This window comes from Natator depressus, chromosome 9 (genome assembly GCF_965152275.1).
Source record: "Natator depressus isolate rNatDep1 chromosome 9, rNatDep2.hap1, whole genome shotgun sequence".
NCBI classification, from domain to species: domain Eukaryota; kingdom Metazoa; phylum Chordata; order Testudines; family Cheloniidae; genus Natator; species Natator depressus.
Genome location: NC_134242.1, coordinates 27,419,686 through 27,491,774, shown reverse-complemented (window position 1 = coordinate 27,491,774; position 72,089 = coordinate 27,419,686). Strand labels below are relative to the sequence as shown.

General features: G+C 40.5%; 1 protein-coding gene across 1 annotated transcript; it reads left to right on the top strand.

Annotated features, from left to right (window-relative positions):
* Positions 1–34,284: 34,284 nt before the first annotated feature.
* On the top strand, positions 34,285–69,539 carry TSC22D2 (TSC22 domain family member 2). The gene is made up of 3 exons (XM_074963779.1): positions 34,285–37,100; positions 67,151–67,202; positions 68,432–69,539. Exons 1-3 carry the CDS (start codon positions 35,134–35,136, stop codon positions 68,690–68,692), a joined length of 2,280 nt encoding a protein of 759 aa, XP_074819880.1. The 5' UTR covers positions 34,285–35,133; the 3' UTR covers positions 68,693–69,539.
* The last annotated feature ends 2,550 nt before the right edge of the window (positions 69,540–72,089 follow it).

The window sequence follows — 72,089 nt, the reverse complement described above, 5'->3', positions numbered from 1 at the left end:
CTGGGCGTGAGGGTGAGGCTGGTGGAGGAGACAGCAGAGCCGCCTCTGCCAAATTTCTGCTGGCAGAGAATTCCCTTCTCAGGAAGAATTCATCACCAGGTATATCAAAACACTTCAAGTCTATATTTGTGAGTAAGAACAAGGCTATGACACTGCAGATTAGTACCAAGATTTCAGTGCTGTTGTGTGCTGCTGTAACTAAATAGTGTGGATAGATTATCCCCTTCATGTACTGGACATACAGATCCCCTGCAGGTGGATATTCCTCAGCCCATACAGAAAGAGGGAATGGTGCTCTAAAGACACTATCCGTATTTCCCTTGGGATGCCACAAATGCCTCTTTGGGACTGGGAGTATACAGAATCAGGGTTTGTGGGGTGGGGCTGTGGTGGGAGAAGACAGAGCAGGCAATTACAACACATGGCACGATTCCCTGCAGACCTGCCAGATTACTATGTGGAAATAACATCAGGGATTAATGCTGTTTAGAGCAGTGTAAACTCATTCTGTGGCTGATACAGAACAGTCAACTCAGCAATACCTGTATAGCTCCCACAGGAATAGTGGTGCAACAGGAGAAAGGGCATCCATTAGAGCCATATAGGGAACAGTCATCCATGCAGGGTAGCTATTGTCTCAGGGACCTAAGAGAATGTTCTCTAAATCCCCTGGGGATCCATGAGTTTGGAAGGCATCACTCCTTCCATGGCCCACAATGCCTTTCCATCCAGGGGATCCTTTGAAGAAAACTCTATGAGGTTCCTAATTTTCTGGCCTCCTCCAGTTGGTTTGTCTATGAAAGGGGGTGATCTGGTCTACTGTTGGGAGACTTCTTTAGTGTCAGGATTACTCTAATCCAAGATCTTCTCTCTTCTTTTACTTTTAATGCTGCAGTAGCATTTTGCAGCAGCACTTGCTGCCAACTCCTGTACAGGAAAATTTTGGTGGCTGCATCTAGCAAAATAATCTAAAGATTTAATTTTCTACAAAATAAAAATTCACTCAGTTTCCCACTTTTAATTATTATCCCTAGTTTACTCACTTTGCTAAACTACACTGAGCTCTCCAAATGAAAAGCATAATATACTGTAAATGCTAAATATAATGTATTATTCCAAAATCATCTGAATAACAGATTATCTGCCAATTTACCCATATGTACAAGGTCAATGAGTTCACATTCCTTCAGTTTAGAAGACAGAATGAGTGTGATGTCATCCTAATGCTAGCTTCTCCACATTACAGAGCCACTACATAACGTGGCAAAATTATTAGTCTCTTCTTAAGTGAGGACTGAATGGCAGAGTTTAGTGGACCAAATTTCAACGTTGTCTGTCTGCATGAGAACACAGGATTGCTATTATGGATCAGAACAGTAGTCCATCTAACCCATATCCTGTGGCCAGTACTAGCTACATCAAAAGAAGGTGCAAGAAATCCTGCAGAAGGCAGTTACGCAATAACCTGCAAACAAGAAATGCTTCTTCCTGACCCCTGTTAGCTTTTGTCCTGAAGCATTTGACCCCCTTCCAAAACTCTGGGTTATTTTTATAAATCCTTACTTTTGTAACTAAATGTTCTTGTTATCTATGTAAATGTCCAACTTCTTCAAATCCTGGCCATCTATATGGATAATAAGAATACGCACTATGGCTGTTTCAAATCAGTGCAATAAATTCACCAGCAACATTGAAAATAAAATAAAGATTTGAATGAAGATTATAAAGTGCAAAATCTGTCCTGGTCCAGGGAATATGTACATCAGGCACTTTACAAAATGGAATATGCCTAAGAAACTAGAACCATTCTGAAGGAACAATTACACTTTCATAAGCAAAACTAGGCAATTTTTGAAAGTGTTTATTTCTACCCAGTACACTGTAACAACTGTAAAAGAATAATCCTGGTCTGTTAAACAAATACTGTATGTATTTTAAGCTTGTGTTTACACAAAGAATAGGAATTGCTCCTAAAAAGTTGTCATGGACAAATTATATCCTGTCCTCCCAGATGCAGACCTTGTAAGAGTCATCCAGTAAGCTAGCTTGCTGCAACACACTCCACTTTGGGCTAAACATTGAGGTCCATGCAGAAACTTTGGCTAAGGCATGACCCACTTTCTGAGTGGGGGCAGACCAGTGAGAGCACACTGGGACAGAATCTGTTCCCCAACTGTAGTTCTTATGCTCCACTCTGGAAGCATATAAGGCTGTCAGTATGCTGCAGTGGGCTGGGGGAGAATTCCTTTGATGCAAACACAGTGTAGAGCCACAATAATGAACCCCAGGCTTCCCTCTTCACAAGTCCCAGTGGAGGGGTTTTCTGGGCAGAGGACTTGCGACAGGTAAGGGCACAGCTGTAGTACTGAGCAGTACAGAGATTTTGGGTTCATTGCAGCCCTTAGGCAGCCTAGGATAGGCTGTTCAAGTCAGAGCAGACAGGAGCTGCTCTAACTTATGCCTGGGGTAATTTTTGACTTTAGAGCAGCTGAGAATCCAAAGGGTGATGTAAAGTCACCTTTGTCCCCACCGCTTGGGCTGTGCCTTTTGTGCTTCGCTTCCCAGAGGTCGTTCACAGAACCTGACTCATTACACCTTTTGATTCATACCCTCTACTGGCTGCTCTTCTATTTTCAAGTGAAATTCAAAGCACTGGTCAATGTTTCCAAAGCTTTGAATAGCCTTGACCTCAGTTTATGTAAAAGACTGGAAATGTATATAATGTACCTCTCTCTCTCTGAGCTACTAAATCAACTGCATTATGTATAAATGATTACACTGTCCTTCCCATGGGTGACATGTGAGAACTGGAGAAATGGATTTTTTTGGGTAGTGGGACATTGCCTCTGGAATAATTTCCCACAGAATATGCATCTAAACCAAATCAGACCACATTTAAATCATGTTCTGTGGCAAGAGATTTCTCTTTGTCTTGACTCCCACTTACTGTAAACCGGAACCCCTGTTACTAGGAATCCCAATTACTAGGTTTTTTCCATCTTCTAAAGCTTCAGAGTTGAAGTATACTTCCTATGGGCCCAGTTCCACAAACCTCACTCATATGAATAATCCTTATTCATGAACATGGTCCAACTGACTTCATGAGAGTAAGCCTTTATAAGATCATGCTCTATAGCTGTGAATAGTAATAGATACCAACCCACAGTGCAACTAGATAATACAGTGATGGGACACTACATCAATCTAAAGATTGATTGTTCTGATATATCTTACACATTTATATAACTAGAGTCAAGGTGGTGAAAAATAACATGATAATACTAATTAACTAATAAATTAATAGGCTAATTCCTTAAATCTTTACTCAGATATAATGCTATTCCCTTGAATTAGAGTTCTGTCTGAATAAAAATTGAGTAAGGAATCTGGGATTTGGCAAAATAAAAATAACGGTGATGATATCCTGACGATAATAACTAATTAAGAAGTTTTCCAAACACAAGGAATGGAAATGACCCCCTTTCAAGTTTGTGTGGATGTTAGATATTCCATAGACTACAATGCTTTCTTGAGTTAGCAGCTACTACAGTCTATTAGATAAGAAGAAAAGGCTGCAGAACTCTTGAAATATCAGCTTCTGCAGTACCCTGAGATTGCATGACACATAAGCCAATAGTAGTTTATCTTGAGTGTGCATATATTACCAGTAATTTGCACTTATTTTTATTTTGCATCTACAGATCTCAACATGCATTACAAGGTTGGATAAGCATTACCCCGATTTCACAGGTGGGGTAAGTGAGGTACAAAGAGGTTAAACAACTTGCCCAATATCAGACATCAAATTATTGTCAGTGCAAAGATTAGAAACTCATCCCCTGATTCCTAGCCCCATGCTTCACCCACTAGACCACTTTGCCAAAGAAATATTCTCATGAATTTTTCAGAGATTACTTGTATAATAATAAAGTTATAATGCTTCATGTTATAGTTATAATTCCACCATCACCAGAGATTCCGTAGCCATTCAGTTGCACAACTTCTGTTTAGAAAAAGTGATGTCTTATGTCTGTCTTTTATTCTGAATGTATGTGAAACAAATAATAAATAAATGAGTCTGGTACTGGCTGCTGTCAAGCTGTACCACCATTTGAACTCCAAGTGGTTGGGGGAAATTTTTTAAAGAGATCATATTTCATTGTTGTGCCCTTAGCTAGAAATGCCAGTTGGGTTGTTTCTCCTTCCAAGACTCATTTTCACATTATGAGTCAGTGATTGCCAGAAAACCTCCTTGTCCAAAGAACAAGCACCAGCAGAAAATGTGCTCCAACCACATTCCCGTAAGGTCTTCAAATGTCAGGTACTTCAGACAGGTGAGTGTGTGTCACATTTATATCCTTGCTGCAACAGCTTCTGCTGCTTTATTTTAGGACTGGTCCACCCAGATTTTGCATTGATCTAACTATATCACTTTAGAAACCAATGTAGTTAAATCAGTGTACTCCCTTATTGTGTATGCAGATACACTGGAAGAACTGTGCTTATACTGGTATAGATTATTTCAATAAATTTACAGAAATAAGCTACACTGATATAAGCACCCACTTTATACTGGTATATCTACCCTAGGGGGTTGTACTACTCTGTATAACTGGGATATAGTTATACTGGTACAAAAACTGTGTGTAGACCAGTCCATAGATTTGTCTGAATAACAAATTTTCTCTTTCACTTCTTGCTAATTGTCTTTCTAAGAGTTCTAAATGCCTAGTAACTTTTCTTCTTTGTCAGAAGTCGGGTGTGAATACAGGAAATGCAATACTGGATCAGACCAACATTCCATCTAGTCCAGTATCTAGTCTCTGACACTAGTCAGCTCTGGATGTTCGTATGAAAGGCAATAGAAAACCCTTTAACTCATCTAACTGTGTAAGAGAAATTCCTTCTGACCCCAGCTGATGATCAGTTGATGCGCTGAAGTAAGTGGATTGATAGCTTTATAATTTTATCCTTCCTGATGTAAATTCTGATGTCTTTATTCAGAGAAAATTCCCAGTGGCTTCAGTGGAAGTTTTGTCTAAGTAAGGCGTTCAGGATGTGGGCCACTGAGTTTAACCAATTTTTAATTTTTTCTAATTTTAATAATCTCAGTCTCTGCTTTGAAAGGCAAGGTGGTGGAGTGGCTAATGTGCTATACTGATTAAGCATTTATTCACAAGTAGTCCCATTGAAGTCAATGGGGATGGCATGAATGAGAACCCAGAATTGGGTACTAAATCCTCCTCATCCTTACATATCTTTTGATTGTAAGCTGATGAAGTTAACATCCTGAAGAAGGGAGAATTCAGCAACTGTAGATAAATGACAATGATGTGCAGCCTCTTCTTAACATCTCAGAAAGTTGCATGGGAGTGAAACACACACCTGACAGTAGAGTCCCTAGGGACTGCAGTTCTCTGAGTATATGTAAGTATGCATTTCATTAAAGCTGTTCTTTTGTTTCCTTACAGGTGCATGCATGGTGGGAGCAAGGAGTGGCTGGGATTATTTATATCCCTTTTTCTGATTCATACCACAAGGGCACAGAAAATTAAAAACATCTGTTTGATTCCAGTGGTACAGAACATGAGTATCATCTGAGATGTACAAACAAGAAGGCTGACATTATTTTCAGCAAATAAGAGGATAATTAGAAACCTACCAGTGCTACAGTCACATTTCCTGTCACATGGAGAGGATGACACACCAATAACGGATTTGGAAAAACTCTGCTGACAGTGAAAGTGGAAAGAATGTAGAATGAACCTTCCTTGATAAAAACATACTATATTCAGCAAAATGGTCCAGAACACTACTGCTTACAATAGCATTATTGCAGGTACAAATCCTGTGTCTTTTTTCAATGGAAGCTTTGCCTAAATAAGGACTGTGAGACCTGGCCTACACTCCCTTACAGTGTTTTCAGACTTTATTAAGCTTTTATTAGGGCTGTGAATTCAGATTCAGAAGCATGAATAAAGCCAAAAATAGCAGTATAGTATTTGGGTAAAGCTGAGTATCTTTGTATATGTTTTGGTTTTTGGCAGGCCTTTTAAAAAGTAGCAGGCAGCCATTGATGGGGACAAAACATAAGTTTTGGTAGTACTCATGGCATTTCCATAATATTTTCTGTGATGTTGAAAAGATCAGTGACTAGATTTTCAACTGATGTAAATCAGTATAGCTTCATTGGCTTCAATGGAGCTATGCTGATCTGCACTTGATGAGGATATGGCTTCAAATCTCATGAAATTTACTGGGATGCAGTAAAAAAGCAAATGGAAAAATGTAAATACAAAAGAAAAACTAAGAGTAGGTATGCAAATCAAATAGCCCTCATACAAACCATTGAGGATTACTAGTCATTTGTATTTCCTAAAGTCTATTTTCGTAACATCAAATTATACTTTGTTACATGGAAGTATATCAGTATAAACTCTCTGAAGACAGTATAGCTGCTCCAGGTTATGCCAGTGTAACTGAGAACAGAATTTGAACTGTATTATATTTAATGAACTTGTTACCAAACTCGTTTCTGGAAAAAACTATAGCAGGTTTTTTTTAAAAGGGCTGTACAATCTACTGGTAAAAAGAAAAGGAGTACTTGTGGCACCTTAGAGACTAACCAATTTAAGAGCCACAAGTACTCCTTTTCTTTTTGCAAATACAGACTAACACGGCTGTTACTCTGAAACCAATCTACTGGTAGTAATCATTTAAAACAAAATGGAGAACAATCACATAGCAGATGGAGGAAAAAATATTATTTGGTTCCTTTTTTCTGGTTTAATATCAGTGAAAATTAGTATCTGAAAAACTGGGTAACCTGTCTTTAAACTCAGTGACCTCAAGGGTGTTACTGAAGCTCTTTCCCTCAAGGATAAAAGGGAGCGGGACAAAGACAAGTTCTTTCAAGATTACTCATTTGTCAGAGCTGTGATACCTGAGCTTGTAAAACAGGCTCTCTCTCACCTGTGGAAAAATGACAAAAGATTTTTTCAAGCTATTATCTCTGTCCCCTCTATACCTGCCCATATGTGGAGTCAAATCCTGCTCTCCTTAATCATGGGAGTATTCCTAATGATGCTCATAGGACTAACTGCAGGAGCAAAGCAAGCATAATTTGGCCTGCAATCAGGATCCCACCATCAAATGCTTTGCCACAGAGGTTTTTTAGTTTATAAATCAATGGACTAGTGCCAGTAACTATTGCAGAGTGGAACTAATCCAAACTGGGGCTACAGTCAATATTAATTATAGGCTGTGCTGGTGTGATTTTCATTTCAATATTTCCTTTAACAAAGACAAATCTGAAAGGTATTAGGTCTGACATTTTAAAAAAGCAAAAACAGTTATAGGGTTTTCATCTATTTGTAACTCCATGTAAATTATGGAAGGAACTAATTCACATAGAGCTGTGCATTCTACGAGATAAAGGATCATATATTCCTGTCCCTTTGAATTTCTCAGAAGACATTATAGGCCAAATTCCTGCAGGTTCCTATGTTGCCTAGCTAATTTTCATTGCACTCAGCTTGGCTTTGTGAATATTAGTAAAAGTAAAACCCCAGATCCAAATAATATTTTCAGTAACACCAATACAACCCCACTGACTTCTTTGGAGTTGCAGCAGTGTAAGTGAGAGCAGAGTTTGGCCCACAGTCTTTGAAGTGCTCTGCACAAGAGGCTAGAGTCCAGATCTTCAGCTGGTATAAAATGGTGTAGCTCCACTGAAGTCAATGGTGAAACACTGATCATAGGGTTGCCAACTTTCTGACTGCAGAAAACCAAACAACCTTGCCCTGCCCCCTGCCCTTCCCTGAGGCCCCATCCCCCCCTCCCTCCATCCCTCCTCCCTCCACCGCTCACTCTCCCCCACCCTTGGCTCACTCACTTATCTTCACAGGGCTGGCCCAGGGGGTTGGGGTGTGGGAGGAGGTGAGGGTTGCAGTTGGGGTGCAGGCTCTAGGGTGGGGCCAGGGATGAGAGGTTTGGGGTGCAGGAGGGGGCTCTGGGCTGGGGCCAAGGGGTTCAGAATGTGGGAGGGGGCTCTGGGCTGGGACAGGAGGTTGTGGTGTGGGAAAGGGTGAGGGCTCTGCTGCTAGTACACACAAAGCAAAGAGCAAGCAAAGGTGAAGTGGAAAGGTATGATACAAGGAGAGGTCCAGGAGGAAATCAGAACAAGGAGTGAAGCAACTCCCTTTTCTTTGTAGGAAGTCATTACCCCTCCCCCACCTTCTGCAGCGCTCCTTCCTCTGCTGTGATCTCTCTGAGACAAACTCTCAAGAACCTTTTAGTAACTCTGTGCCAAAAGTCTCCTTTTACACATATCCTGTACAGCATGGAAGTGCCTGCAAATTTTATATATGCCTTTTGACAGATGCACTAAATTTGGCCAGCATGCATTATATAACCCACACATACTGTACATGCTATATGTACTTATATAATATACATTACAAAATGCATGGTCTAGTGGTTAGAGTACCAGACAGGGGACCAGGAATTTTGATGTTCTAACTTTGGGTATGTTTACACTTAAAACACTGCAGTGGTGTAACACTGCACTGCTGTAATGCTTCAGTGTAGAGACTACGTAAGTCAAACGGAGGGGTTCTCCTGTTGGCGTTGGTAATCCACCTCCCCAAGAGGTGGTAGCAAGGTTGATAGGAGAATTTTTCCATCAACCTAGCGCTAGGGTTGCCAGCTTTGGTTGGACGAATTCCTGGAGATTTCATCACATGACATAAATCTTTAATTAAAGATTAATCTTTAATTCCTAGAGACTCCAAGTTGTCCTGGCAACCCTACCTAACGCTGGCCTACACCGGGGGTTAGGTGGGTATAGGTACATCTCTCAGGGGTGTGCATTTTCACACCCATGGGAGACAAAGCTATACCAAAATAAATTCCTAGTGTGGACCAGGCCTTTGTTTTAGCCAGTGATTTGCTGTGTGACTTTGAGCAAATAATTTGAAATTTGTGTCTCTGTTATCACATTTGTAAAATTTAGATATTCACTTACCAGTGTTGCAGCCCAGCAGATATTCTAGTAGGCTCCATTAAAATCCTTCAGCTAGATCCAGAGGCTAGCTATTCCACAGCTTGATGGTTCCAAATCATCTGAAAAGTTTTATTAAACAAATCAGGTATCCCGGACTGCCACATAACTTAGTCACCATTGGCAGACTGATTTCCTGTAGATGTCACCGGAGAAACGTCTCAAATGTCATTCACATTTTCACTCATGAAGGCCCTTATGATTGTAACAACTTCCCACTTAGGACCAGATTTTGGCACTTAATTAATGTCTCATCTTAGGAACAGTGCAGAGCTGTACCAGCAGGATCTCTGAAAAGTAGGATGATTTGGTAAGGCATGACCTTGATCTATTCCTTCAGAAAAAATCAGCTTTGACCACACTTCATTCTGAATTTGTTTTGTATTGTTTTGCATCATATTGCATCCATATGTGTCTTTAGACTGTAAGGTTTGTGGGCTAGAGGATGCTATCACTTGTAGACACTTGTTGGACAAAGTCTCAAAGTTCAGAACTGGATCCAAACTTTACCAGAGTTTAATGGTGTTCAGATCTGGGGGTTTGTTCAGGCCCACATTCAGTTATTTTGTTTGATCCATTTTACAGGGCTGTACAAATTTACAATGCTGCATTAATAATGGATAACAATATCATTCAACTAATCACCTCTGCCTTTAAATTACTGGCACGATGTAATTAAGAAAAACTTCAGCCCTGAATGAATTAGATGGCTAAACATCCTAAATAATTAAAGTGGTCAGGGCACCTTTGATCTAGACAGTGTCCGGCTCCTACTCAGATGTCTGAGATCCTCATTGTCACACCAAGAGAAAAAAATCAACAGAAATTGTATTGCTTTTCTACAGTCATAATAATTCAAGTAGTAAGTTCCAATGCTGAAAGAACAGGCAGTTCAGGAAATACTTCTTTTTCTTATTTCAGCCAATCTCCTCTTAGTATGATTATGTCATCTAAAATTTATGCAATATGACAATGTTGAAAACAAGCCAAAATTCCTGTCCCAGTGAGATCACAATGAAACTGCTTATGAGCTAAATTAGTCATAATGCACATTACAGATAAGTCACTTTAACAGTGTATATTAGTGTATGAGTAACTGCCAGTGCAAATAAATACCATTGTCTGAGTAGGGAAATCCACAACACTCAGACTTTTAAATAATTAAACCCAGTCTACCCACTACCTGAATAATGTGGAAGATATGTTTTTTTCAATTTGCAAATATTATATAAAAAGTGAAAAAGAAAACAAATAAAAAAATAGAGGCCACATCTGTGCTGACCAATAATAGGTTCATACAAGGCATACATCCGCACAGAAAGTACTTTATATCCATTTTCAGGAGAATTTATTCTGAAACTTTCTTTTCCTTTACAATGTTTTAGGTTATGTGATTTTAATTTTGTACTGAATTTTAAAAAGATGAAAAGAGGGGAGATGAAAAATGGAGGGGAATAAATATAGGTGTGAGATACAATACATCCAGAGAGAAATAATTCACATATACAGACAGCAAGTTTTCCTCATGTTTAACACTACATGTAAAGAAAGTGAAGACAGTTTTAAAATCCCTAACTTTATCAATAATACAGTAACTGACCCACTCAAAATTTGCAGGACCTTCCAAATTAGTGTACCCTATCTTTAAGGGTCTGATACAATTCACTTCAACTGGAATATGGACCTAAATTTTTCCTGGCATTTCCCCAACAGTTAGCCCTCAATCATTTAGCAATCCACACTAGATTTTAATATGAACATTTCCTGTGCTTTTTCTAACAACAGGAAGACTATTCAAATTACAACTATTTTGAGTCCACAACCTAATTCAGTGTTCGGAATGATACTTAAACTCTGTATCATCTCCTTCCAAAAAGAAAACACAATAGGACAATGCCTTAGCATGCAGTATGCAACAAGTATCCATTGTCTTAATTGAAATTCCAACATCTGTTATTACACATTATGTTTACGTATTTTGGCAGGGGTCCAGTTTATTCTAAACAGGATTTTCATTGATGTATTTGTCTCAATTTGAAGTAAATGAAAAACTCTTAATATATTCACAAGTTCTAATGAAGACTTGTCAGAAAATCACATTTAAATCAAATCCCGAACAGATCCTGCACTTGACCAGCATTTTAATGAAAGAAAATAATGAGAACCTATACTTTATGGACACAAGACATGGTAAAACAACTTTAGAGGAATATGAATGTATGGTGTTGAGGGATGGGGGGTTACAGGAAGGGCCAAAAACTACTTGCCAATCTCTCATTTTCAGAACAGATTTTGGGAATTTTGCCTGAGTAAGGACTTCAGAATTGGGTCTCTAATTGCACTGACACCTTTTAGTATCTATTTAAATTGTTCCCAACTATTCTGTACAGTTTTAGTGAGGCTAATACAGGGTTGAGGCTTAAATTTATAAGATTTTTAAGATTATTCAATATCTTTATCAACATATGTTTTTTCTGATTCCCTGACTGACCATGTAAAGATTGCACTTTCTTATTCAGCAGATATGCACCCTGTGTGTGTATTCAGAATTATACCTGCTTTTTCTGACAAAGCTGGGCTTTATTTAAAAATTGCCTTTTATGTCTTTTGCCACTGTAATTCAATACAGAACTGTTAAAGTGAGCAGGATTATTTTCTGACTCATTCATCACAAACAGGTATAAACTTTTATTATTGGTTATTAGAGCTGCACAAACAGTAAAAAAATATATTTATGAAGATTTGGCAAATTAAAAGATACATTTTGAATTGCCGTGTTCCCAACACATTTCTATGTGTTTTTTGCAAACATTCATGTAAAATATGTTCATATAAATGTTAATGGAAAATGAATTTCACACTGTACCTGAAATTAGTTCATGAGGAAACAAAACTCCTTTCAAGCAGAAGGGGAAGCAGTAAATTTGTTAGTCTCTAAGGTGCCACAAGTACTCCTTTTCTTTTTGCGAATACAGACTAACACGGCTGCTACTCTGAAACCAGTAGATTTCTTGCTTTTCCTAGGCTCAATTTAGGAAGAAAGATTGATGTTTTTTTGCAATACAGTAATGTGGTCTGCCGCTGCATAGGGGCAGGTTCTGCAGATGAAGCCATGCTATGCTGATTGTACCTATGTTACGACTATTCTCATGTACGGGATCCAAATGTGTATTTTTTACAGATCATTTCTCCCTCCACTGCTACCACTCTTGTTCAATGTGTGTGTGTGTTGATGACCACTAAAGACAGTTTAAAACTGAATAATTCTTCATAGTGAAATTGAGGGACAGACTTGCTGAAATGCTCCTCAGAGCCCTGTTGACAGAGGTTATTACAGGGATCCAATCACAGCTTTCTGAACTAGCAGTTCACAGAAATAACTATGCCACAACCACTGTATGTAAACGATCATTGTAAATGATAATGGAGGAGAGAAAGCTGGAGACCAGTAAACTAAGACAATGCCCTCAGATTATATGTGAAATATTGTGGTATGTTTCAGAGTAGCAGCTGTGTTAGTCTGTATCCGCAAAAAGAAAAGGAGTACTTTTTGGCACCTTAGAGACTAACCAATTTATTTGAGCATAAGCTTTCGTGAGCTACAGCTCACTTTCACTTCATCGAATGAAGTGAGCTGTAGCTCACGAAAGCTCATGCTCAAATAAATTGGTTAGTCTCTAAGGTGCCACAAGTACTCCTTTTCTTATTGTGGTATGTGAAATACTGCTTGACAATGCAGCACCAAAGAGACTATTGCTCCCTGCCCTGACCCATTTCTCTGATATGAAGGCTATTAAAGGACCTACCTGTGGGTTTCCCAACTAGGACTGTGCACATATGCCCACACCACAATTACCATTTTGTCTGAGACAATGACTGTAGTAAATGGTGGTAGGTAACAGAAAATTGGAGTCCAGTAAATTCAATATGAGCACTTTATATATACATTATATGAAATATTGCAGTCCAGTAAACAACAACATAGCACAATGGGGACTGGATGGTGTTCTCAAAACAATAGGCCAGAGCCCTATCACAGAGACAAATAAGCCAGACAAGGGTCTAATTTCACTCCAGCCTATTATTAGAACAGTATGATTTTTCTAGCAATGATGTTTCAGACAAAGCTTGGCCTAACTGGTTCAGAAAGGAAAGGGTTTAAAAAGTCCTAAACTCCTACCTTCCTAGCATCTCCTAACTCCATAAACTGTTCCTCATTTCTCCAGGAGAGATTCAAAGGCCCAGAAACTTAAATGGACCCTTGCTTTTTTATTACTGTTGTAGCCAACTAACGTAGGGACAAAAACAATAGCATGCGGCTAAAGTTGCCAATCGCATAGCAGCAATATCAAATAATGAATAACAAATAAATGCAGAGATCATTTGCAAGCAATGCATAGGCTGCAATTTGTTTACATGAAACATTAATCAAATAACTTTAAAGAATGAAGAAATTGTTAAAAATCAAAGTCTATTTGCACATAATTCACACAGAAAAAGGGTGAAATTAATTATGCATCCGATGAAGTGAGCTGTAGCTGTAGCTCACGAAAGCTCATGCTCAAATAAACTGGTTAGTCTCTAAGGTGCCACAAGTACTCCTTTTCTTTTTTCTTTTTACGAATACAGACTAACACGGCTGTTACTCTGAAACCTATTAATTAATGTGACTGAAAGACTTTGGTATGAATTAATTGGCAATGTCTGCTGTTGATGATGCACAAGTGCCCTTTTTACTTGTGAACTGATCAGCTTGGGTCTGAAATAATTGAGAAACAATAAACCTGGACCCCCACAATGCCATTCTTGATCGAAAGCCCACTGAAGTGAATAGAAAGGCTCCCATTGACTTCAGAGGGCTTTGGATCAAACTTGTCAAGAGTCACTTGTAATGTGCAGAACTTCACCTTAAGAATTCTGTTGTGGTATCAAAGGCATTTCTGACAAGATGAAGAGGGATAGGATCACTAGCAGTGGCACCAGCAGGGTTGGTACTACCATGAAAGAAGAGAAAGACATTTCTCCTCAAAAGTGCAAATTATCTGGCCCTATAAGTGCAAGAAGCCTTGCCCACTGGCCATAGCATCATAACCTCAGAGTTGGCACCAGCCCAAACTTGTGCTTCTGATGCAGCTGTTGCTCTTTGCTTTCTGTTGTCTTCACTGACAGGGTCACAGTCACCACTGACATAGCTCAGTGGTTTGCGCATTGGCCTGCTAAACCCAGGGTTGCGAGTTCAATCCTTAAGGGGGCCGTTTAGGGATCTGGGGCAAAAATTGGGGATTGTTCCTGCTTCAAGCAGTGGATTGGACTACATGACCTCCTGAGGTCACTTCCAATCCTATGATTCCATGCCATTTGGTCCAGTTGTAGCATGGGGAGATGAGACATGCCCACCTGCCATCCTGTAACTGTGCATTTCACAGATCAGATTCACTAATGACATTACAGTAGGATCCTCCTCCAGGACAAAACTGAGGGTCTAACTATGATGCTTTTGTATCTGCAGTTGTGTATATATTTTCACATCTAAAAACTATACCCACTTTCTCAATTCTGCTCCTGCTGGTGTTTGGTGCAAAGTGATACTGTTATTCTGTATCCTATCTGCTAGTCTGGTGCAGATTTAATCAGATTCATATCGAACACCAGGAGAGGAAGACTGAGGTACTTCTGTCTGAAATAAAATTGATATCTTTTTGTAGGAGAGGGAGTGTTATGACCTCTCTTTACAATTGTCTTCTGCCAAATGGGGCCCCACTCCTCTTCTGGATGACAGCTCTGTGTCTGTGACCTACAATTATTTTCAAAGGCTTGGGGACTGAAGAGTAATATCTTTATGCTATAAACTCACAAAATTCATGAAGCTAATACTTAACCATAAAGGACTTGTTTATAATTGAGAAAATCATTACTCACTTACACATTAAAATGTTGCTTGATATGCCATCACCTTTGTAAAGTATACGTACTGGCTTTTCAACATTATTTAAGACCTTCAAGACAATCCCATTAACTAAACACCCAGTTTTTCTGCTGAGTGTTAGAAGTTTGGAGGCCCATGGGTATGCTTGCCTTGAGATAGGTAATTGTTCTGGAAATATCAGTAATGGTCTTAAAAATGTTGTGATATTCTTCATGTCATCCAGAACTAAATTTCCAAAGGTTTCATCAGTTTGCTCCGAGAAACAAGAAAATTTCCACTGTTTATCTCTGCATTCTTACAAGTATTAAATCCCTCAAACTGCTGCACCCTAGCTTGGATAAAGGTAACCTTGACCAGACAGCCCTCTGAAATCAGGTGGTCCAGCTCACAATTTGCTTTCTGTTATTGCCTGGCACAGAAACCTGAACTATGCATCCACAGATTTATAGCTTGATTGGCTTAGAAGATATCTATATGGAAATCAGATTTTTAAATGTTTTTGTAAATCCTATCTTAATAGTGCTGGTGGTCGGAAAATCTCACCCATCCTTTGAAAAATGTCTTTAAGAAATCAAGTACCATGGAAATCATTCCATTGTTTAAAAAATGCAGAGTACCATAAACATCTATTATGGGCCTAATTCTACCATTTCTTAGTCTTGTTTAATAGTCTCCCAATCCCACTGATGTATTTGATTTTATTGACCTCAATGGGACTACTTACACAAGTACTACAACATGAGTAAGAGTGGAAAAATTGGGCCCTATGTGATCAGGAATCTTAGGTTTATATTTTTCCAATTCTATCTAGTGTCTGCTAGTACAGAAACCCCAATAAGAGCAAATTCCCTCACTTCTGTAATATCTGAATGGTATCTTGAGAGTTGTAGACATTAACTATGTCAAAACTCACAGGAAGGGAGGTAGTCGAAGCTTTTATATCATGTTTATAGGCAACAGATTGGAACCAAAATATACACCAAATTCTCTATCAGGTACAAAATATGTGTGTTTGCAGAAATGTAACAGATACTGCAAAATAAATATTATGCCATACATCTTCCATGAAAAAGCAAAGAGATCAATGACAGTCTGACTAACCTGTATCCTATAGGAGATAGTAGCAGTAGAATTGCCAGAAAAATATCCAGTATCTAAATATATAGCAGTTCCCACACAACTCTATTTATCTAGTTGTAAATCTTTGCTCTATATGCTTATCAAGTAAAAAGGGGAAGAAAACGTATTGAGTGTGCACAAATATTAGACATCCAGGTTCAAAGGTAGGCCTGTATGTGTTTCTCTAATATTTTAAGAAATATTAGAGAAACACATACAGGCCTACCTTTGAACCTGGATGTCTAATATTTGTGACCAAGTGGATTTTCTGCAAGCCACAGTTGTACAGCAAACACATCCCCATCAAATGATTAGGTCAGTTCCTTCAGAAGGACAATTAGAAGATGGGGGAGGGATAGCTCAGTGGTTTGAGCATTGGCCTGCTAAACCCAGGGTTGTGAGTTCAATCCTTGAGGGGGCCATTTAGGGATCTGGGGCAAAAATTGGGGATTGGTCCTGCTTTGAGCAGGGAGTTGGACTAGATGACCTCCTGAGGTCCCTTCCAACCCTGATATTCTATGAAAGGTGATTTCTAAAGATTCTTTAAAAATTCTAATTATGCCACCACTATCCTCTCACATTTAAAGCAGACAACACTTCTCTTCCACACTGCCATCTAAACTTATTATTATGCTCCAGAAGTTATGCAAGGACTTACAATCTAGGAACTCAGTCATGCAAACCGTTGACTTCAATTAATTACTCAGGAATGTGAAGGTTTGCAAGATCAGTTATTTAAAGTACCTGACTGGTTAACAGAGACTAGTGAAAATTTTCTTTTTGCTCTGAGGACATCCTATATTAATTTAAAAACAAAACAAAACAAAACAAAACAAACAACTACCCTGACCATTATTTTTACTTACAAACTCTGAGGAATGAATGTAATCAAATCAACTTGTGGAAAATATGAATAATAACTGATAATTCATAGAACAGAATGAAGTTAGTACTTATGGTGCAAATAAATTAAAAGAATAATTAGCGTCAGGGAGTAACACACAGATATCAGAAATTATCCTGCAGTGAATCGGGGAGATCTTCCATCATAATACATCATCATCACCATCATCATAATCATAATCCATTGCTCCCAAACTGAGGAATTTGTAAAATCTATAAAATCTACCAGAAATAATTGATTTTCTAAACTCTTGTCAATATACTTTAAATCAATATTAACTTGGAATACTGACATGAGAAAATGAATATGTCGCTGATCTCTATGAAAAAATATCTGAAATTCTTCGTATTGTTCTTTTAACACCAGTTAAACGAAATCTGATCTCGATTCCATTTGATCACAACATTGAAATGCCAGATATGCTATAAACTAAGACATTTATTCATCAAAATGAAAAAACCCTTAAAATTCATGAATCTTTAGCTGTGTCCTTAAAATTTTACCTCTTTCCAATTTTTTAAACAAATATTCTGATCTTAAAAGCTGTTAGATTCTGACAAACTGACCCAACAGAAAAGACGGGTAACACTGTTTTATTTGCTGATGTTTAAATACTTTCGACTGAAACTAACTCTGTTCCATGAATAACATTCAAAATCAAATTTGAAGACTCAAGTATAAACTCCACTGTGGGCAACAGTACACACAGCAGCAGAAATGTGAGATTTTGATGTAATGTGACCAAAAGACCGCATGTTGGTATAACTTAATCTGGTTAATCAGAATAAATTCCCAAATTCCAAGACAGATTATGAAATTTACAACCCCTGCACCCACAGAATGCTGTGCTGGAATGGCTGTGCTAGTGGGCCATTCACCATCAGGGGTGGGATACATTTAGTACCACTGTCCCCCTTCCCTGGAGGATCTGGTAGGGGAGCACAGTTCTATTTCACTTCCAGACTTTACATCTGTAGCAGAGGCTTCTCAGAGATGTGCTGAGACAACAAATCTCCTGGCCACCTGATATAGTATATACATGTAGCTAACTAACAAGGGATCTCATCCTGCTCCTGCTGAAGTCAACTGGAATTTTGCCACTGACCTCAATTGGAGCCAGGGTACAGTATTATGGGAATTATTAGATGATGTATTCTCAAAACGTATTGCTCCTGCAACAATGGTTCATTTTGTATTCTAAATATAGTAGCTGCCTTATAATCTCCTCCTAAGTAAAAATCTGCCCAGCATCATTAACATATTGTAAAATCATACTGGACTTACTGCTCAGATTTGACTTCTCTTCTGTACTAATTTAGGTTCTTCTGCCTCTAAAATTGCATATGGTTCAAGATTAAGTGGACAACAAAACATTTATTCACATTGTCTGAATTCTGGCAGACTCTGAAGTGTACGCCCTAATGAGAGAATTATGTAAATGAGAGCCGCCAAACCAAACAGATGAAAAACAGACAGGGGCTCATGCAGCCCGAAAATGATTAAAAATTACTAGGCTATTACAAAACATACTGCTGAAACATCAGTATTTATGAAATTGGTACACATCATGCTACTATTTGTCTTATTCATTTCTATAGTGCCTTAGATGCGTACAATGCTTTTCAACAGAGTGTGCTGAACAGAGAAAAAAATCCTGCCCCAGAGAGCTTACAGTCAAATAGCTGGAACAGAAGCAGCACAAAATAATATGGGATAAGTATAAAAAAAAAACAAGCACAAAGAAGAGCATATTATACTAAAGACTTGTTCACTTATCTGTACAAATGTTCCATGATAGAGGTTGACATGCTTTGTTTAAGAAAAACACTGCTCCCATTGAAATTTAATGAGTTTTGCTACTGACTTCAGTTGAGTCAGAATCAGAACAGTAGAGTCTGATGAGACTTCACAACATTTATTCTTTCCCATTAGCACTTTAAGTATACGGTTCCATATGTATGAACATTTCCATCTGTTGTTTTCAGTTGTTAAACATATTCCTTTTCACATTGTTTGGGAGTTTCTTTATTTAATGTCTATTTCTACAAAGAAAACAAGAACATCGCAAAGACAATTAGAACAATTTTGTCAGGGTCATGAAAAGGGAAAGTGTCATGCTTAAGTCTCATGAGACTTTCAGCAAAGCCTGAAAATCAACACACCAGCTATTGGCTCGTTCTCTTTATATTAGTGTGGTCTTTATAAATGTAAAAATCCAAACTAATTCCCTTTTTTAAAATTGCTTTGTTCTGTTTTCTGCCCTCACCTCTAAGCAATCTTTAGCCTGCAATTCATTTTCTTCTCCTACATATTCTAGTCCATTATTTTGCTGTTTAAAATTCAAGCTTACTCGTACAGTATGATATTTAGACCACCACAGCACCTCATCCTTATGTGAGCTTTTACTCAAACTCTAAATTACAGGCTCTAACAACCAAACTGCTAAAAACAACAGGTATTTGGCAAGAATTTTCACATTTCTTGCACCCTTAGTTTAATAAATTGGAACATTTATATTTGTCCATTGGAAGGAGAAACATTCTGCTATAGGTGCTTGGTTTTAATTTTCAGCTTTTTGCTTCAGATCTTGATATAGAACTCATCTGCAAGAAAGGCCACCCTCAAAATATCACAGTGATATAGCTAAATTCATATACATGGAAGCTGCCTTTTAGTAACTCCCAACAGTATGCTCAAATTTAATAAAACTAAGTTGCTTATCAATTTTCTGTTTTGCCCAACTGAAATTGAGGGTCCATTGTTCTAGCCTGTTCAAACAAGTAGTAAAAGATAGTCCCTGCCCTGAAGAGTTACTGTCTGAAGAGACCAGACAAATGGTGGGAAGAGTAATAGAGACATATAGGGGGAAGTGATTTGTCCAAGGTCACACTACCAATTAATAGCAGAGCTGGGCCTAGAAACCAGAGGTGAAATCCTACTCCCACTGACTCTCAGTCCAGTAGCATACAGACCATGCTGCCTTCCCACACTATTGATCTTCCTCAGTTATCATCCTAAAGCCACAAAAATGAACCCTGCAGTCCTATGTATCAGTTCATTGCATTTTGGGGAAAAAATGGGACAGCCTGATTCCCTTTGATATGTTGTAAAACACTGTCTTGAAAACCACTAGCTAGTCATAAATGTTATTATTAGGCATCTTAATATATATATTACTTATGCAAATATTTTACATTTTATTGTAATTATCTGCAAGAACTTTTTTTAAAAATACCCAGCTGCGTATTGCAATCTGGATGAAGTAAAGATTTCAAATACCGACCAATGGAAGTCCCTGCTTTTGACCATATTAGATCATATTAGCAAACAAACAATACTTTAGCACTGTATTCATTAACTGAAACAACTTTTACTAGTCCTCAACAGAGGGAAGTAGGCTCTTTATGGTATATTACCGGTGAATTGCTTCACCATAGTCTTGCTACACTGATGGTGGCACTTTTGCTGTCTCCGCCTCCTCAGTTGTTAGATATATTTGTCTGCATGAGAGCTATGAATGAGTTCTTCATACGTTAAAATATGGAAAACTACTTTCAGTACTCAAGAGGAAGAAGCACTGGCGCAGAAAGTCACTAATAATTCACTGATACTGAAGCCTTGTAGAGGGATTCCACAAAAATATACCAGGACATATGCAGCATAGGCAGAGGGTTCTGTACTACATCTCTATGCTGGGTACACATAAGAACTCAAACATGAGTTATGTGGGGTGTTCTTTTCACTGGCCCTGGTAAATATTTTTGTTCAAAACAAAAAAGGAATACATATTTGCTTGACATTGAATAAAAGTGCCCAATATACTAGAACATTGTTCAGTAATAGTTCAACCTTGCAAAAATATTATCCCTGTAACACTGCCAAGGCCATTGTATGGGTTATTTGTGTATGTTTCAGCCAACCTACCCTGGGGCTGAAGCAACTTTTATACTTGACTTTTTAGAAACCTTTCTGTTTTGTTAATGAATCAGTGTGTCTTGTTCATTCTGGTTCCTCATCCTTTCCCTATTTTTCCATCTCTTATCAAGTTCCCCTTCCCCTCCCCCTCCCATGGGCCACACAAAATTTCAGTCAAATAACCCAGGCTGATGAACACTTATTAACTATAGCTTGCTTGAAAGTGGCTCATTACATGGTCGTTTCAAGTTACATCAAAATCCCTGTGTAAACACTGTTCATGAATGGAGTGGTTAGTGATTAACTCTTTCAATCCAGGATTTGGGATTGCCTAACACTAAATGCCAATATATTTTATGGAGTGCCAGTGAGAAATGAATTGGATGTTCTGGCGTGGAAATATTATTGGACACAAAGGCAGGAATACAGTACATCTTTGATACTTTAAATTTCAAGCCTATATAAACCAAAAGCCAGCTCTACTCTGCAAACAAGTACTCACATATGTTAAACTATGCATTATACCAGTGTTATAATAATGACATCAAAATTACAAGAAAGAATGAATTTTCTATTCTGAAATAATGTGTTGGGGAAAAAAAAATCTGTTCTCACAAGCTGGAAGCCTACTGTGCAATAGTTAATGTTGAACCTTGCTATCCCATAGGGTAACAGTGAACTCCAACTAACTTATAAATTTATGGATTCCTCTTCTCCTTCCAATCATTTCTAAGAGCCTGCCTATTCCATTAGACTCATCAGCAATAACTTCCACACCACACTTTGCTAGCTATAACTGTATCCATTTGTGCCTTTAGATTGTCAGCTTTTGGGGGCAGGGACTTTGGTTTTTTGTATAGCACGTTATTATCTGTGAAGTAACAGGTACAAATACCATATTATGTAAATAATGATAATAATGAACAAATGTAGTTAACTGAGAAATTTTATACTGTTTTAGAAAAGAGACAACTTCAAATATACCAATTTTTGATAGATTCAGATAACTTATTTAAAGCCAGATTATGCCATCCTGACCCATGATGAATACAGAACCTTACTCTGCAAGCGAGTGGCATGGATCAGCATTCACTTTGCACTCCCCATCAGTACCAGCCCAAGCCGGGGAAGCTAATGATCCAACCAGCAGACCAAATCTGGTGATGAATCCTGGTCACATGCCACCTGAGGTACATTACGCATATGCAAGCAGTCTCACTGATTTCAGAGCATTTGTTATATTGTCTCATTCTTGTGTTCTGGTATCCATTTGTAAATGTAATATTTATCTGTCTTGCGGATGAGGACGTAGTTCTTATGAGCACTATTACCCCATAAGATTTATTGTTAATCAGAAGCGTTTTACCATAACTGGCCAGGGTTATATGTGAGAAAAATGCTCAAATGCCTGCAATCTGAATATTGTTTTAAATGTGCCACAGTGTACCAAAGTGATTTCAAATCTGTACAACTTCCTATCCTTGATCACTGACATACTGGCCACTACATGCCCCCTACCTGAATCTTCCTTCAAAGGTCACCATCGTTCTTAGATGTCCTGTGCCAGATAAAGTACAGGGATAGGAAAACAGACCAGTTGGCACAAGCCACACTCAAAGTCCAACTAACAGTGACATAAGAAGCTCTGTGAGCCTATTTCACTTCTACGACTAAAAGGCTTTTACTCTGCCTTAGGATCTGCTAAATCAAGATGTGAAGAACTATTCCAAACTGTAAACTATTCAAAACATCTAATTACCCTGACTGCCTATAAACAACCTCAAAGCCTAACACCGTTCACTGAGGAGAGCTCTCAAGCTAACCTGAAAAAAATCAACAGAATTCCTACTGACCTTCCTGGTATCCATGTTATAAACTGCAGAGGCATACGATAAATAATGTTATCAAACACATTTAGCCACTTGACTTTCCCTCTGCTTTCTAATCCACCACTGTTGTGACTACGTCTAATATTCAAAACATCCAAATAGTTTCAAATAGCTGCCATTAAAAAAAACAAACAAAAAAACCCTAACTTGTCAAATAAACGTTCCCTTCTTCACCCATTCCCCATCAAATAATGAATTTCATCCTCCTCCCCAAAACAACACCGAGCCGACTTGCAGGACAAGCAATAATTAGTCCTGGACCAGTGACAGCTTCAAAGTCCAGTGTCTCATGACCCACCAGGGCTTGAAGTGGGTACTTCATATCATTAGAAAGTCAAGAATCCATTTTGGCAGTGGTATAACGCTTATTTTTCTATACCTCTTAGAACATGAAATATCAGGCTTTAATACTGCAAATGATGTCTCAAGAAGATGATATTGGTTATTTTAGAAGATTCTGAATGATATACATTAAACATTATTTATTCTCTTCCTGAGATTTTTACATTTGGACCCACGATCACCTGGCTTTACAGGCAAAGCAATATGGAAAAGCAGCATCAATTAATTTTTTAACACACAAATATTTTTATGCATAATATTTGGCATATACAAAATCCATGATGGAGTGCTGCAGTATACAGGGTTTTTTTAGAATTTATGCAACCTAATTTACTCATCGCTTTGCTACTTCTAAAGCTAACTTCAAACATATGCCAATAAAACCTTGTAGCACACTACCATGTATTCCATCTATGTAAATTTACCTCACTGCCATGAAAAGCAGTACATCCCATTCCTACAGCTTTTCTACTCCTGGAGATATTCAGGAATAGTTATTCTTTTTTAAATTCACACCCTTCCCTACCAGAATAACATTCATATGTAATCAGGCCTAGTATTTAGGTTGCAAAGTTTTGAGTAATTAAGGACTTGTCTACACTGCCACCTTACAGCGCTGCAACTTTCTCGCTCAGGGGTGTGAAAAAACACCTCATGCAGGTGGTTTTTTTACAGTGCTGGGAGACCTCTCCCAGCGCTGGTGCCGCAACTACACAGCTACTTCCATGGCCCCAGTACCACCGTGGCATGGAAGAGCACTTTTGGCAGCATCTCACTCCTGATTCTACAAATGTAATGAAAACACTGGGGGTCAGCCACTGGACTAGGCCAGCCACTGTGAGCTGGAATTCTGTCCCAAGCAGTGGCCTTCTGAAGCAATGCCATGCCTACAGAAGGAGGAATGCCCTGGCTGTGTCCAATAGTGGAGCATTTCAGTAAGTTATGCAGACCAATATTAAGCCAATTTGAGAGTGACAGACATCAGTTCAGATAACATAAGTGACTACTTAAGCAGGGTGGATAAAAATCAATGATTTTTAGATAAAAATAATCAGATTTTAATTAAATATTTAATTAAATAATACAGTAATAATTTAATTTAAATCAATTTGTACATTAAATTAATTAAATGTATTTTTTAAAAATAAACCTACTTAAAACCTTCTTAAAACTGACAATCTATGTTAAGGCCTAAACTTATTATAATCTATTAAATCTTTTAAATTAAATACAACAAAAACTAATTGTGACAGGTTCGGTCACAGAGACCCCCTTGGGACTGTCACCTGATGTGCTGAGACTACCTCTGAGCCCATTTTCTTTGCCAGTTTGGGCCTTCAGAACCCTGCCTTTTCGAGCCAGAGACGTCAGTCTGCTCCAACACAGGCTCAGGGTCTGAACCATGCCCCCAAAGCTGCAGACTTAACTGAAAACAGCTTAAGAAGTGCTCCTGTCTCCAGCACCCAGATAGCCAGCTCCCAATGGGATCCAAACCCCAAATAAATCTGTTTTACTCTGTATAAAGCTTATACAGGGTAAACTCATAAATTGTCCGCCCTCTATAACACTGATAGAGAGATATGCACAGCTGTTTGCTGCCCCAGGTATTAATTACTTACTCTGGGTTAATTAATAAACAAAGTGATTTTATTGAGTACAACAAGTAGGATTTAAGTGGTTTCAATTAATAACAGACAGAACAAAGTAAATTACCAAGCAAAATAAAACAAAACACGCAAGGCTAACTTAATACACTAAGGATCTAGTTACAAATACTAACTTCTCACCCCAGATGTTATCTCAGGTACAATCCTTTTCAGACCAATGTTGTAGTTTATGGTCTGGGTCCAGCAATCACTCACACACCCTTTGTTCCAGTTTCTTTCAGGCATCTCTTTGGGGTGGAGAGGCCATCTCTTAAGCCAGCTAAAGACCAAATGGAGAGGCTTCCAGACCCTTTTATAGTCTCTCACTTGTGGGCAGAAACCCCATTGCTCTTCCGCAAAATCACAGCAACAAGATGGAGTTTGTAGCCTCCTGGGCAAGTCACATGTCCATGAATGATTCAGCTTTTTGCAGGCCAACACCACTGTTTACATGTTAGTTTGAACAGATGTGAACTGGTGTCTCCCAAAGTCCACTGTAGTTAAGTACTCCCAATTACTTGATTAGACCTTTCACAATGTTGGCCAAACCTCCCTTACGTGTTTCCTACAACAAACACTTCAAATACAAGCACGAGCCAACGCTCATAACTTTAGATATAAAAATGATACATGCATACAAATAGGATGAATATATTCAGTAGACCATATGTCACATGGCATATCTAGCATAAAGCATATTCCAGTTATGTTATATTTACACTCATAAGCATATTTCCATAAACATATAAAGTACAACGTCACACTAATATTAAAGAAGTTCATGTTTGCTACCAAGTTTTAAAGAAAGGCAAACCACAGAACTGGTAGAAATGACTGGCTAAGTGCCTAGAAACAGAGTTTTGGGTAAGTGCTAACCACTTTTGATGGCAGTAACCTCTCTTCTGCAGGTTCAGAGAGAATATTCTCTTCATTTCATCTTATTCCACAGTTTAATTCAATGACTAGTTCATTCAAAGCTAAGAAACCAATTGTAAGTTGAAAAAACAGGAGAGCTTGCTTTCCTCTTCCAATCTATGAATAAAAATTAGACATCAGAGTGTGAAATCTATTAGTTCTAAAATCTTGAACGATATGGTGAACAGAAAGAATCAATTCATTAACTACAGATACTAATTCCTTTAATAAATCAGTTAACTTTAAATGAAAAACATGTTCTGAGAAACTTCTTGATAAACTTTTTTTATTTATCCAGCACTTTTAAACTAGTTCTGTTTAATAAAAAAGCATGCTTTTTTGTACATTTTGCACTGAATTTGAATTATATCAAAATAGTTTGACAGAAATCACAAGTTAAAAAAATATTCATCATCTAGAAATACGTTATTCATCATTTTCTAACATAATAAAAAATGTAAAAATGTAAGAATTAAGAATCGTAACTTATGCTACAGTAGAACCTCAGAGTTACTAACACCAGAGTTATGAACTGACCCATGAACCACACACCTCATCTGGAACTGGAAGTACTCAATCAGGCAGCAGCAGAGATCAAAAAAAGAAAAAGAAAAAAGCAAATATACTACAGTACTGTGTTAAACATAAACTACTAAAAAAATAAAGGGAAAGCAGCACATTTCTTCCGCATAGTAAAGTTTCAAAGCTACATTAAGTCTATGTTCAGTTGTCCACTTTTGAAAGAACAACCATAATGTTTTGTTCAGAGTTACGAACATTTCAGAGTTACGAACAACCTCCATTCCCAAGATATTCGTAACTCTGAGGTTCTACTGTACATAATTGCTCTAATAACTGTGTATAGATATACTGTATTCTCCTGGTTATCAAAAAGAAGTACCAGACAGTGCAGAATTGCAAATCCAGCTATTTTAATTGTTACCAAATAATGAGAATCAAACTTTCTTTAGAAAAATAACTAAAAAGTCCAAATGCAAAACATGATTCAAACTGATTATTTAAATCAAGGTTTCCTGCTTGCTTTTTAATATCATGATTAAAATCGATGATGTAAATCACTTTGATTTAAATCCGTCTACCCTATACTTAAACCTTTGTGAAAAATTCAAACTGAACTTTTAACATTTTCATAAAAGTTCAGCTAAATATTTTGTTTTCTGTGGTTTCCTTTGTACTTCTTGATTTAATCTGGAAGCAAGAGTACTGAAATAGCACAAATGTGACTGGACTTTGGTATCAAGGAACATAGTCCATGATATTCAAGGAGCTGACAAAATTTAACAGTCTGAATTAAGGAGATTTTATAATATTACGAATAGGCCAGAAATGTCTCACTGAAATATTATCATCAGAGGAAGATTATACTTTTAAAACTTCCTTAATGAAAAATGAGGGTACATCACTCCAAATGAGCAACACCTTGGAAGAGTGCCCCAAATGTTCAAATCTGGGTCCCTGAAGTTAGGCTCCTAAATCCATAATTAGGAACATAAATACAAGTAGTTTGATTTTCAGAAATGGTGAGCATCCACAAATCCTACTGAAGTCAATAATCGAAATCAGCTTTAAAAATCAGCCCAAAGAAGATAGGCTGAACTGGCACCCATCTTATTTTTAACATAGAAGTATGGCCTTATATAGGTGCTCTCATCTTTAACACAAAGGTGCCACCCAACAACATGACAGACAACATAAAATGCTCTGTCTCAGGCCCTGTCTACACTGGCAAGTTTCTGCGCAGTAAAGCAGCATGCTGCATTGTAACTCCCGAGGTGTACACACTGCCAAGCCACTTAGCACGCAGAAACTGCGCAGTTGTAGCGCTGTAAAAATCCCACCCCGACGAGAGGTGTACAGCTTTCTGCACTGAGGCTACAGTGCTGCAGTGCCAGAATAGACACTGTGGTCGATTACAGCGCTGAGACTGGCCTCCGGGAGGTGTCTCACCATGCCTGTTCTCACCTCTCTGGTCATTGGTTTGAACTCTACTGCCCTGCCCTCAGGTGACCAACCGTCAGCCCCACCCCATAAATTCCTTTGAAATTTTGAAAGTCCCCCTTCTGTTTGCTCGATGATGCGTACAGTGGTCTCAGTGCATCTTTCCAGGTGGCCATGCCTGCTCCATGCACCTGGTGATCCCCTGTTTGGAGCAATGCCGAGCAGCTGGACCTCATCAGCATTTGGGGAGAGGAGGCTGTCCAGTCCGAGCTGCACTCCAGCCGTAGGAATTATGACACTTACAGACAGATTTCATGATGCATGACAGAAAAGGGCCATGACTGGGACACATTGCAGTTCAGGGTCAAAGTGAAGCAGCTGTGGAATGCCAACCAGAAGGTGCGGGAGGCAACCCACTGCTCCGGTGCTGCGCCTACGAGCTGCCGGTTCTACAAAGAGCTGGACGCGATACTCGGTGGCAACCCCACCTCCACTGCGAAGACCACTGTGGATACTTCGGTGGCTTGCGTGCCAGTCGAAACTGGACTGAGCCAGGAGGAGGAAATCTTGGATGAGGATGTGGAGGGGGAGGAGGACCCAGAGGCAGAGGCTGACTTGGAGGTCAGAAATGCATGCAGCCAGGAGTTCTTTTCTACCCCAGAGGAGGCTAGCCCGTCACAGAGGTCGGATCTTGACGAAGCATAAACAGGAGAGGAGGCCCCTGGTAAGTGGATCTGATTTGGGGAATTGCTAAAGTGAATTGTTGGGGGCAGAAGGGTTGCAGAAAGCAGGCTCGTCTCCCACCACTTGCCTAGTCTGAGCGGCGGAACAAGCTGTTGATTAACTCCCTCACTTCATGGTAATCTCCCTCAGAGATCTCCAGGAAACTCTCGTGGAGATACTGGGCAATCCACTGCTGCAGGTTCTTCAGCAGAGCTGCTTTGTTTCTTGCCCCATTAATGGTAACTTTCCCGCACCACTGTGCAGTCACAAGGGAGACGACCATTGCTGCACACAGGTGAGCTGCATAGGGGCCAGGGCTGAAGCCGCAAGCTTGGAGAACACCCTCCCTTGATTCCCTGCTCACCCTCAGCAGCGAGATATTTTCCATAATTATCACCTCCTGTGGAAAGTGTGGGGACAGGAATGATCATCAGAATGCCCCTACAGTTCTGGCTTTCTCCAAGAGCTACGTGCCCAGTGTACAGCAGGGTCCGGAAAGAGTGATTTACCCTGCCCCTGTGGCTACTCACCATTTTGGGGGTCTTGTGGCTCATGTGTGCTTGCCTGGGGCCAGCCAGTTAGTGACAGGTGTGTGAGCACTGGCTGTGTTTTAAAACACTGAATCAGTGTTGTGTCGCAAACAATACTGCTTCTGTAAAATGTTGCGTTTAAACTTCACACAGATGACCTTCGGAGCCCAGCCTCCCTCATTGTTCTCAGTGGCTGAATGGCTGCGCAGAATTAGACAGCAGCCAAGAAGAACTAAGGAGGACTTTCTGCGTGATGTTATGACGCACTCCGCCGCCGAGAAACAGGAATTGAAGGAGTGGCGGGACAGCGAGAAGAGGGACCGAAAGGAGAACGCGGCACATCAGAATGAAGCAACAGAGCGGCTCTTCGAGCTTATGGAGCACCAAGGAGACACGTTCCAGGCAATACTAGCTCTTCAAACCGAGCAGCTCCGCACCCGCCCTCCCGTGCAGCCGCTGTCGTAAAACTCTTTCCCATGCGCCCCCCAGACACTGCCAACACACTCTTATCAACCTCCTGGCTCCAGTGTATACCCGTGGCATTCCACTCCTCCCCCATCACAGTCCAGCAGTGCAGACTCCCACTAGCCACTGCACGCAACACCCATCCCTCTGCAGTTTGGCACTGCTGAAGTACAGTACCCACTGCATTGTACTCCAAAGGAGAAGGTTGGATATGATCCCTGGACATACACAAATCTTTAGCTGTCCTGGGACCCCTACTTCTCCTGGGACCTTCCCTTCCCCCATCCCCCTCACTGCTAATGGGTTTTTTTATTTGACTCTCTCCTCTGGTTGTTGTCTTTTAATAAAAGAATTGTGTTGGTTTGAAAGCAATCTTTATTCTATTAATTGAAAGCAAAAAGAGGACTGCAAAGCAACATACAATTACGTTAAACCCACATATTGGATCTCCTGCACCAATCACCTCCTAGCATTACAAGCACTGCATTCCCGACCATATCAACAAATATTAGTGGCTTTCAGCTTTAAATTGCTGCCTCAAGGCATCCCTGATCCTTATGGCCCCACGCTGTGCCCCTCTAATAGCCCTGCTCTCTGGCTGTTCAAACTCAGCCTCCAGGTGCTGAGCCTCTGCAATCCAGCCCTGAATACAGCTTTCACCCTTCCCTTCACAAATATTATGGACCGTACAGCATGCCGCTATAAGCATAGGAATATTGTCATCGGCCATGTCCAGCTTCCCATAGAGGCAGGGCCAGCAAAATTTTAAATGGCCAAAAACACACTCAACAGTCATTCTGCACTTGATCAGCCTGTTGTTGAACTGCTCCTTGCTGCTGTCAAGTTGCCCCGTGTATGGCTTCATAAGCCACAGCATTAAGGGTAGGCGGGGACTCCCAGGATCACAATGGGCATTTCAACTTCCCCTACGGTGATCTTCTGGTCTGGGAAGAAAGTCCCTGCTTGCAACTTCCTGAACAGGCCAGTGTTCCAAAAGATGCGTGCATCATGAACCTTTCCGGACCAGCCTGCATGAATGTCCGTGAAATGCTCACGGTGATCCACAAGCGCCCGGAGAACAATTGAGAAATACCTCTTGTGATTAGAAAAAAGAAAAGGAGTACTTGTGGCACCTTAGAGACTAACCAGTTTATTTGAGCATGAGCTTTCGTGAGCTACAGCTCACTTCATCGGATGCAACGATAGCTGTAGCTCACGAAAGCTCATGCTCAAATAAACTGGTTAGTCTCTAAGGTGCCACAAGTACTCTTTTTCTTTTTACGAATACAGACTAACACGGCTGTTACTCTGAAACCTCTTGTGATTAATGTATTCGGTGGCTAGGTGGTCTGGTGCCAAAATTGGAATATGTGTGCCATCTACTTCCCCGCCGCAGTTAGGGAAACCATTTGTGCAAAACCATCTATAATGTCATGCACATTGCCCCTTCACAGTCTTTCGGAGCAGGATGTGATTAATGGCCCTGCACACTTCTGTCAACATGAATCTAACGGTAGACTTTCCCACTCTGAACTGATTATTGACCTATTGGTAGCAGTCTGGAGTAGCCAGCTTCCACAGTGAACATAGAACATAAGAACGGCCATACTGTGTCAGACCAAAGGTCCATCCAGCCCAGTACCCTGTCTACTGACAGTGGCCCAATGCCAGGTGCCCCAGAGGGAGTGAACCTAACAGGTAACGATCAAGTGATCTCTCTCCTGCCATCCATCTCCACCCTCTGACAAACAGAGCCTAAGGACACCATTCCTTACCCCTCCTGGCTCATAGCCATTAATGGACTTAACCTCCATGAATTTATCCAGTTCTCTTTTAAACCCTGTTATAGTCCTAGCCTTCACAACCTCCTCAGGCAAGGAGTTCCACAGGTTGACTGTGCGCTGAGTGAAGAAGAACTTCCTTTTATTTGTTTTAAACCTGCTGCCCATTAATTGTATTTGGTGGCCCCTAGTTCTTATATTATGGGAACAAGTAAATAACTTTTCCTTATTCACTTTCTCCACACCACTCATGATTTTATATACCTCTATCATATCCCCCCTTATTCTCCTCTTTTCCAAGCTGAAAAGTCCTAGCCTCTTTAATTTCTCCTCATATGAGACCTGTTCCAAACCCCTAATCATTTTAGTTGCCCTTTTCTGAACATTTTCTAATGCCAGTCTATCTTTTTTTGAGATGAGGGGACCACATCTGTACGCAGTATTCAAGATGTGGGCATACCATGGATTTATATAAGGGCAATAAGACATTCTCCGTCTTATCCTCTATCCCTTTTTAAATGATTCCTAACATCCCATTTGTTTTTTCGACTGCCGCTGCACACTGCGTGGACGTCTTCAGAGAACTATCCAGGATGACTCCAAGATCTTTCTCCTGATTAGTTGTAGCTAAATTAGCCCCCATCATATTGTATGTATAGTTGGGGTTATTTTTTCCAATGTGCATTACTTTACATTTATCCACATTAAATTTCATTTGCCCATTTTGTTACCCAATCACTTAGTTTTGTGAGATCTTTTTGAAGTTCTTCACAGTCTGCTTTGGTCTTAACTATCTTGAGCACTTTAGTATCATCTGCAAACTTTGCGACCTCACTGTTTATGCCACGTGCTTCTCCAGTAACAGGGCAGCTCTCATTCTCGTGTCCTTGCGCCACAGAGCAGGGACGAGCTCATCACACAGTCCCATGAATGTGGCTTTCCTCATCCGAAAGTTCTGCAGCCACTGCTCGTCATCCCAGACGTGCATCACGATGTGATCCCACCACTCCGTGCTTGTTTCCCGAGCCCACAAGCAGTGTTTCACTGCGGTCAGCACCTCCATGAATGCCACAAGCAATCTTGGGTTATAGCTACTATGCATGGCGAGATCAATGTCAGACTCCTCTTGCCTTTGTAGTTTAAGGAATAATTCCACTGCCAATCGTGATGTGTTGGTCAGAGTGAGCAGCATACTGGTCAGCAGTTCGGGATCCATTCCTGCAGCCCGAAGAGGCAAGGCGCGCAGTACAAAAACCGTTGAAAGATGGTGCCAAATGCGGACGGAAGCACAGGGATTTCTGTGATGCGAAGCGATGCATCACGGGTCGTTGGGACAGGATCCAGGATGCCCTGCGACCCCCTCCACCTTCCCACAAGTCTTAGTGGCAGAAGAGAAAGGTGCTCTGTGGGATAGCTTCCCAGAGTGCACCGCTCCGAATACTGCTGCAAGTGCCGCAAGTATGAACACACTATTGCACAGGCAGCTGACAGTGTGAACACACAACAGCGGTTTCCCTTCAGTGCTCTCTGAGCGGCGCTGTAACTCTGCCAGTGTAGACATGCCCTCATTCTGAACACCACTTTAGCGTCTCAGAAAAACTGCAGGTTTCTAGCATTCAACTGCAGCCAAGCTTCTTGAGTCAGTATGAAGCACTGAATGCTGTGACTTGTAGTTTCTGCATGCTGCATTTCTGTATTAAGGATCCAGCCCCCGAAATTTACTTAATTCATTAATTTCATGAAAGACCCACCAACTGTCAAAACTTATACACAATTTTAAAACCATAAAAACGGAGTTCAGAGCTCTAATATAAGTGCCTGAGGCTCAACCTTTACGTCCATATTTAGGCACCCTAACATAAGTCCCTGATTTTTAAAGGTGCTGAGAACATGCAGCTCCCATGGACTGTCACAGAATTTGTGGGTACTCTAAACTCAGCACTTCAGAAAATAATTCTGCTTATCTTCAGGTGCCTAAATATGATCCCTTTGAAGGGGGGCATATCCCTCTATTGATCATGAAGGAGTAGATGGGGGGGCACAGCTGCTTATTGAACTGGGGGTTGCTGTGGGGGCAAAGGGTGTATCTCCATACTGAACATGGGGTCTATAGTGTGGAAGGAGCACATATCGCAATATTCAACACAAGGACCTGCGAGGAGTAGTGGATGTCTCCCTAGATTGTACACAGGGCCCTGGGCGAGGCAGACCATATCCCCAACTTTACATAGAGTAATGCGGGGGACACAGTCCCATACTGAACAAGAGGCCTTGCAGGAAAATGGGGGCATCCCCGTACTGAACATGGGGCCCTGTGGGGGAAGGGAGTGTACCCCCAAATTAAAGACGGGGTCCTAGACCCATAATGAAACGGGGGCCCTGTGGGCAGAAGGGGAGGGGGCGTCTCGCCGTGGTGGGAAGTGGCGTACGTCCGTACTCAACACGGCGCCGCGTGTGGGGAGGGGGCGCATCCCAGTACCGCTCCACAGGCCGCCGGGAAAGCGAGAAAAGGGGGGAGAGAAAAGGGGGCGTGCCGCCCTACTGCCGCCGGGGCCTCGTGGGGGAAAGGGGCGTATGCCCGGTACTTGGCCCCAGGCGGGGGAGGGGGAGTATCCGCCGAGCCGCTCCCGAGGCCCGTGCGTGCGGGGAAGGGGCGTATCTCCCTACTGAACACTGGGCCCCGTGGGGGGGAGGGGGCGTAGCGCCGTACTGAATGCGTGGCCCGTGGGGGGCGGAGGGAGCAGATTCCCCCATACTGAACCCGGGGCCCCGTTTGGGGACGGGGAAGGGACATATCCCCCCGTGAACACACAACCCTAAACATGCAGGCGGGCGCTCACCCCTTTCACCTCAGGGCGGTACCACACCCGTGCGGGCGGGGGACGCCAGGCGATGGAACATTCCAAACGGTTAATACGACGCTCTGAGGAGGAGTTTTCACCCCTACGTGGTAGCCCAGCCCAGCTCAGCCCTAGGTCCACCCTGCGTTCTGCCTGGGAACGAATGTCCGTCAGTGCGTGGGCAGGGGGCGGGTCTAAGGGGTCGATGTCAGCACGGTGCTGGATTGGGAGAGGGGCGTGAGTGTCATCGCTCTTCCCACAATGCATTGCGTACAATTTGAGCCCCATCTTGAGAGAGGGGAGCGAGCAGTTTGAATTTGAGCTCCCTCGGTGCCTGAGTGCGGAGCGCACCGAGCGGGGGCTGGGCCCAACGCTGCTCGATACCCCGCCCCGCCTGCGGGCCGGGGGTTGCTCCCGTCGTTTCGCGGAGCCTCGGGGACGGTGTCTCGGCTGTCGCCTCTGGGACTGTCTGGGGTCGCTGCGCGCGGGCTCGTTCCTACCAAGATGCGCCTGGTGCTGATCTCCAGGTAGAGACTACAAGAGACGGGGCGGGCGGGGGAGCCAGGGGGCCTGGCCTCACCCGGCCGCCACTGCCGTGGTTCCTCTTCGCTCAGGGACTGACTGGCTCTCACACGAGCGGCCTGCTCGCCCGCCCAGGAGCCCTGGGGCTGCCGGACGCCGCCACCCCGGCGCGCTGCGAGGAGCAGGAAGCCTGCTGGAGAGCTTCGCCTGGTACTGCCGCTGCGGCCGCACTGCGAGGCCGAGGAGGCCGCTTGCCTTCAAGAGGGGAAAGCGGAGGCCCGGAGCCCGGTCACCACAGTCCTCTGTCCGGCGAGAGGGAGGAGGCTTGCTGAGGGGCCCGTAGCTGTGTGGAAGGGGGAGGAAGAGGAGGAGCCCAGCCGACCACCAGCCCGGTGTGGTGCCCGGTGAGCTTGGGGCTCTGTGGCTGATCCAGACGCTTGAGGAGGGAGCCAGAGGATGTATAATAGCGTTTGGGTCTCGGCCAACTGATCGTGACAACCTTCGCCTCTCCCTCGGACGGGCTCGGACTCTGCCTTTTCCCCGGGGTGCAGACAGCTTCACCCGCGCTGGCAGAACTCCCTCCCCAAGGAGGCACCATGTCCAAGATGCCGGCCAAGAAGAAGAGCTGCTTCCAGATCACAAGCGTGACCACGGCCCAGGTGGCCAGCAGCATCACTGAGGACACGGAGAGCCTGGACGACCCAGACGAGTCCCGCACCGAGGATGTCTCCTCCGAGATCTTCGATGTGTCACGGGCCACGGACTACGGCCCGGAGGATGTCTGCGAAAGGAGCTCCTCCGAGGAGACCCTCAACAACGTGGGTGACGCCGAAACTCCTGGTGCTGTCTCCCCTAACCTTCTCCTGGATGGGCAGCTGGCGGCTGCGGCAGCGGGGGCTGCGGCTGCGCCTCCGCCGACTGCTGCTAACGGGGGGGCCATGCCCAAAAGCACCGCGGTGCCCCAAGTGGCTGCTGTCCAAGTCCCCTCCGCGGCGGCAGGAGGCAGCAGTGCTCAGATTTCCGCTCCCGGGACCATGCCTCAGACGACTGCGGCCGCATGCAGTTCACGCTTCAGGGTGATCAAGCTGGATCACGGTACAGGGGAGCCCTATAGGCGGGGACGATGGACGTGTATGGAATATTACGACCGGGACTCGGACAGTAGTGGCGTCCTGGCGAGGACTGGGGATTGCATTAGACATAGCAGCACCTTTGAGCAGGCTGCTCAGGAAAGAGACAGTGGCTTGGGTGCCACGGGGGGCTCCATGGTAATGTCAGCGGTGCCAGCGTCGGCACAGGGCCCAGAGTCCCTAGCTGACAGCTCCCTTACTGCTGTGTCACAGCTGCTCCAGGCGGAGAAAATGAACCAGCCCTCTTTACAGCAACCTAATTTTGTCATTGGGCAGCAACAGCAGCTGCAGCAGCCCATAGGCGGGGCCATTCCTCAAAGTACTGCTCAGCCAATGTATTCTGGAGCTACAGTAACAAGTCAGCAGACTGTGGTGCTGCCGCAGCAAACCCAGTCACAGGTAAATGCACAAAGTGTTGTTGTACAGGGGGGACCTAACGGGAAGGGTATGCCACCTCCGAATGTAACAGTAGCCCAGCAGACCATGCCCATGTCACAGCAGCAGGTACAGCAAGCAAATGTACCAGTGACTCAACCTCAGCAATTTGCTTATCCTCAGCCCCAAATTCCACCAGTGCATCTACTGCCAACACAAGCTTCTGGCCAGACAGAATACATGCAACACATGACAGTTATGCAGAGTCAAGGAACTATTCAACAAGCTACTACAAGCTCTGTTCCAAGTACTGGGGCTTCCAGCCTTCCTGTGGGCCAGGTGGCTGGCCAGAATCCTTCACCTGTTGGAGCACCGATGATGGGAGTTTCACCACAGCCTAGTGAAGCAGTGGGACAGGGATCAGGATTGATGCAGAGTGGCCAGACCCCACCTAGTCAGACTGTCATACCGCAACCAGGAGGTGTGGTGCAGCAAAGCATTGGGCATACAGGGGTTGTGCAACAGAAATCCATGACTCCGCATCAAATGGGTGGAAGTAGTCAAGTGTCTGGAATGCCTAGTGCTCCTCATGCTATAGTGTCTGGAGTTCAGAATGTGCCTGCAGTTGTGCCCGGTACAAGTGTGCCTAGTGTGTCTACCACTTCTGTTACTATGCCAAATGTCCCTGTTAGTTTAGTTCAGTCACAGCTGACCAGCCATACATCTGTCAGTAGGAGTACCAGTGTGGTTCAACAACATGTTGGACTTTCACTAATGCAAGGCACAACTAACGTACTTACAAATCTGCCACAATCCAACCTTGGACAGTTTCAGAGTCAGACTCAACCTTTAGTAGGCCAGATTGATGATACTAGAAGAAAATCAGAACCCCTACCTCAGCCACCACTTTCTCTCATTGCTGAAAGTAAGCCTCTTGTGAAGCCTCCCATTCCGGACACTCTAACGAATCCTCTTCACTTACCTGCAACTACTCCTATGAACAGTCTTGCGAGCTCTGTATTTGGCATATCTATTCCTGTTGATGGTGATGAAGACAGGTATGAACTATTTTATTATAACTTTAAAAATTCATGTAACTACTTGTTCTCTTACATGTAGTTGGCAGGTAACAAGTGTGTGTGTGTGTGTATATGTGTGTGTGTGTATATATGAGGAAGTAGTTCTTAGCCCATCTCTTTGAATGCATTTCAAAGCTGTCAACTGCTAATAGGTGGGAGAAAATGGCTTAATTGCTATATTGTAGTAGTTTAAAAAAACAAGAACAAAACCACTGTACTCCAGAGACCACCCAATGTGTGGTGTGTTTTGGTTAATTTGAAGAGAACTAGCATTAACCATCTTCCCTGATTGCAAAGATCATAAAAATCAAGTTCAATAGCAGTATAAATTAGGAAAATACTTGTATATATTAGCATAATTTAAGCTTTTTCGGATTTATTTTATATAGTGGTCCAGTGACTTGAACAAAAGTGACCCTCCCTCTACTTTTAGAATAACCATTCTTAGGGAATCTCTTATCCCCTCGTGGACATTAACTTAATCAATAATGGAGAATCATTTTGTTAGGCAGTATTGACTGGAACGGTCAGATTTTATCAACTTTAGTAAAGGGTACAGTGAGAGCATACTATCAATTGATTTGTGTGAGTTGCAAAGTGTTGGGTTTTTTCTTTATTTTTCCTCTGATGTAGATAGACTTAAGATTCCTTAAAGTGTACATATTTTAAAAAAAACTAAAAACCTATGCTGTAGGTTTTGCTGGATGGGTAAAGTTCTGTGACCTAAACTAATCAAATATGCCTGAATTTGAAGGAGGCTTTCAGGGAAAGGAGTGTGTTAAGGGTTGAAAATGATCTTGGTGGGGCAACCTTGTGATGTAAAGGGCGCTAAATACATTGTTACAGTTCAGATTATTATGAACAAGAAGACAGAAATGTGTATAATATGCCTATCGTTCTTTAGGGAACCAGAATAACCATTTCAAAATGAAAAATATTCTCATTCAAAGACATGTCATGTGACAGTTCACACATCTAGAAAGAAGTACCAAGCTTTGACATGTAAAAATCTGGCTTGTGCAGAGTAGTACTAGTAAAAACTTGCTCTCATGTGTGGGAAGGTAGAGCATAATTTCAGCAGCTCTCTTATAAGGTATAGCTTTAAAATCCATAAGAGCTTAATCCAAAACACTGATTTCCAGTTTTTTTTTTTTTAAAGGGGAGGGGTTTCAGCATCAGGTTATTAACTGTGAAATATGCTGGTACAAAATCTGAACACTCCTCCAGGCACAATCTGATTATACTGTGTAATCACAGTATAATGGGCTTGGGGGTTTGATGACAAGTAGAACAAATTCTTATAGTCATTATCAAAACTATGAACTGCTGACTGTTTGTTGATAAACACTAAAAGTTATCAGATCTTTGGAAGTCTGTTACCTTAAAAGATTAACTTTATTATAAATCACTGTAGTGACTACCATAAAGCTCAAAATAGCTTCCACACTTCCAAAAGACATCACATTTGTTGTGGATATTCCCTTAGCACTTTTGCTACAGTGAAATCTTACAGGATGCCTTTTCTGCCTCTTCAACTTCCTTGCCTCATGTCATAACTTCTTTGGGAATGTCTGTAGGAGTGCTTAACGGTCTTCATTGCATTAGTACTATCTTGTTATCTGTACCTTTTTTCAAAAGATTTTGTTTTTAAGGGAGAAATACTTTGTTCAGAAACTTTTAGTTATTCCCATCTAAAAGTAAATCTGCAAATAAGAACTAGGAACTGGCAGTTATATTCTAAACATCCTCTTTTCCTGTGTTAGTTTCTATGCTGAGTACCCCAATTTCTGTGCTTCTCTTAAGGAGCCTATATTTCTCAATCTTTTATTTCTGCATGGTGTGACATGAAAGTATATTCAGCGTCCATGACATTGCACTAACCAAGGAAACCTATGAAATTTGAGGCTAGCTTTTAGTGAGGGTAAAGTACTGGATGTACTTCATTGCGTGGGTATTTAAAGCCTTTTTGAACCCTATAAGCAAAGACCCCATTCCTTCAAGCTGTTATGCACAGGTAGAGATTTCAGTGGGGCTCTGTGTAGGAGTCAGTCCATATGGGACAGTTTGCATGCTTGAGGCCTAAGAAATTAAATAACTTGCAAAATCTTATACAGTTCACATAAGAAAGCACAAGACAAATGTGATCTAAGTTGACAGTCTGTCTTTGTGTACAAATGCCATAACTGAACAGGACTTGTTTGCTTTGTTTCACAGCACTCTTTGTACAGATAATGTTACTGTTTCTCCTGTGCAGATGCTTTCCCTGTTTGTGTGGGTCTTTCATGCAGCAACACAGAAGAGAAACTTTTTTTTTTTTTAACTAGGAAAATATTAATGGGAGGAGGGAAGGAAGAAGTTGCTGGGGAAGTGGGGAGGGGGGTGTGTGGAAGTCGCATATAATACAAAAATGGAAGTAATTCCAGGTAATTGATAAGATCTGAAGTTGACAGGGTGCCTTTAACTGAATACAGTTCACTCTTGTCCCAAGTAGGCCAGTTCCGTGCTTCAGTGGGCTTCCATGAATGTACATTCACAAGCATTTTGTATGTTGGGGCAATATTAACAGGAGAAGACTGAATTCAGGGGACCTAAAAGAGGTAAACTTTATGTTGAATGCCTTTATCCTTGCCAGTGGAGCATTTCTTGTGAATCTTAACCCTATTTACAGGTCGCCTAGGACAGTCAGCAAGCTAGACGCAGATGGACCCCTTTTTTTCCGAGCAGTCTTTTTGTAACAACTCAGATTTTTTTAAATGTAAAGTTTAAATTTTGGAGGGCCAAAATCTGCCTTCAGTTAACACAGTATAGTACAATGGACTACAGTGGAGACTGCATGGCAGAGAGAATTAGGCTTGGGGTGTTATATAGTCTAACGCTGGTGTCAGTCATTCAGTGGAGGGGGCCAGATTTCCATTTAAATCATGGTACATGGGCTAGAGTATAAATTTAGGACAGCCTGCTTCCCTCACACTACAGAAAAAGTCCAGGGGAAAATATGAATGGCCCTTGTGTAGTAAACCAATGCTTAGCTATTTGTTGAGTACCTTCTTATTGCATTCGTTATCACTTAGTAGGAAAACCATGTTCTCTTTCAGGACCACTGCCATTTTTCTTCTTCCTTTCTCTTTCTTTCTGTTTTGAATGTTTTCCTCTGTTTTCTTGGTTCAGTTTTTCCTTTTCAGGAACTTAAATTCCAACCTACTGTGGGCTTCACTTGCACCCATTTTACTGCTAAAATGATCAGCAATGAAATAGTTTGACCTTGAAATGTCATAATTGGGCTTAGAGTTGACAGTGTGATTGAAATTAATAGAGTTTTTAGCGTTTACACTTTGAATCATTGTTTCAGGCTGCCTGCAGACTCAGGAAGCTAACACTATTAGTTTACACTTGGCACAGTGCAGCATTTGAAGGATTTTTCTTTGCAACCATAAGGGCTAGAAACTTCTAAAAATGAACATTTAATTTTCGTATCATTTGATCATTATGGTTCATGTAAATACATCAAATGGTTGGATGTTTGATACCTCTGATTAAATTACAGCACTTGTAGTTTGACAAAAGAATAAACTCATTATATAGGTAACTTTTTAAAAGAATCTCAAATGTTGGTCTTTCAATGGTTCATACGTAGCTCTGCATATACAGGGTTTCTGTTTATTTTGTAAGCTGTTACATATTTAAATGTAGTGAGTAACTGTTTTTAAAGTTAAAATGGGATGGATAGGATTCATACAAACTTTAATTTGTATGCAGAGTGAGGTAGCATCTGTGCAGACAGTATGAAACTGTGTCTTAAGGTGTATTGTTACTGATGGACTATATACACCAGATCTAAAATGTTTCTTGTAAGGTGGCAAGCAGCCTGTAGTTTGGATCTGTTTTTTGGTAACCCTTACTTAATATATTGTGTTTTCTTTTACAAGATTTTGAAAAAACCAATTGTAGCTAGTCCTACTGTTGTCCCAGTGAATAATGAGGAAATGATTAGTCAGTAAAGCTCAAATGTCAGGAGCGAGGGATAGAGAAATGTTGGTATGCAACAAAGATTTAAAAAACAAAAAACCTTACTGATTTTAGCAGATGCTTTTACAAAGAGAGGGGAAAATGCTTTAGACTGCAGATACTTCTCATAACTTGCATAACAAACAGTTTTGGTTCCCTTCTCCAAATTAAGTCAGTGGACTGAATAAAATGCAACGATATTTGAGGATGGAGGAAATAGTACATTTAGTCAGTATGCTAGATCTAAGTGTTGAAATTACCACATATGTTGGGGAAATGAAGAAAATGTCAAAATTTAAAAAGAAAATTCTAGCTGGTCTTTCATGTTTAATTTTTAAAAATAGTACAAATTAAAGTTCTTGGTGAAATGAAGTTGCAGATCTTAATAATCTACTGAAACAGTCCAATTTAATTGGACTTCTGAAATATAATGTCTTGTTTTGGTAGAAGTGCGGAAAGGTGAATACTCAAATCATGAAGCTGTCTGTTGGGTCCAAATTTACATGCTAGCTTAAGACTGTGTTTTGGCACTTGAAAAAATATGTTGCCACTCTTAAAAGAATACATTATTGAGAGAGCTTGTTCAAACCTCCTACATGTTTGGCAGACTTCTGGAGCAAAATATTACCAGGCATGTTGGAAAAGGAGCGGAGTACAGATCATTTTCCAGAGATAGCTGACCAATGTGAACGGCACAGGCTACATTCCAGGAACTCTAATGAATGGTTGCAATTGTGAACTGTCAGCTACAGCAGCTAGACTGTTGAAAACCTGATTGTAAGGACTCTTCATGGAGTATATCTCTCTATTTAGTTAAATGGCTTATTTGTATAGCGTGCTAATTGTTGCTAATAAAGTATTATAATTAGTAAAACTGAGCTCTTGAGGCCTCATTCATAGTATAAGAACAAAATCTTGCATTGGCATTAACATAACTTTGATAAGGGTCTTTTATTTTTCTTTTGGAATAGAGCATATAATATGCACCCTGAGTAATACATAAAGGATTATGCAAATAGATACCAATAGACAGTGCTTGAATTGTACTGTTGTTGAATACTGTCCCTCTTTTCTCTTTGTTCTTAAGTCTACTAGGACTTCTCTAACTCCACCACAGCTGCAGAGCTTAATGTTTTCAGTCTCTCAAATCAGAGGATCTCACCTAAGTAGAGCTGAAGGAATATCTATAGGTGTATGCAAAAACCAAATATGGGCAAGTCCCTGCTTCAAGCGATGAGTGTCTTCAAGTAGATCAGTGTTCCTCCTCCTGTCTCCATGATGAAAATAGATTTTGAAAAGCACAGTTAAAATAGAACTAAAATTCAGTGAACAAAAATCAGCCATACCAAATGGCATACAGATGCTAACACATCTTTATTTCAAATTGTATGAGGTCAGCACCAATGAATACATGAATTTCTTTTAGATAAAATAAGATTATACAACCAATTTAAAAGTAACTTTCAGTAACATTTCCTTCAAAAATGAGATGCAGTCATGATTTACAAATCTTTTTAAAAGGAAATTGTGGACCTGAATACTTTTTAAAATTGGCTAACTTTAAGTCTCAGTTTTCCACGGCATAGTGTTTGAAGTGTCCTGAGAACTCTTTAAAATGCATATATACTTTGTAATGGTCTTTGCTCCCTTGTTTTATGAGGGTCTCTTGAGCAGTGGGGAAAGTGGACAAAGGTGCTGTCAAATGAAGAAAGTAAACAATTAAATCCTCTTTTAGACTTTTCACTGAAGTCTTTAGCTGTAACAGACAGAAAAATAAAAAATTGTTATTGATGGCGTCCCTAAGGGATGCGCGCGCTTTTTTTTTTTTTCCCCCCCCCCCTGGCTTTCCCTTCTAGATTCTTCTGATCAAATACTGTAGGTTTATCAAGCTTCTTTCATCCCAATAAGTTCTACAGTACTCCATAGATAGCTACTTTAGCTATTTCTTTCCTTATTCTCTCTAATAATCTGTTTGCAGAAGTAATGCTTAAGTGTTTTTAGGAGAGGAAGTGAAGATATATAATTAAAAAAATGACTGCCTGCCTACATTCTCCAGTCAGAATCCAACTACCAGAATTGGAATTTAGCCCAGACGCTGAGTTTCATTTTTATGAGAAGTACTGCAGAATCTCTTGTGACCACAGGTGCCATTGTAGTGAAGAGAAACAATTTGATGTTCCCTACTAAATATGTTGGTGTGTGGGGTTTTTTTGTTTTTTTTAATCTTTCATTTATGATATGAATACTGTGTATGTAAATTTTCAGTTGGTGCTTCAGATAGCAATTTCCAATCTTGACATTCGTGGAACTGAATAACGAGTTTTTGCTATTTGTCAGCATATCAGAGTTGTCTGTGCTTATTGTATATGTCAGCAAGCATTAGCTATAAGAAATTTTAGGGATCTCTTCCAAATAAATAGAAAACAGTTCTTTTAAAAATGTGCGCGCGCACACAAATTGCAGCAGGCATCATGCAAACACTATGAAGTGTGACCATTTTGTAGTTGTGTTGGATAAATCTTGATGACAAACTACTGCAGTTGGCATCCTAGCTGACAGTTATGAGTAGAGGTAAATGCTTTCAGTTAAGAGTGAACTGTTATCTCCCAGAGATGGCTCTCCCAAGTTTAGAGTGATAACTGTTGAGGTGCCGTGTAAGGCTGTATTTTCACTCCCTGTTCTATAAAAGTTCTTTGGTGTAACGAGAACTTCCACTTTCATCAAATCTGTATTCTTCATGAGCTCAGAAATATGATTGAAGGAATGGTACGCTTTGCTATGTATATCAACTATGCCAACCTAACAGTAGGCCAGTAAGTCTGGCTGTTTGCTCATCATTCTATCACTGTATGAAAGACCAGTGTTGAGAACAACCACCAACAGTCTAATTGTTGTTTGTCAAAAGAATTCCATATTTTCCCTTAGTAGAGGTTGGGAAGGAATTCACCACCACTCAAGTCTCTGAAGTTACTGTAAACTAATTGCATCCATTCTGTCCTTACTCCTTGATTTGAGAACACTTTCATATTGCAAGTGTAACTGAGGAGGAGATACGAGAAATGTTAAACTGATCAATGATAGAGGATTGTACTTCTCTTACTGTATGTGGTAGCAGCTAACTATCAGAGAGAGTCTGACATGCTTCACAGTAATGGTTGTGAATTTAAGCACAGGTGGAGTCCAGCAGAAACACACAAGTCCTGTCTCCCCAGCCTCAGGAAGAAGTGAGGGGGGAGAGGGGTGGAATGGAAAAACGGTAGTCCACAATCTGATCTTTATCTGCATAAGGTGCTGTGTTTTAAGCTCTGGTTGCCTCTTAAGAGATGTGGACAACTGACAGTAGGTGGAGCACAGTGCTGCTCTTGTTAACACTAGCTATGCTAATATAAGTTGAAATTTGATTTTCTCCAAATAGTGTCTGATGTTAACCCTATGAACACCTCTGCAGGTAAATTCATTTGCTATAACTCTGGCAAAAAAAAAATGCAAAGCTTACATTTTTATTTGAATAAATACTCATAAATTGTTTTCACATAGTTTTATACAAAAGCAGTTTATGCAGCATTTATCAGCTACTGTATGAGTTGTTGCATACTTCTGCACAAGCAAGATAGTAAACAAAATGGAAGCTCCAGCAGTCCTGATTTTCTTGTTGTTCTTCCCACTTCTAATGTTAACTGAGGACTAAATTAGTAGAGCAAAAAAGAGGAATAACAAATCCTAAGAGTATTTTCCTGTTGCCTTAATATGAGCTTCAGCAGAAAACTTTAACAGTTCAACTTCTTTCACTGAGAATTAAAAAGAATGAGACCACATCTGGATTTATTGACTATTTGGATTGTCCAGTAAATTTCCCTCACTCCTGTAATTGAAAAATGATTCCCTTTCAGTAGACTAGTTATTTAAATTGCTTTGCACAATGCACTTATAAATACCTTTAATGCCAGCTCTTCGTACCTTGTGTTGATATGAGGTTTTGACTGCAGCAGACATAATGGCAGAGTATCCTTTAAGTATAGGTCAGTGGGTTTGAAGTCCTAAATCCCATATTACTGAAACACAAATCAAATATTCTAAGAATTATAGTAATCAATTTTCAAGTTACATATTTATTTTTCTTGTACCTCATGTTACTGATGTACCCTTGGACTATACTTACTACCCTGTCTACAAATGAGTGCTTTTTTTTGTATATTGACATGAGAAGACATTGAACCACCAGATATAGAAATTTACAGCAAAATGATGTTTAAACTCTTACTCTTTCAAATTGGCAAACTGAGGGAGCTAGCCAACTGTTGGCTTAAGTAAACCATTTCAAAATGCCTGTCCCTTGTGTTTGGTTTTTGTTTTGTTCTTTTTTCCTTCAGATATAAAAGCAAGTACTTTGCACTACTTACTATCTGCAGTATGTTTGACAGGATTCTAAGAGGCAGAAGTGAGAACTACAGTTAAGGATTGTTACAAATGGCAGTTGACTGAAATTCCCTCACTTTGTGAAGTGACAAGACTTCTTGTTCAGGGTTTTCAGACACTTAATGGAATTCAACTAACAACAAATTTTCCCAGTTCTTAAAAAATGGACTTTCTACAGCCAGTTGATAGTCTGAGGCCTAGATCTATACATTGTAGCCATAGGAATAAACAGCAATGAATTTTAACTTTGCTCTTAGTTGATACTATTTCAGTCCAGCTCTGTCAATCTAGTGATGGTAGCAATTAGCAGAGCTATGTACTGGGACAGTTTATCTGGTCTTGTTGACTTCCTGCATCCATTCTGTAACCAAAACAAAGCTTCAGGCTTCGATACAATTAAAGCTCACGTGCAAGCCAGAATATTTGTTCTATTTATCAGTATTGTGTGCAGAATTTTTTTGGGGGTGGAGGTGGAAGCAGAAGGGATAGTTGTCTCTTTGTGCATGTAATGCACATAAGCAAGATCATTTCCCCTCCTGAAGGAGATCTTCTTAGATTCTGGTGTAAACAGCTCTGTTGCAGTACTTGCCACAAGTGATTTTTAACTTAATGTGAGACAGATGGTTTTTCACAGCTTATTCTTCTGTAATTATATCCTTGGATGTCCTCCTCCATCTGGAAAAGTGAGTATCCATGGAATAATAGACAAAGACTGACATGATGATTTACCCTGTCTTGGTCTCAAAGGGTTCCTTCCCAATTTAAAGAAGCTTCTCTTCTTCTTTACCCCCTTCCCCTACTGGAAGTTGATAAATGTTGGAAGTTGAAATAAGTGACTCAACTCCAAAATAGATAAGGGAAATGGAAGAGCTGATGCCAGCATCTCAAGGGGCCAAACTGGAAGGCCAGTGAAGCTGGCTTTCACTGAACTTCCTCGTGCTGCACACATGAGCCAGACTGTTTGTTTGATTTTAATCCCTGCTTAGTGGTTATGTGATCCCTTCTCAGGATGGAAACTTGTTTCTTCTCCAACCCGTTTCTTTGAGATTCAGGAGAAAGGTACAGGCTGCTGGTAGGGCTGGACAATTTCCATCAAAAACAGAATTAAATCTGCTACGAGGTGATGAGAATTGTACAGGGTAGCTCAGTTCTGATTGTGGGGTGCGATGGGAAGCAATGGGGCCCTTGGGGAACCGAGCCAGCTTCCTACTATAGTAAGTACCCAGAGCTCCTAACATCAGAGTTCATCCTGCCCTTTGCTTATTTCCTTCTCCAGTTCTCTGAATGAAGCCCCTTTTATCCAGTCAAAGTACTTCCTTCTCCTCTTTCTGAGGCAGCCACTACTGCCCCAGGTACTAGTGCTGCTGGCACTCCCCTGCTAATTGGGGAGACACTTTGTCCCTAGAAAAATTGGAGGGGTCCTAGGAGGGGTAAGTCTCTTTAAATATAAGCTTTATTGAATTATTTGGGGGGGCTTTTTTTATGGTTTGATCTGTATCAGAACTATCTGAGATTTTGTTACAAAGCAATATAATATTTTTTCCAGTTGAAACTTCTACAAAAACAGTACGATCCTCTTGTATGGATAACTTTAAGGGCTCTGTTCTGCTCCCAATAAACTCAGTTGCAAAACTCCTGCTCATCATGGCCTAGTTTGACCAATGGTCATACTAAACCAGAACACTGCTATAAGAATAAGAAGTTTGCAAGACTCTGAACTCCTGTTGGGTGTTCCAAGGCAAGTACTCTGAGCAGGATGGGTTTAAGGTCCTGGCTTAATAGGATATGTAACTGATTTCTCCTAATGAAAAGTGGAAATACCAAAACACAAAATGCAGGAACTTTATTAAATCTTCATTTGCTCCTTCAGTTCTGTTCAGCTTTCTCCTCTAGCCCATCCCATTTACCCTCTTTGCAGTCTGTTCTACTGTTTTGATAAGTTTGGAACTTTGTAAAAAGAAAGTAGGTTTCACATTGCAGTCCGTGAATCAAATAGATAAAGAATGAAATATTGACTTGAAAAAGAGGAATGGAGAAAGAGCTCAGATATTAGGCTAGTAAACATACTTCTGTCATCCTAGATTTCACTGTAATCTTAGCTGACCCATGACCAAGTACTTGGTGTAGGAGCTAATCCAGGGAGGCCCAGTGTGCCACCTGAAGGCCTTATGTAACAAGGGTGGTCTTCTCAGCCCATGGCTACTGACCTGAATAATTGCAAGCTATTCTTGCTGGTGAATTCAGCTTATTGTTTAAATAATTCTCATTCCTTTTAAGAAGAGAGATAAGTTGGATGGTTCAATATCTTTTATTGAACCATCTGCTGCTGCTGAGACATGGTTTTGAGCTACGTAGAGCTCTTCAGCTGACCAGGCTCTGAGACTCAGTGTTGCAGTTTTTAATGCAGATGTAGATATACCCTAAAACTCTCATCTTGTACCTTCCTCTGCTTCAGTCTTCCAAACTTATTTCCTCCCTCATTTCAGCCTCAACAAGTCCCTCCTCAATCAGCTGCAGTTTTTTAAAATAAAATCAGGATGCGTACCTACCAGAGTAATGTGATCTGGGGGCTCAGTATTTCTGTTTGAGTACATCAGGACCAAAAACCTCTGGGACTTTATATTTGCTCAGTTTTTTATGTTGGGCTGTGGTCTCTGGGATATACCTCACACTGGACACCATCCCAGTATTGTATCTGATCTCTAATAGGGGAAAGGTGGATTTTTTTAAAAGGGAGACTTGATATTCCCCAAGTCAGATACCTTCCTCTTTTTTCCACTGCTGCACCCCCTTAACCTCTCCTCTTCTCCCCCCCCCCTTCTTTTTTATATTGCCTGGCTCAACAGTCTAATACACTTGCACAGTGATAGTAGTTCAGACCCGTTCATTAGGCACACATTTTGTTATGTCAGTTTGTGGGTTAGTTTTTCCTGTGGGGTAGCTCTTCCTGTCAAGTTAGTTCTTTTCTCTTGAACAGACCAAAACTAACCTACCTTGAATATAGCAGAAGAAGACTGGAAAGTGCTTTCCAGTATATTTGCAATTTGTGTAAAATGCCCTTAAAAAGTCCTGTTCTTTTATAGGTTATCAATTTAAAAATAGATGAAGCTTGTGAAATACACATGTTGTGGTTATAAACCATAAGTTTCATATTTAATAATAGCAGGTTTTGATATCTGCAAATATATGCATTCAGGATTGTAAGTAGGTGACTCTGTTTAAAATCACTTCCTGAGGAAGAGGGTTTTTAGCACTTTTTTTAATGCACTTGTTATATAGGGGAGACAGAAAAGAGCTTTAAGACTTTGTCAAAACTTACCATTTGTACAGCATGAGCTGTCATAGCTTATCTAAAATGGAGAATTTTAAAAATGGCATTGTTTGTATCTTTGAAGCATCTATCTGTCTTCCCAGTTGAGGGTTTTTTTTGTCATAACACTTTGTGCTAAACTTTTTAGGTTGCATATGTTCGAATATGAGAACACAATACTTTGTTGGATGAACAACTTCTGATATAGCAGCTTTCAGGCCAAATTCAAAACTCCTAGGGGCAATAAATGACACATGCTGGCCAATAATGACCAGGAACTGTAGTATGTATGGGCCTTTTTTTTAAAAAAAGTAAATACACCAAGTAAATCCTCTAGGTTGCTGTAGGAATCAAATGACAATTTTACCTTGTGTGCACAAAAGTTGATTTATTTTGCATACAATTGTGATTTGATATCTTTCCTGATCGTTAAGTATTTATTCAACACCTTTCTTTAATCTGTTCTCATGTGGAATCCTGTAGAGACTTTTAGTATGGTAAGTTCAGAAGGGAAAGGCTATATACCAGGGTAAGTAGGTATTTTGTTTGTTTTTGGTTTTGTGTTTGTTTAAAAAAAAAAAAAAAAAAAAAAAAAAAGGTCCTCTGAATTACTTTAGAAGAGCTTTTGTGCCATGTACATTTAGGGAAAGGTTAAGTAAAATTCCCCATCTCCATGGCTGGTGGATTGTAGTATCCGTAGAACATGTTTTCAATGCAGTTGCCTGTAACAACTGATTTACGAAAGGGGTTACGTTTCAGTGCTGTTCTGCAGCCTAATATTGACCTCTTATCGGTGAACCAGTTTGTATAGGTTCCTGGTACCTAAAGACTTTAGACAAACAGATATAATTAAATCAGTGAATTCCTTATGGAGGTTGTAGTTGTACCACAATCAGGGAGTGCTTCTATTGAGTAACTTATTTCAAGAAATCCATGGAAATTAGCTATACCAACACACCCTCCTTTCATGCTGGTATCCCAAACTAGGGATTAATGTCTGTGCAAATAAAAATAAATTTTTTTTTTTAAAAAAAACCCCACAAAAACAAACCTGATAATTAAAAGGGTAGACAAGTCCTTGGATAGCACCCTTGAAGGGAACCTACACTGATGATCCACCAACCCCAGCTCCCATCAGGAAGATTGTTAGGGTATGTCTACACTACGAAATTAGGTCAAATTTATAGAAGTCGGTTTTTTAGAAATCGGTTTTATATATTCGAGTGTGTGTGTCCCCACAGAAAATGCTCTAAGTGCATTAACTTGGCGGAGTGCTTCCACAGTACTAGGGCTAGAGTCGACTTCCGGAGTGTTGCACTGTGGGTAGTTATCCCACAGTTCCCGCAGTCTCCGCTGCCCATTGGAATTCTGGGTTGAGATCCCAATGCCTGATGGGGCTAAAACATTGTCGCAGGTGGTTCTGGGTACATATCGTCAGTCCCCCCCCCCCCTTCCCTCCCTCCCTCCCTCCGTGAAAGCAAGGGCAGACAATCGTTTTGCGCCTTTTTTCCTGAGTTACCTGTGCAGACGCCATACCACGGCAAGCATGGAGCCCGCTCAGCTCACTGTCACCGTATGTCTCCTGGGTGCTGGCAGACGTGGTACTGCATTGCTACACAGCAGCAGCAACCCATTGCCTTGTGGCAGCAGACAGTGCAATAGGACTGGTAGCCGTCATCATGTCCGAGGTGCTCCTGGTCGCCTGTGTGAGGTCGATCAGGAGCGCCTGGGCAGACCTGGGCGCAGGGACTAAATTTGGAGTGACTTGATCAAGTCATTCTCTTTAGTCCTGCAGTCAGTCCTATTGAACCATCTTATGGTGAGCAGGCAGGTGATACGGATTGCTAGCAGTCCTATTGCATCATCTTCTGCCGAGCAGCCATGAGATGTGGATGGCTAGCAGTCCTATTGTACCATCTTCTGCCGAGCAGCCATGAGATGTGGATGGCATGCAGTCCTTCTGCACCGTCTGCTGCCAGCCAGAGATGTAAAAGGTAGATGGAGTGTATCAAAACAAGAAATAGACCAGATTTGTTTTGTACTCATTTGCAAAACCCCCCGCCGCCCCCCGTCTAGGGGACTCGTTCCTCTAGGTCACACTGCAGTCCCTCACAGAGAAGGTGCAGCGAGGTAAATCTAGCCATGTATCAATCAGAGGCCAGACTAACCTGCTTGTTCCAATAAGAACAATAACTTAGGTGCACCATTTCTTATTGGAACTCTCCGTGAAGTCCTTCCTGAAATACTCCTTGATGTAAAGCCACCCCCTTTGTTGATTTTAGCTCTCTGTAAGCCAACCTTGTAAGCAGTGTCGTCAGTTGCCCCTCCCTGCGTCAGAGCAACGGCAAACAATCGTGCATCTGAGTTGAGAGTGCTGTCCAGAGCAGTCACAATGGAGCACTCTGGGATAGCTCCCGGAGGCCAATACCGTCGAATTGTGTCCACAGTACCCCAAATTCAACCCGGCAAGGCCGATTTAAGCGCTAATCCACTTGTCGGGGTGGAGTAAGGAAATCAATTTTAAGAGCCCTTTAAGTAGAAATAAAGGGCTTCATTGTGTGGACAGGTGCAGGTTTACATCGATTTAACGCTGCTAAATTCGACCTAAAGTCCTAGTGTAGACCAGGGCTTAGAGTACTGTTCCAAGGAATTCTAAACCTGTAGTACAAGTTTCTATTCTACGAAGTGATACCTCTCAATACTTTACACCTGCAAATTTGATCAGCTGGCCTGTCGTCTCCATTGACAGGCCCATTCAGTGATCACCATCCATTCTGTGCACCAAGTCAGGAGTCTTGTGAGGGGAAGGGAGAATATATGTTGTTTTAAAGACTGTGTTGTACATATTCACAAGAGGACTAAATTAAGGTTGCACAGACAACCTGAATTTTTGAGTGCTTGTTATGTGACTTTAAAATTCTTAACATAGTTCTTTGGTATCTGATACTAATGTTAGGGTTATATACTGATACACCGCTTGCTAACTGAGGCAATTTTCCCTTTCTGACTGTTAGACTTGGAATCTAATTCCTTCTGTCACCCTGAAGTCTGGAATTAGAATGGCGTGGCATGCAAAGATGTGGAGATACTGTGGTTTTTTGTTTGCTTTTTTTAATAAAGACTGAATGGTGAGAGTTTGTTGTATTTGCTGATCATAAAATTTAGGGAACCAGATTTGGAGACTAAAGGCTTCACCTTACCCTTTTCAGCCTATATATTGCAGCACACTTTAGCCTACAGTTCAGAGGTCCACGTAAAATCCTTGAGTTTAAGGTGACGTAGCACTTCTATGGATGGGGGTGGGAAGTAGGGATTTTGAATGCTGTTTTAGTGTACTTTAGCTTTTGTAAATATGCATATCTTTGGATATAGGGATTCAAAATTGTACATAGCACACCAATATGATGGTTTTGTATATTATCACCATAACATGGGACCTATTTCATTAATGGATTTTTGTTGTACCGTATATGCTCTGGCAGCAGCAACTCGGAATAGTCTCGATTATATATTGAGAAATACAGATTCAGAACTAATCTTCATCTCCTTCATGGTGGTAATTGCACTTGACCGCTGGGATGAGATAGTGTTTCTCAACTATTGAACCATAATAGTGAAGTTTAGCAAATGCAACTCAAAATTCACACCTTAGACACTTAAGCTATGTCCAGAGGGATGTATTTTAAACTTATGCTCCGTTTAGCATCCAGAACAAGAAAATAAGATGCAAGAGTATGAAAAACTAAAAATTCTTCATATTTGTCTGAGTTGCTGTGTGTCCATTCTCTGTCCTTTCCATTTGATGAGTGTCACAGGAATCCTTCAACTGCTTTCTACCAAGTATTCCTTTGAACAAGTTATGTGAATTCAACTTAAGTATTGAATGTATACATGCATGAACAGCTTTGCACCATGCAGTGTCTCATCATTTACATAATGTGCTCATTTTCTTCATTTAGTACCTTTGAAATCAAGATACTAACTGGATAGACTAGTACATCATAGAAATCCAAAGGCAGTTCAGTCACTCAGATGTTAATCTTCTTAGACTTTACAGAATTGAAAACATCATACGAGGTGTTTTCCTCTTCCTTCTCCTGTGCATATCTGAAATAAACTACCTAAATTGAAAGGATTTAAATGCAGAGCAATTGCTAGTAGCTCATATTTATTAAAAGAACAATATGGATGTCTAAATCTAGTGCAAATACCTACAATTCCTTTTTGTTTTTTAAAGGATGAAATTTTGGCAATGACCTTTTTTGGCCATAATTTTTTGGTATTTTTTTTTTATAAAAATGTCCTGTTTAAACATATGCATTTACACTTTCCCTCAGTGTAAGGATTTTATTTGTGGGCAGTTAAAAACAAATGAATCAAGTTACTTTTCTTTTTGCGAATACAGACTAACACGGCTGCTACTCTGAAACGAATCAAGTCAAGTAACTGTTTTGCTTGTTCAATTCAAGTTAAGGCACCCTGATGAGGAAACAAACTTCATCCCTATAAATGAAGAGATATGTTGTACTTGGTCCTCTTTTGTATCCAGTCACAGTTGAACCCATGGTGAGAAACTGCAGTAAACTCAAATTTGTTTTATGGATATGGCTTGTCAAAGATGTATTACCTGTTCATTAACAGTGGCAAACAGATTTGCTTTCTCACATTATTAATTGACTTTAAGGTTTTGTAGACATTAGATTGAAGTCCTGGTAAGATATATAATATCTATTAATCTATAATTTAAGGCTTGTGGTGCATTGGCCTGTTCCAGGATCTCTGCTTCACAAGGTCTCTAGAGTATAAATTGTGTTCACTTGTTGAATGTTGATGAGCAGTTCATCATTCTGTCTTGTTTGCACTTGACTTATTGAAACAATCTCTTCAAAACTTGCACAAAGCTTCATTGGATTCTTTAAAGTTTGCTTGGCAACACATTTGTACACTACAGAACATAGCACTGAATAACACCAGTGCACTCATTGCTCTATTTCTCTGTGTGAAAACAGTGAAGATACTACTGCGTGGTTTAAAAAGAAAACTGAAAACATACTACTGTGATATCACCTAGTAAATATGAAGTGGCACTTAACTCATGTACTGTTGATGCGGGGCTTTGAAGTCAAGACTGCAGTCTGGCCACACTAAGAGTGTGTGGTTTCTGGGGCTAAAATCACATTGACCAAAATGCCTGTTAATAAAATGAAATAATAGTAACATTAATCATCTTATTTCAAACTTCGGTACTTCTACTGTAACTTTGTATTTTTATTTGATGTGACACTTTAGGTACAAATCCCTTTTTTGCATTTGTGAAAAAGTGGCAATGTTTAGGTTCAAAATACTTCCTTTATTTAAACATATCAAAAAAGGTTTTGGGGCCTGAAAAGGTTATCCTTACATACATATTGTGTGCAGAGCACTCGTCCAGTTAAAATATTTTCTCTAGCTTTCAGTTACTTTATTATTTGTGACAGATTTCAGAGTGGTAGCAGGGTTAGTCTATATCAGCAAAAAGAACGAGGATGGCACCTTAGAGACTACAAATTTATTTGAGCATAAGCTTTTGTGGGCTAAAGTCCACTTCATCAGATGCATGGAGTGGAAAATACAGTAGGAAGATAGATATACATATGTGTGTACACACACACACACCCCCACACCCCCACACCATGAAAAAATGGGGGTTGCCATACCAACTCTAATGAGACCAATTGATTAAGGTGGGCTATTATCAGCAGGAAGGGGAAAAAAAAACTTTTTGTAGTGATAATCAGGATGGCCCATTTCAAATAGTTGACAAGAAGGTGTGAGTAACAGTAGGGGGGGAAATTAGCATGGGGAAATAGTTTTAGTTTGTGTAATGACTCAGCCACTCCCAATCTTTATTCAAGCCTAATTTAATGATGTCCAGTTTGCAAATTAATTCCGGTTCTGCAGTTTCTCGTTGGAGTCTGTTTGACGTTTTTTGTTGAATAATTGCAACTTTTAGGTCTGTAATTAGTGTCCAGGGATGTTGAAGTGTTCTCCAACTGGTTTTTGAATGTTTATAATTCTTGACATCTGATTTGTGTCCATTTATTCTTTTGCTTAGAGACTGTCCGGTTTGGCCAATGTACATGGCAGAGGGGCATTGCTGGCACATGACATATCGCATAGGTAGATGTGCAGGTGAACAAGCCTCTGATAGTGTGGCTGATGTGAGTAGGTCCTATGATGGTGTCCCTCGAATAGATATGTGGACAGAGTTGGCAACGGGCTTTGTTGCAAGGATAGGTTTCTGGGTTAGTGTTTTTTTTTTTTTTGTTTGGTGTGTGGTTGCTGGTGAGTATTTGCTTTAGGTTGGGGGGCTGTCTGTAAGCGAGGACTGGCCTGTCTCCAAGATCTGTGAGAGTGAGGGATTGTCCTTCAGGATAGGTTGTAGATCCTTGATGATGCTCTGGAGAGGTTTTAGTTGGGGGCTGAAGGTGACAGCAAGTGGAGTTCTGTTGTTTTCTTTGTTGGGCCTGTCCTGTAGTAGGTGACTTCTGGATACTCTTCTGACTCTGTCAGTCTGTTTCTTCACTCCAGCAGGTGGGTATTGTAGTTGTAAGAACACTTGATAGAGATCTTGTAGGTGTTTCTGTGTCTGAGGGGTTGGAGCAAATGCGGTTGTATCGGGGAGCTTGGCTGTAGACAATGGATTGCGTGGTCTGGATGAAAACTGGAGGCATGTAGGTAAGTATAGCGGTCAGTAGGTTTCCGGTATAGGGTGGTGGTGATGTGACCATCGCTTATTAGCACTATAGTGTCCAGGAAGCGGGTCCCTTGTGTGGACTGGTCCCGGCTGAGGTTGATGGTGGGATTTCTCAAGGGCTTCTTTTCCATGGGTCCATACGATGAAGATGTCATCAATGTAGCACAAGTGGAGTAGGGGCATTAGGGGACGAGAGCTGAGGAAGCATTGTTCTAAGTCAGCCAACATTACTTCTGTTTAACGTGCAAAGTGGTTGGATTCTGACCTTAGGTGGGCAACAAATAATTCCCTTAGTGGACGGAGAACTTAGCGCTTGTGTGAAGCCAGTGGAGACAACTGTCGTGACCAATATTCTGACTGGTGTAATGTCCCTTAAGCATGTTGTGTTGGAGACTTAAGTTATTACTCCTGGGGGAATTCTGTGCACAAGCAGAATTCATTTCTGGTGCAGAATCATCTCTCTTCTCCCCCCTCGCCACAGAAAATACTTTCTGCCCAAGAAGTGCTGCAGTTCCACCTTTCGCCCACCAGAGGCTACTGTGGCACCAGAACAGTCAGCTGACAGGCAGTAACAGCTAGCAAGCAGCTTGATGTGTTCAACACAGCAGCCGGCCTGTGGAGCCAGGTTAGGCGGCAGAGTGGGGCACATGGGGCTGCTGGAGGGAGGCTCCAGGGGCAGATGTGCCTGATTGAATGGGAGAGGCTTGGGGTCAGCCAGGGTCTGCACGGGGGAGGCTCACTAACTCCCTAACAGTCCCCGTCCCCCCCCAAAACCCCCAAAGAAACTGTTCCATACTTCTCCCACTCACACCCAACAAAAGCCAGCTTCACTCTAGGCTCCTTCCTATTCCCCCAGCTCTTCTGTTATCCCTTACTTCCCCAAGCCTTTGCACTGCTTCTTTGGAGTGCCAGAAATACATTTCTGTATTGTAGTTAGTTTTAAACAAATTATTCCAAAGTTCTGTATTAGTATGCTTAGTAAGGAATCTGTTGTCCCAAAAAAAAAAAAAATCCTGATTTTTTTTTTTTCAGGGGGGTTGGTGAGCTCTATTTTTATAGACATACTTGCTAGCACTGGCAGGTATTTTGAAATAAATTACCAAAATGAAACTGATGTTATAGTGTGTTTTGAAAATATGTAGAATTTTGCAGAATTTTAAAATATTATTCACAGAATTTTTAATTTTGTATTGCAGAATTCTCCCAGGAGTAAATTTATGTTGGGGTTGGCAAGCACAGAATCAGGGAGCTATAATTAGCTCCCTGATGGCCCAGCTCCCTTATAAAGTGGGAGCTCTGATGCGGGGGAAATTCAAGCCCTAAATATCTAACTTTATCAGATTTCAATGGATCTGATCACTGTACAAAAAAATTTAAGTGTTTCTTGTCCTTTTGAGAAACTTACTTTGTGGAAGAAATCAATTTTGCAACCTTTGTCTCGTCATGATAGGGAGCCACCTGTGGCTTTCTTAACTCTATCTTTTAATGTGAGAATTTCTCCAGTGTAGTCAGAACATTGTTTAATCTTGTCTTCCAGCCGCCGCGCCCCCCCCCCCCCCTGAAATTAATAGGATTTATATTCTCCTGTGGCTAACCATCTTTTGGGAATATTTTGGGTCAATAAAAGCTGAACATTGCTGCAAAAGCTAACAAAATCTAGTGAGGTGATATTCAAGTGCAAAGAGACTTAAAATAAAAGATTAGAAGAATCCTAGACTTCTATCACAACCTAACCTTGCATGGCAGGAGGCTATCAGTGACTTTTTTTGTACTTGATTGCTTGAAAGAGATGAGTCGTCATTGAGGCTTCCCTGGGGAAGTCTGCAAATGTTGTTTTTCCTGCTTACCATTCAAACAGGGGTTGCTAGGTGCACTACTGGCCCCATGAGTTTTTCCTCTTTAACACAAGATTCTTTAAAAGAGATGTAGAGAAGGGGAACAAATGCCTCTGACTTGGATGGTGGCTTTTCTTTAAGTATTAATGGTGATAGTGTCATAAGATCCTAGCTGGACTTATTGCTCTAAAACAGTTATTGTTTGTTGTTGCTACCCTGGCTGAAAACTAGCCAGGTTCCCATGTGCATCCTCACTTGCCCTTTGAGGGCATCTTTACCTTCCTTTGTGCTGTCAAAGCAGGACAAAGGAGACTTGGAATGGGCCAGGAACAGGTCCTAAAATCCTAGAGGGAGGAGAGCAGGGATAGTGCCAAAACCAGTCTGTGTCCTGAGCTTTGCTGGACTGTAGATGGAAGAAAGGCATTGGAGGGAGAGACTGGCAGTGTTTCCATTATGAATTTCTGTCAATTTTTCACATGTCAAAGCATCACAGTACAAATAAAACAATTTCAGGTTAGGATTTGTTTATACCAACAAATAGCTCCCAAACTTCATCTCATGTGACACCTGTGAACATCTCTTCACCCCTTTCTCTGTAAATCTAGTGGACTGATACATGCCTCTTGTGTGGGATTAATCTGAACAAACTATGTATCCCACCCAGGGACTTTTGACTACCAGATGACAGCTAGGAAAAGGGACAAACTTCCCTGATGGAACTGGGAGAATAAGACACGTTTTGCAGGGGGGAGGACCAGAAAATAGTATATCCCCTTCTCCGCATCTCTCTTGTCATTATCAATAACTGGGGGATTCTTTTCAAATTGGGTTTAACTGTCTTGGAATTGAAGTTACGTGAGGATTCTGTAGCAATTCCAAAAAATCTACCCAGGATTAGCTTGTTCTTTCAACAAGGCAGCCTGGTGACTGTGAGTTAAATAAACTACTGCCTGAGATGTGGTTTCTTCTCTCATGTAAAGTACACACGAATGACATTCTTGCCCCACACATATAGTGCACAGTAGGGGGATATGATGTGACTTCTTCAAATTAAATGCTTCACTAAAACTGAGAGAAGGTTGTGTGTATGTCCAAAGAGCCCTGTTCGCTCCTAGAGAGTGAAAAAAATAAAAACTCAGTAAGCCTTAAAATAGACTGTAGGCCACAAATAACCCACAGTTTTCTGTTTGCATACAGCCTTAGCGCAACATAAAACCACATTTTGGAGGTCCTTCTAAAGTAGTTTATAAGCCTTTAAAAAATGTGTAGACTATTACTTTTGTGGCTGAATATCTCATTCTCCTTCAGGTCCGTCCTTAAATTCTCTCTTGCCATGATATCTATTTAAAAAAACAAACTTGGCAACTGGTAGGCAGCTGGTGTGCTGAGACCACTGTGTCTCATGCTGATCATATCATGTCACTGTTATCATGTGCTCTCCATTTCTGCCTGTATTCCCCTGTTGTCCTGTCTTATACTTAGAATGTAAGCTCTTTGTGGGAGGGACAATCTTTTGTTCACGGTTGTACAGCATCTAGCACAAGTGGCTCCTAAGCAATACCATAAAACAGATAAATAATTGGATGCAAATATTCCATATTTTCACTTGTTAATTTAGTGATTGGAGCGGCAAATACCCATTTTGTCCAAATTAATTTTGATTCTAACTGGGTCTTATTCTTAGAAACAATATACTGGTCTGGTAATTTGAGCATTACAGTGGGAGTCAGGAACTTAGTGTTAAATTTGAGCTTTGCTGTTGATTTGCAGTGTGGGGTCTCCCTTTTGGAGGCCAAGTCTCAATCTCTTTCTCAGCTTCCCCATCTATAAAATGAAGAGAGGAAATCTCTTTTATGACTATTGTGAGAATTGTTAGTATGGTGCTTTGAAAATCAGCATTTTCAAAGTGCTTTATGTGAACTAGCTATGACAATGTGAAAGAGGTAGGGAAATTGAAGAAAAAACTCCTATATCCTCCTGTTGAGCAGGTTGCCCCCACTTTGTCACACAGGCTGCTCCTCTGGTGTAATAAAAAGGAGAGCATCTGCATCCTAAATAGCAGTTGCCTATTGGGGAAAGTGAGCCTAACATTCTAAATTATTTTAGAACAAATCTGGGGATTTTTTTGGGGGGGGGAGGGGGGGGATTTACGCTGTCTCAGGTACTTATATGGCTGCTTCTATTTGCACACCTCCAAAGCTTTAAAGAATTTATCCTAACTTCTCCTCTGAGATGAAGTACTGTTGTCCCCATTTCACAGATGGGAAACTGAGGCACAAAGGGCTAGATTCACAAAAGTCTTAGGCCCCCTGACTGACACTTTAGGAGCCTAAATCTCAGAATCGCTCTATTTCGTCATAAAGCCACTGCTCACCTCCCACCAGCTTCTTGCTAAAACAGCTTAAGTGCCCATGCCAGAAGAGGTTTGCAGCCGAGAATCCCAAACACAGAGAGGTGCCTCCCTGAAGCCCAGACTTAAGCACCTACAACAGAACCTCAGAGTTACAAACACCAGAGTTACAGACTGACCAGTCAGCCACACACCTCACCAGAAGTATGCAATCAGGCAGCAGAAGAGACTGGCGGAGGGAGGGCGGGGAAGCAAACACAGTACCGTACTGTGTTTAAATATAAACTACTAAAAAAATAAAGGGAAAGCAGCATTTAAGTTGTATTAAGTCAATGTTCAGTTGTAAACATTTTTTGGGAAAAAAAGTTTTGTTCAGAGATACAAACAACCTCCATTCCCAAGGTGTTCATAACTCTGAGGTTCTACTGTCTCTCTCGCTCTGAGCTACAGGGCTTAGTGCGCACACCTCAGTTTAGTACCTTCCATTGGCTAGCTTAGGCAAGGACTGGCCATGTGTGTTGGCTTTTGTGAAACCCATTCTGAGGTGCCACTCTCTCCCCATTTATAGGGAGCTTAGGTACCTAATTCTGGCTTTGTGAAGCCCACTAATTTTCTAGGCACCTAAAAGTTCAGCATGGTGATGCTCAACATTACATGTCAGAGTTTCTTTGTGTATCTAAGAACATAACGGCCATACTAGGTCAGACCAAAGGTCCATCAAGCCCACAATCCTGTCTTCCAACAATGGCCAATGCCAGGTGCCCCAGAGGGAATGAATAGAACAAGTGATCCATACCCTGTCACTCATTCACAGCCTCTGGCAAACAGAGGTTAGGAACACCGTCCCTGCCCCATCCTGGCTAATAGCCATTGATGGACCTATACTCCATGAATGTATCTAGTTCTTTTTTTAACTCTGGTATAGTCTTGGCCTTCACAACATCCTCTGGCAAGGAGTTCCACAGGTTGACTGTGCGTCATGTGAAGAAAACTCCCTTTTGTTTGTTTTTAAACCTGTTGCCTATTAATTTCATTTGGTGACCCCTAGTTGTGTTATGAGAGAGTAAATAACACTTCCGTATTGACTTTTTCCATACCAATCATGATTTTATAGACCTCAATCATATCCACCCTTAGTCGTCTCTTTTCCATGCTGAAAAGTCCCAGTCTTATTAATCTCTCCTCATACCAAAGCCATTCCATACCCTTAGTCATTTTTGTCGTTTTTCTGAATCTTTTCCAATTCCAAAAATTTATTTATTTATTTATTTTTGAGATGGGGCAACGACATCTACATGCAGTATTCAAGATGTGGGCATACTGTGGATCTATATAGAAGTGATATGATATTTTCTGTCTTATCTATCCCTTTCTTAATGATTCCCAACATTCTGTTCGCTTCTTTGACTGCCGCTGCACATGGAGTGGATGTTTTCAGAGAACTATCCACAATGACTCCAAGATCTTTCTTGAGTGATAACAGCTAATTTAGACCCCCTCATTTTATATGTAGGATTGGAATTATGTTTTCCAATGTGCATTACTTTGCATTTATCAACATTTAATTTCATCTGCCATTTTGTTGCCCAAAGAGACTAATGGACAGATTTGCATTCACTTATTCTCAGTGGACTTACTGGGTACTAAGTTCTTCTCAAAATCTGCCCCTAAGTGACTTGCCCTAGGTTGCACTGGAAGTCTATTGTAGAACAGAGAATTGAACCTGTCTCTCGAGTCCCAGGCTAACACCCTATCCACTGGATCATCCTTCCTCTTATGTTGTTTACCAGAAGGTTCCCAAAACATTGATGTAGTTGATTGTCAATAGCTCTATCAGTACATCTTGTTAGTTTAGCTATTAAGATAATTTAAGTATGCTACTCCTCCAAAACTATAACTTTTAGTATTAGGTCTACTGTTGTTGTGAAGTGTGTTACCCCAAAATAAACTATCTTGATTTCTATCATTAAATGGCACCACAGAAGTGTTCTTAGTGACTAAAGACTTGTCTTCATGGGAAAACTGATCGCCATAGCTATAGTGGAATAATTATTCCACTGTGGCTATGCCGGTCAATTTTCCTGTGTATACAAGCCCTTAAATTCAGGATCAGATCTAGAATCGATTGTGGATCCCAAAGGAAAGTGGTAACTTTACAGGAGTAGTAAGTAAAATGCTAGTCCTATCTGTGTGAACTGTAATCCAAACAGTGATTTGACTTCAGAAGAGCTGAATAACTAACAAAATGGTTAGGATGCCTCCATGTCACCCAACGTTGCACAGTAAATGCACTGTGTCTTTGGATGAGGTCAGAGAGTTGTTTATCTACACTGTTTTGATGACAGGTCTTCACCTTCCTCTGGAGAGACGCTGGCAGCTTGACACTGGTTCTAAAGGAACCATCCATTTTAGTAAATCCAACAATATTCCCTGCTACCCTCAGAGCAGCTTTTCTGATCTCCTCTTCCACAGGGAAATCTTGCTCTATCTTCTGGGGACAGGAAAAGCTGCAGTAGTGGTGGGAGATTTAACAAGCCCAAAGACTTGTGAACGTTATTCTCGCTTTCACAGATGCTGTTTCACAAGAAATACCAAGAAAATACTTAAATCCGTGTGGTGGGGTTTTTTTCCCCGGGCCTCTGATTTGCAGTTGTCATGCATTTCCTGAGGAAATGGACCTTACAGCTAATCAATACCCCTTACGTAGGGCATGTCTTCTGTAACTTACTTTTAAAAAGTGAAGCCTGAAGTTGGTTTACTTCATCAGATCACTGAGATTTGCAACCTTATTTAAATGTGAAAGAAAATTGATACTAGCAATATGGCTGAGATTTAAATTAATGGAAGTGAAGCAATTTCATAACTTTCAAACTTGGCATAGTATGTGTACTTCATTGAGCACTATGTAACCTTTTAAAACTAAACACTACTTTGTGAACATGAAACTGAATTTCTTAAACCATGAACCATTTTTATGTCCAAACTTCAAATTACTGATTGCCAACAAACTTTCCCCGAGTATCACTTTTTACTGAGAACAATCATAAAAAAAATTCAATGCCGAGGGTAACAAGTTTGATGTTTTTAGGAACATTCCAAACAGTTCATAATGAAAGTATCAATTAATCATAAATGGTGGTGATTTAATCCACTTTGACAAGGTTAAATTTAAATAAGCAGGAACTCTCCTGAGATTATAATGGATATCTAAACCTCTTTCAGGATGCTGCTGAAGGTAGAATGCCTTTAACCATCCAAAAAGTTTCAATATAATATATTTTAATTTTATAATGCCAATTTCATTTAACTTGTAACACTTTTTTTCTCCTCCCACTCTCTTCAATTCCATTCTCTCAGCGCCTGCCTTTTTTGGACACTTACATACTTATCTTTTTCTTCAACTTCTTATTCTTTTAAACAATATCTTTTAACTATTTGTGTAATCTCTAGTAAGATATACTGTTTCATTAACTGTGAACATGCACTTAAAGAACTCTACTACAGATAACACTTGCTGGTCATTGTTATGCTCTCAAAGATGCTAGTTCTGTGACTTTCCAAATAAAAGCCTAGCATGCATTGGGTATAGTATTACTTTGTCCACTAGAGGGTACCTTTTGACAATATTGTAGAAGCTTGTTGATATTTTATGTTGTATGTTAATTTACCTGTGTCAGACTTCCATCTAACCCCATTCTTTTTAAAACTAGGATTTTTCTAAACATATCAACGATGCATTGTAATGTGGATGGGGTTACTAAGGCATTTAAATGTGAACTCACAGGGGAAAAAAATCTAAATAGTATTTAGATTTGGGCAGAGGTACAACTACAGCTTGTGCAGCGTTTTGCGCACGCACATGCAATCTTGTGTCTACTTAAGAGCTTGGAAACTTCATTTCTGTACATCTTCCAGTCCCCAGGAAAAATAAATATATATAAAAATAAAATATTTACGCTTTGCTATTTTATTTAGCAAAACACTGTAGTGCACATGCATACCCTACAATGGAATTCAGATAGGGAAGACACATCTCAAAGAACTCCGTTATGGAAGGTAGGTGGCCTTTCTTTTTACCAAATCTTTAGCTCACACAGTGAAACACAAGCACATAGCTACTATATAGCTGATACATGAACTAACATAACTCACTCTTTGGTCTTGAGAGAACATTTATATTTCCTAGTACTATCTACTTGCCTTTTGAAGCTAATTTTGAAGTACAAGATTATTTACTGGACTTCAGTATGAAATGAGTCTTGCTAATGTTATGGTTGGTAGTAAAACACTAAAACCAACTTTTGACTCCTGTGTTCAGCATAAAACTGACTTTTCTAGCTATACACAGGTTATGCCAGTATGATAGCTTGTAGCTTTATATTTTCTTAGATACATAAACTTCAAAACAGTATATAAATTATTCACATGACAGTGGTTGTAGGTACAAGCAGGGCTTGAAAATTTTGACACCTGCAATCCAGAGAACTAATCCTGCTAGTCCAGATGTTAATTTAAAAAAAAATAATAAAAATTGGGGGGTGATGGGGGAACCTCCACCAGCCAAATCCTTACTTGGTAGGGAATGCCCTGATAAAAAGCCCAGCTCCTCTGCACTAACTGCTGGAAGGTAGAAAGATACTGAAGTTGCTATAGGATGCTGTCTGTTAATCTGCTTTGTGTGCTCCTTTGTATCTACCTTCTGTTAGTAAGTGCCTTGAGATTACAGACAACTGTCTCTTCTCTAGCTATTCAGAGCCTCCTGGATGCTACAAAAGTGGTCAGAGAAATGGCCTTTGTTACTTTCTCTCAGCTTCCTGCTTGTTACTAATGCTTATCTTTTTGTATGCTGTTCTAGGAGATGCCATGCACACTTGAGAGAAAATAGAGGATGAGGCTTTAATAGAAGCTTTGGCAGTTGGCTTTTCCCTTTCCATGAGTGTGAAAGCAAGGCTACTGAGAGGATCCTGATGAGGAACAGGGTTCTTGTGCGTGTTGTTTATGTGGAGTAGTTTCAGGTCTAGAAGCTGAGATGGAACTTTGTATAGTGAGGTGGTGCTTCTCACTGTCTTTGGTATTTGGTATCTATCTTGATACCAACAGTTAGGAGATTGCATGAGAACCTCAGCTGTAATTTTTCACCAGTGTAAATTTCTAGCATTTATGACTGCAGACAATCTTGACTATGTGAAGAAAGTTCACCATACAGTCTCAAAGCAGAAGGCTTATGAACAGAACCCCAGATGTATGTATTTTTTTAAACTTTTTAAGTTAGTCTCACTGTATTTGTGTGGTGGGGGGTGGATGACTCATGACTTTTGAGTTTTTTTGGAGTTGACAACATTGTAAAACTACCAAGAAAACTTTTTTTTTAGAGCGTACGTTCCCTAAGGCTTTGTCTACATGGGACTTTTGTTGTAAAACTGTTTTTTTAGGTGTTTACTCTCTACTTCTACCTCCCTTCCCTCCATCCCCAAAACACCCACCTTTTAAAATAAGTTTATTGGTTATGGTTTCCTCTCCTTAAGAAGTTGAGCTTTGGATGTGTATTATTTGAGATGAAAGATGACACATTAAGGGCTGTCATTTATTTTTAATTGATTTTTGTGGAAGGCTAACATGTTAAATTATCTTAGCTAGTTACAGAAAAGGGATATATATCTAAATCGTAATGCTAGAAGGAAAAAGGAAGCTAGCTTTGGTTACCATTTTGATTTTGAGGAAGGACATCTACAGTACCCTTGTAACATGGGGAAGCTTGAAAGTTAGCAAGACACTAAAACAGTTTTGTTGTAAAATTTGTATTAAAATGGATTTTTTTAATTAGACTGTCTGAAAGCATAAATATTGTCATCTTAAGTCTGCAAAACTCTGTTCCTAAAATATGTTGGGGCATTTTGCCATCTTGTGCTGATAGTCTGAAACCTGCTTTGTTAAAACACTTAGCATTAGCACTTGGCATTGGAGAAACATGTCCCATACCAGTAAGCACCTAAATGGGACTTAATTTACTGACCTACGATAGGATTCTAGTTACCTTATTGGATGGGGCATCCAGAGTTTCCTGGGAGCAAATGGAGACACTTGTGGGATTCCAGAATTTTGAGAGTTCCCTTTTTTTTTTTTTTTTTTTTTAAATGCTCATTGACTACTGGCGCATTACTGCAAAGCCATAAAAACACTCCTCTACTGTCAGCTAATTAGTAAGTAAATGCTGAGGACAAATACTACAGGAGGGTTTTTTTGTGTGTGTCAAAACATTGCATATTAGTGTGTGATGTAGCAAGTTTGCATATTTGTTAATCTATTACATAACCTTTTGTTTCTCTAAGTGAGAGTGTGTGGATAATGAGAAAGGGAAATTAAACAGTAACTGAACTAGATTAAGGTATATAATGGCTGGTAACTTTAGGTGTCCATAGGCATGGATTAAGGGACTTAAGTTTTATACAATAAAAAGCTTTATCTGGTATATGAGGAGAATGGGGGTGCTGGTAAATGAAAAATTCCCGTTAACTAAGGGGGGGGGAGTTTGGGCATGGGAGGGTATGCGGGACATGGGCTCTGGGAAGGAGTTTGGGTGTGGGAGGGGTTTTGAGGTGTCTGATCCAGGGGACGCTTACCTCAGGCGGCTTCCTGCAAGCAGCAACCTGTCCCTGCTATTCCTAGGTGGAGGTGCAGCTAGGCAGCACTGCCCCCACAGCTCCCATTGGCTGGGAACGGTGGCCAGTAGGAGTGCAGGGGCAGCACCTGCGGGTGGAGGTAGCATGCAGAGCCATCTGGCCACGCCTCCACCTAGGAACAGCAGGGACAGGTTGCTGCTTGCAAGAAGCTGCTGAAAGTGAGCACTGCCTGGATCTGGCACTCAAAAGCCCCTCCCGAGCCCCAGCCCCACACTGCGTCCCACACTCCAAACCCCTCGTGGCCATTTCTCTGCCTAGGAGCAGCAGGGACATGTCTCCGCTTCCAGGGAGCCACGCGGAGCCAGGTAGGGAGCCTGCCAGCCCCGTGCCAATCTAACTATAAACTGGATTTTCTATGAAGATTAGAAAGGCAAATTTATAGAGCTTTCTGGTTGGTACAGGGCCGGATAACATAGCCATTACTGTAGTTGGTAAACTGAAGAAGCCTGAATGGGGAGTGGCAGTATAATTTTCAGAGCTCTAATTGTCCCAGACAGTTAAGGAGAACTTCCACAGAGGATGTAATGTGTTATGGAATTCTTAAAGCCTCCTAAGATTTAAAGTCTCTCAGCAAAGGCACATATGTCATAAGACAGACCTTTAACAATCTATTACTTGCAAGATTTGTATGTACAAATGGGTTCAATGTTTAGTCAAGTAAGAGTAATCTAATATCCACTGAATTTTTTTTTTACAGTGCATCTGGTGCAAGTGTTGTAGCGATTGACAACAAAATAGAACAGGCAATGGTAAGTAGAAAACAGATTATTTCTAATAGGACAAGCAGTTAATCAACGAGATGAAATCTTTCAAGCTATGTTCATTTTTATTCAAACATGCTATCTTTGGGATAATGCAGATTCCTAGAATAAAATTGAGTATCATTAGCCAGAATTTCATTGTAGTGTAATGTCTGTTCCCCTCCCCTCTATTAGTTCTGATTCTTCCATTCCATCATATGAAGACTGGATTTACCTAGATTATGGAATGGCAACAGATCAGGATTAGTTTTACATTAGATTCAAAGAGCTTCCTACCCATGGTGTTGGTACACAGAAGAGTTTTTAAACATTTTGAAATGATTTAACATAAAAACTTGGACTAAATGTAGAGACACTGAAGATATAGCACACTTAAAATTTTCCTTGGTTACTTAATATTTAATGAAATAAAATTAAAATCCAACTCTGCCATGCATCCTATGCAGGTTTGTGTGTTCCCCCTTCCCCTCCCCCTCCGTCTGAGTTTCTTTCTGGTTCTTGTGTGCTACGCTGCAGGATCCCATCATCCGCTCCCAGGACACCATTTTGCAGTTGTCTTCTAATCACATTGTCCCCCTTGTACATATTCCTAGTAATAGGGTCAGTTGTCTCATCAGTGGACCGCTTGGCTCCCCAGTACATGCTGTCCTGCAAAACTAAATGCATGTGTATTTATATATTCATGTTCAGACTTTCAAGTTTGAAAACAATCTACAAGATGCTAGTTGCAAAAACATATATTCTGTGCAGTTAATGTATGCCTCTCATGAGGCCAAAACGTAGGACACAGCCTGCTGTCTGGTTTTTATTATAAAGTGTGTTTTGGGCATTAAAATACATACGATGTAACTAGAAGGCCATTCAAAAAGCTCCATTTCTTTTCAGCTTTCTGTAGAACTTTTGTAATTCCTGTGGAGTAGAAAAGACCTTACAGTTTTAATGCAAATGGAAGTGCCTGTGCCTACTCTGTTGTGTAGTAGAACCCATTTAGCATGCCGTGTTTTGTGGCCTTTCAGATTGGAGACATTTTGCAGCAACTTTCTCAGGTGCTAGATTATTTGCTCTAAAATGATAAATATTTTCTAGTGTTACTAGGAACCAGATGTACTTCAATGGAATAAGTGAAATCATACTAACATTTTAAGACCGAGCAGGACGGAGTTGTCTTGTAAACTCTGCTGTTTCAGTTTGTGTAACTACTGACTTACTGTTCACAGGATCTGGTGAAAAGCCATTTGATGTATGCAGTCAGAGAAGAAGTGGAAGTCCTGAAGGAACAAATAAAAGAATTAATCGAAAGAAACTCTTTACTTGAACGAGAAAATGCACTGTTAAAATCTCTTTCAAACAATGATCAGTTATCCCAACTCTCAACTCAACAGGCCAATCCTAGTAGCACTTCACAACTGCAAACAGTGACAGCACAGCCTCCTCAGCCAACGCAACCTCCACAGCAGCCGAATGTTTCCTCAGCGTAAAGCTTTTCTTTTCTCATTAAGAAAAAACTGAAAGCAATCTGTCCTTGTGTGCCACTGGTGTTCTTTCCACTTTATATGAAAGCAAGTAGCCATGCTTCAGTTGTGTGTTTTGGCCTTTTCAGTATTAGACAATCATTCTACAAGAGCTTTCCCTCACTTTGAGATGTCATACAGCGCAGTTGGTGTCCAGTTATGTCATCAGTGCACAAGGGAAATGGTAGAAGGAGTTAATGCAAAGCATATGCATTTATTTGGTGCACATGAGTGGGGTCTTTAAGAGCTTTGAGGGCTCTCCAAGGTTTCCATTACCCATGGATTACTTTGAGCCTTGCTATCTCATGTAAGAAGTAACAATTCATCTTAAGAGCCACTGTTCTTTCAGTATAAGTAACATTTGCCTATATTAGTTTCATTTATTTGTTTTATTTATTACAGGGCTGCTATTTTCATAATGTACATGAACAATGTCACAGAACTTTTTTTTAATTTTTTTTTAAATAAATGTAAGTATCAGTAAAAATTGATAGACGGGATTGCGTTTAATAGATAAAATGTTTAGGCAATAATTGAACAAAAGAATCCTGGCATATTTCTAACACTAATGGCAATTTACCTTTGGTATTTATTGACGGTAGTCAAGACCCAGCTTGAATGTACATTTTGTATAGAGTGTAAGTATGAAGACCATAGTGCATCTGTACAGGTAGTCACCAGTTATTGTGATATAATAAATAATTGATGGGCTATTTTGATGAAGAAAACTTTGCTCATTTCTGTTTCTACTTTCTAATAGAGAGAAATTGCCATGATTCCTCTGCTTTTTGACATTTCGTATAATTTTTTTTGGGGGGGGGGGGGGTGGGAATAAAAAAGCTGTGAAATTGTTCAACCTACTTTGTAACCAAAGAAGCAAAGCTGTGTAATTGAGTTTTTTTTATTTTATAATGCACATTCTTTATGTATTTTTATTTAGTGTTTTTCTCATTCACAATTTTCTTTGCTGTCTAGCATGATCTGCATGACCTATAATCTTTGAACCACTTTCGTACCTCATGTTTTTATCCAGCACTCTTATTGTAATATGTAATAGTCTGTGAACAATGTCAAATAAAAAAAGAACGAACAGCTGGTGTTGGTGGAGCTGCGCTAGTGTACTATGCACTAGTTTAAAAAAATGAAGTGAGCCATCTTTTGTTCATTTAAAATGGTGTTTTGAATTTCGTATGAGAAAACGTTTTGTTACATTGCAGATTTTAATGTATTTAATAAATGCAACATGCAGATTAAGTGCAGTGTATATTGAGTATTTAAATTAAAAAAATGTACATTTCATAAATAGTTTCAAGAGAGACCATCATTTGTGTATACTAACACATAGTGTCAGAAATTGATGTATAAATATATATATTTTAACACATTTTCTGAAATTAAACTGCAGTTTTGTTGAACTATTTGACTCTAGATGTGTTCAAAATGTAATCTTAGATTGGATAACCGTTTTTCTTAACATAATTGAAGTTATACCTTGTTTTTAGTGAGCAATAACTACTAATAGGCTTAGATGCTATTCTTAAAATGTAAATTAAAATAGGAACTTACTATTTGCCCTAAAACGTGATTAACAGAGTTACAGTTTACAGTGTCTTGTATCCTTCCAGAAGGTTGAGTGCCCCTATACTTAAATCTTGGTAAATAAGGAAATAGTTGTGGTACACGCCAGACCTGCCTCACAATCTTAATTCTGCCCTCCTTTAAGCGATGACCCCCATCTGACATCCTAGCACTCTATCCTTTCGGATGATACGGAATATGTGTGTTTTGTTTTTTGTTTTTGTTTTGTTTTGGGGGTTTTTTTGAGAGGCAAGGCATGGCTGTATCTGAAGAACACCTTGACCAAAATGACCCAACTTGTATCATTAACTCTACCCCAGCTCATATGTGGCACAGCAATATTACAATGAGGTAGTAGTTACACCAGGATTTCCATTTTAACAGGGATGAGAACATTCTTAATTATGTTTTCACTGCTTGATTCTCTTCTGTAGCAGTTTGGGGGAGGAATATCATTGAAGTTTGCAACTTTTTAAAAGGACCACCTGATTAATTTTCTGTTGTGTGACACTTCATTTGGACTCCTTTTTCACAGAAGCTATAGCACTCTGAAAGATGAAACTGATAAGTGTTGACTGGATGAATTGTAGAAAAGTTTTTTGGTTTTGTTTTTTTGTTTTTCATTACGAACAAGTTACTGTATGCTGGCACAATATTTAGTCAATGTGGGGCTTAAGCCAGTCCTTACACAGTCCTTTGAGAACCCCTGCTCTATTCAATGCACTTTCCTTGACAGTACTTCATTGAAGTAAAATCTGAGTATGCACATGAAGTTTAGAACACTTTGAAATGTCAACTCTTAAACCAGAAGCTTCTCTGAGGACACAACCTTCAGGAGCACCTGAGAATGCCAGCAAAGAGCAACTAATGCTCACAACATACATTTCTTCAGTTGGCAGGGGCGGGGACTCCTAATTCACAGTATTTAGGTGCAATTCAGATTCAATAAACCACTTGTTGTTTTAAGCCACTCACTTGGGCTGCCTGAAAATGTTCTGGCTAGAAAGAGACCCAGTTCTGCTGTGCATGTGCAGATGACTTTCTCTTTGGCTTAACAAGGTGGGTGAGGTAATATATTTTTTTTGTTGTTGTTGAACCAACTTCTGTTGGTTTTGAGCCACCCAGAACTGGCGTTGTGCTATATTGTAGATCCACCTCAAATAACATTTTTAATGGTTCTCCAAATTGCAGTGGGTGCCAGACATTGGCTAAGACCAATCCCAAATGGGAGATATCAATTGGACTTGGCTCCTCATAGTCTGAGTCCCAGGTGTGTGCATAAAATGTTATGAAACTTTTTTGTTTGAATATGGGAATCCCCTCAAGTGACCTTACATCTTGAGCACTAACCCCACCTTGATCCCTTTGAGATACAGCAATTTTCAACACAAAATAAACTCATGGATTTTAGGACACTTAAATTCATGTGTGAAAGTATACTAGTCTCAACTGTAAATATATATTGATGCTACTGTAATGCTGACAGATTCTGGTCGTCATTGGCCTGGATCAAACCTCAGACTTCTGGAGCTTAATGCACAAGCTGCTACTACATGAGCTAAAAGACACATCTGTCTTAACCAAAGCTGTAGCAGGCTCATCAATCTCTTGCTGGTCTAGCTACCACTATGGGGGACAAAGTGCCACACCAAACAGGCCTGGGTTACACTACCACCATACACAAAACATTGATTTTTTTTTAATTACTTTTACCCAGAGTAACAACTTTGTTCATTTTCTAATCCAAACTATAATGTGACAACAATCTTCTCTACAAAGTGTAATT

Excerpts from the sequence above, each read along its gene's own strand:
- TSC22D2 (XM_074963779.1), top strand. The coding sequence starts at position 35,134 with ATGTCCAAGATGCCGGCCAAGAAGAAGAGCTGCTTCCAGATCACAAGC. Across the intron at positions 37,101-67,150 it reads GTTGATGGTGATGAAGACAG|TGCATCTGGTGCAAGTGTTG; the intron begins GTATGAACTATT and ends TTTTTTTTACAG. Across the intron at positions 67,203-68,431 it reads ACAAAATAGAACAGGCAATG|GATCTGGTGAAAAGCCATTT; the intron begins GTAAGTAGAAAA and ends TACTGTTCACAG.